Source organism: Chiloscyllium plagiosum, chromosome 9 (genome assembly GCF_004010195.1).
Source record: "Chiloscyllium plagiosum isolate BGI_BamShark_2017 chromosome 9, ASM401019v2, whole genome shotgun sequence".
In the NCBI taxonomy this organism is placed as follows: domain Eukaryota; kingdom Metazoa; phylum Chordata; class Chondrichthyes; order Orectolobiformes; family Hemiscylliidae; genus Chiloscyllium; species Chiloscyllium plagiosum.
Window position 1 is genome coordinate 57252402 of NC_057718.1, and position 63428 is coordinate 57315829.

General features: G+C 38.2%; 1 protein-coding gene across 2 annotated transcripts; it reads right to left on the reverse strand.

The window, feature by feature from the left end:
- Window positions 1-4699: 4699 nt before the first annotated feature.
- Window positions 4700-60596, reverse strand: LOC122552882 (serine/threonine-protein phosphatase 4 regulatory subunit 3B). Of its 2 annotated transcripts, XM_043696022.1 has the most exons (16): window positions 60118-60596; window positions 59733-59788; window positions 59292-59390; window positions 48840-49463; window positions 39674-39751; window positions 39478-39594; window positions 33123-33239; window positions 26310-26441; window positions 24834-24939; window positions 21214-21258; window positions 19240-19398; window positions 12707-12876; window positions 12424-12566; window positions 10003-10190; window positions 6714-6919; window positions 4700-6277 (listed from the first exon to the last, which is right to left on the reverse strand). In XM_043696022.1, the coding sequence occupies exons 1-16, from the start codon at window positions 60257-60259 to the stop codon at window positions 6182-6184; spliced, it is 2478 nt and encodes an 825-aa protein (XP_043551957.1). In that variant the 5' UTR covers window positions 60260-60596; the 3' UTR covers window positions 4700-6181. The 2 variants fall into 2 exon arrangements, with proteins under 2 accessions (XP_043551957.1, XP_043551958.1); XM_043696023.1 differs by lacking the exon at window positions 21214-21258.
- Between the last annotated feature and the right edge of the window lie 2832 nt (window positions 60597-63428).

The following is a 63428-nucleotide window of genomic DNA, read 5'->3' on the forward strand; positions in this document are numbered from 1 at the left end:
AAATAAGGCCTAATTTGTATAATGTCTCCTCATAACTCCTGAAGGTATGTGGTTCAGAATTTCTGGTCTTATTGTAAATATATACATTTCCCTCATTATACAACCTGCTCCAAATTCAATTATATTATACTCGAGAGAACGGCATAATTAAGTGAAGAATTATATTTTCCACCAGGGAAATTAACTTTTCAAAAGTATATAAATTGTGACAGGTAACAATACTTGAAGACTCTACTGGAATCTAGAAAAAGGTTCATGAACTAAGCATATTCTCAGACATACAGCACAGGAACAAACTTTTTTGTTCAACTCATCTGCACTGAGCAGACCTAATCTGACCTAGTCCCATTTGGCCCATATCCCTCTAAACCTTTCTTTTTCATATACCTATCTAGATGTCTTTTAGTTGTTAGAATGATACCTGCCTCCACCACATCCTCTGGCAGCTCATTCTATACACTCACTATCTACTGCCTGAAAATGTTGCCCCTCAGATCCTTTTAAAAATCTCCCCCCTCACTTTAAACCTCTGCCCTCTAGTTTTGGACTCCCCCATCTGAGGAAAAAGATCTTGGCTAATCACTCTAAACATGCCCCTCATGATTTTATTACTTGTTAGCCTTCGACGTTCCAGGAGAAATGTCTCCCAAACCCTACTGTCCCAGCAATATTCTTGCAAATGTTTTCTGCACCTTCTCAGGCTTAACAACATTTTTCATAGTAGTACATAATGGAAGGTATTCAAGTACCTTCCTCTGGGACAGCAGTTTGTTGAAGGAAATGTTAAACACAACCAAGCGAACGATGTATTGCTTCTGTGCCTCTAAATTACTGCTTGACAGGAACATATCACACAGCATCGAAGTGCACTGGGTCCGATAGCAAGTTTAGAAATATGATTTTTCCTGAGTCAAGCTTCATACTATTGCCCACTTTAGATTGCTGAATCTACAATATATTTGCAACTTGCTTGCAATGCAGGTCATATTCAGGATGCAGAGTAGCAGATGGAGTTTAATTTAGATAAATGTGAGGTGCTGCATTTTGGGAAAGCAAATCTTAGCAAGACTTATACACACTTAATGGTAAGGTGCTAGAGAGTGTTGCTGAACAAAGATACCTTGGAGTGCAGGTTCATAGTTACTTGATAGTAGAGATGCAGGAAGGATAGTGTAGGCGGTGTTTGGTAAGCTTTCCTTTAATGGCCAGAGTATTGAGTACAGGAGTTGGGAGATCATGTTGCAGCTGTACAGGACATTGGTTAGGCCACTTTTGGAATACTGCACGCAATTCTGGTCTCCTTCCTATCGGAAGGATATTGTGAAACTTGAAAGAGTTCAGAAAAGATTTACAAAGATATTGCCAGGGTTGGAAGATTTGAGCTATAGGGAGAGGCTGAATTGGCTGGGGCTGTTTTCCCTGAGTGTCCGAGGCTGAGGGGGTGACCTCACAAAAGTTTATAAAATCATGGTCGGACCACTGCAGCGGACAGCTGGAACTGACAACCGGAAGCGGCAGATTCAAACCACTACAAATGCCGGAGGAAAGATCACAGAAGCGCTTCACAGGAGGCTCCCAAGCACTGAGGATGTCACCTTGACAGGGGACGAAACGTCTGCAAAACAAATTCCCAGCTCGGTGAACAGAACCACAAAAAATAGATAAAGTCTTTTCCCTGGGTTGGGGGAGTCGAGGACTAGAGGGCATAGGTTTAGGGTGAGAGGAACAAGATATAAAAGAGACACAAGGGACAACTTTTTTACGTAGAGGGTGGTACATGTATGGACTGAACTGCCAGAGGTAGTGGATGAGGCTGTACAATTGCAACGCTTAAAAGGCATCTGGATGGGTATATGAATAGGAAGGGTTTGGAAGGATATGGGCCAGGTACTGACAAGTAGGAAAGGATTAGGTTGGAATATCTGGTCAGCATGGACGAGTTGGGCCAAAGAGTCTGTTTCCACATTGTACATCTCTATGACTCTATGACTGTGTATGTGCCTTAAAGATGAGGTGACTTCAATCAAATGAATAGTTTGCTGCTTCTGTGAATTAGAACCTTTACATTTTCTCATTAGCATTTACAAATGAACTGTTGCCATTAACTATGTAAACTTACTGACTAAATTTCCTGAGCAACATGAACTAGGATAAACATTCACAGGGGAAAATTTGAAATCCATGATTCCTAAAACAAATCATGCAAAAGCACCCAATATAGTAAATTATACTGATATTCTACACATTATACCAGGTATCTTTGGCCTCATAAGACTATCAGAAAGACCATAAAATAACTAATTGAGTATACTTATTTGTCAAAGAATGCAAGCATCCTATATATTTTTTAAAAATAGTGCATCTTTTCTGCAACATGCTAATAATGCATTTTCAAACATTTGAAATGCAACATGTAAATGCACATTTTCATAAATTTTAAAAGTAATGAGTCTTTCAGGTATGTTTATGAAACAATTTACTCAAATTTAATAAATTGTTTTAATTAAATTATTCTTAATTTAATAAAAATCCCTACAATTGTTAGATTGGCACTGTGACAGCAAAAAGTAATAAAATCATTTAATGAAGAATATTTAACAGGCAATTCTAAAAAGGTAGCACTATAGTACAACATCCCAAAACAATTACAGGTACTTAGGCTATAACACTTTGAGGTTAATTGGATTATGCACAACATTTTGTTAAATCTAAATCAAAAACAGAGCTAAAATTTCAAATCACTGCTTAGATTTCAACATTCTGACTTGCTTTAAACAAGACAAACTATAAAGTAAACAATGCTCACAAAATCCCTCCAATAAAGTGCAGTGATTCTGAAAGATCAATGTAAAAAGTAGTTTTACACTGGAATGCAATGGGAAGTGCAGTGCTCAACTCAACTTTTACAATTCCTCCAAATACTATTCATGAAACATTGCAATGAGTCTAGCCAAATAAGAACAGCAATGAGGATTCTTCTCTTTCAACTTTTTCCATTCCAGACCTGGCTACATGATGAGTTAGAATTGCATTTAAGCCTATTTAATTAGTCCTAGGACTAATTATAACAGTTACTGAGAAACTAACATTAATTTTCATAAAAATCTATCTTGTTCACTAATGTCCTTTAGGAAAGTAAACCTGTCATCCTCAGCTGGGCCGACCGATGTGACTCCAGACCCACAGGAATGTGGATGACTCAACTGACTGTCAGTGACACCAGCAGGAAAAACAACAAAATCAAGCAGCTTAGGTAGAGGAATTTCTAACATCAGGCTTATAATTCAACTGAATAGTTACTACTTAACTGCTGTTCACAGCAGCGTCCGCAACAACTGGTGTGCAGAATCTCTCAATGCAACAGGTGCTTGAGAATCATTCTACTTTGGAAATGATAAAGTGCATTACCTAAATGATAACTATTTTTTGTACGTCTGAAAACTATGATGTTACTGACCACTTGACAAATTCAACTGATGCCAAGAAACTCAAATTATTCAAGGTTAAATCACTTGAAAGACGTTAGCAAGTGAAGTAGTGTGACACTAGTCAAAAGGACCAAAAGGTCAACACAAAGAGAAGCAACTGAGGTAGGCAGGGCACATTTTTTCATCTGGAAACACCCTTCCAGAGTGGCACTGAATGGACAGCACCAGATGCAACATGGTATGGCAGAAAAGACTGACCTGGGGAACTAAATTTAACGAGAATTTTCAAGCGTGGGATACCACCTGGGCTCAGTGAAAGAGATTGTGATGGACCAGGGCCAGTGCACATAGGTCCTCCAGTCACGTATAGCAGGAAGATAGGAAAGAGAGACATGTTAAAAGTTTGAGAAGATTTGTAGCTTGGGTGCTCGTTGTTGTGGTTCTGTTCGCTGAGCTGGGAATTTGTGTTGTAGACGTGAGAAGATTTGTAGCTCGGGTGCTCGTTGTTGTGGAGGTGCTCGGGTGCTCGTTTGCAACACAAATTCCCAGCTTGGCGAACAGAACCACAACAGAGACATGTTAAAAATGCCATGTTCACCCAAACTAATTGAAAATCTTGGATTATCAAATTATTGCTTGAAAAAAAAGTTAAAATTATCAAACAGATAAATGCTGAATAGGTAGAGATTAAAAATTTCTACCTTGTATTTAAATCACAAGCAGCAACAGTTGATCACAAAAATCACTCATTTCAAAACTAACATAGTTACATAGTTACCTGTATGGTAGGATGCAGGTGATATGTAGGTTCTAGCTTTTGTTACACTGAATGTTTGGTACAGCACATGTAAATCTGTTTGAGGGAGGAAAGTTGATGTAGTTCTGCATAGTTTAAAAGTTTAATGCTCATTTGTGGAAGGGTTCATGGTTGCAGGTATATCTTCTAAAGCGAAATGCAATGAATGTCAACATGTCAATGAGAGAAAAAGACCAAAATACATGTTAATTACACACTTCTATACAAAGTAACTCCATATTAAGACAGTAATTTAATTAACCCAAATGACAACTGAAAATCAACTCTGATTAGCACGACACATTTAGTTGCTGCTTTGGTTTATTTTTAAAACATTGTGCGTAATCCTATAAATAAAACTAAGCCCTAAAACAAACAATTCAATTGATCAATTGGTTGATTCTCAGTTTACAATTCAGCACCTTTAAAATTAAAGTTCTGACCTTTACCAGAAAATAGACACAACAGCATTCTGTTTATGGAATTACAGGGTCACATTTTAATTCCTGAATCTTACATTGCTTCATTAATATCAACACGTATACAAACAGTGTAAAATAACAGTTACAGTGGTGGTTATTCATCCATACAAAATAAACTTCTGTTTTATGGAAAAACTATACTTCATATCTACATGACAGACGGCCCATTTTTTCCAAAGAATATTTAAGTTGAGCTACAAAACCTCCAAAATACCAAGGGATGCAGATGACTTCAAAAAAAAAGCTTTAAAAAGTTTTGATTTCATTTTGTAACACACAGATTGCCAGTTGGCTATTTGGCTACAGCTGGTTTAACAACCTGCGTTAACCACTGTATTAAAAATGAACCAGAACACCACACTGTGCAATAAAAGCATCTGGAACCTAACTTGAGCCTTCTACTGTGCTTAGATCTTAACTACTGCACAGAGATGACTGACTGACTGTCTGAGCAAAGGCAGACTAGTTAAGACTCATTTGTTGCAGCTGGTACAACTCCCCAGTGTTACTATCAGTCAGTTGTTAAAATTAGTGTTCCCTAAAAGAAACTTGCCTAACAGTTATAATGATATATTAACCTGCAACAAAATACCCCAAAAAAATATATAAATCAGATTGGGATGATGTTGTTTTTGTTAAGTGGTACTTTTGGCCTGGGGAACTGCCACAACATATAACAGTAGATGAGATAAAAGCAACAGTCTTGCTCATAAACCACTCTTGCTGCAGTCACCAGCATCAGCTTTTACACATAGACTATTTCACAAGCCTATCTGTAGTACAGCACATGACTGAGGTGCATATACTTCTGTGCTTTTCCAACCATTCACCATTTTGATTAGAAAATGCTTAACAGGCCCATTGGATGCTCAAAGATCCAGTGAACATGGTGGCAGTCTCATCATTATGGTCCCAGTAGTAGGTTGAATTCCTCTGCTTAGATTTTGACAGGTTTCCTTCTCTCCAATTTAAAACTTGGAATTGGAGGCAAACTAAACAAAAATGAGGATTAACACATGGGACAGCACCTAATTCATTTCAGACTGAAAGGATTTTCAACTGATACTTCGCACGCCTATTCCAGTTTTTGTTTCCTGGCAAAGAATTCCCAAACATCATTTTTGTGCAGTTCCTGCTCCCTTGCTCAAGCTTTCCCTAGCCCGCCCCAAATCTGAATCTCTTCCCCATTTGGGAAACTGTCAATCAGGTTCCCATTCACTAACTGCTAGCCCTGCCAGCCTGATTGGCTGGTTTTCCTTTCCAAGTTTGTTCCAGAGAGGTCCAGTTCCCCAGTGGCATAGTGCTGCCACACAGAACTCAAGCCCTCTAGTTGAAACATTGGCACACTGTTTGCTACTCCTTGCATTGCATCTTCTGTAATCACAGTGAAGCAGCCATTCCTGATTAAGACCCCAAGCTTAAGGAACAGATGCACCATTGTATCAGACCCCGAAGTCATCCATCACATGCGTCAATTATGAGCCTAGACGAGGTCGTTTTCTTGGTGATGCTTCTTCTTCCTCCTCCTCTTCCTCATCATCAGGATAATCTACAAGTCCCACTAGACCTCCCTAAAGAAATTCAGGAAAAACAAAACTTTAAAGAAGCATGTAGCTTTCCTACTGAAAACATATTAAAACATCATTGGCAAGGACACAATTTGAAGTAGATCATTTACACACAATTTAAGTTGCAGTACAACTCTACAGCAACATGTATAGCATTTTCACTACATTGCGCTAAACATTTGTTTGAAATAGTTCCACAAAATTAAAAGCAAAGTCAAAAAAAAAGTTAACAAAACAGTACTACCAAAATTAGCCTACTGGAGATTTTGTTCAAGTTTGATCAAGAGTTCAAATCCTTGCATCCAACTGTATGTAAAACAAGAATCTAAATTCATAGTCTAGAAATAATTATCAGATTCCAAATTTATACTTGAAAAAAATTAAACACACTACATTAGACTGACTTGAAATAGACATTTGAACACAAGGTAACCCAAACCTTTGCTGTCATTGCAGCAGATGAACTGGTATGCTTTGCAGAAGAACTAGTGGAACTGGCTGGAGCGGTCTGAGCTGCCGTTGATTTACTATTAGTGCCATTTGTTCCATTTGCTGCACCAGATGCACAGGTATGTGAAAACGTAAATTTGAAGCTTGGACTTGAAGAACGTTTCGGAAGGTTTTCCTTGTCCTCACTTTCTTTAGCTAAAAAGAAAACATTTAAGGGCTCAGATTACACCGAATTAAAGTGTTTATCTCAATTAAACAGTAATCTTAAGTTTTATACGTCAGCATCTATATAGATTGGCACTCCTCGGCTTTCTAGGTAAAATTTACATGGGTACATGCATAACATGCAGGCTGCATTCAGTGGCAGACTTTCCCAAAGAGAGTTTGGAATTAGATCTTTCAATAAGAACACAAACATAGGGCGTTTTAAAAAAAAATTAATACTCTGCACCAACTTTGTAATGTAGCTGGTACGATGTTCAAGTAGTGTGTTTGCAAAATCATAGCCCATGGAGTTCAATAGATTGTAGAAGGATACAAAATGAGATACAGAAATTGCTGGAAAGGCTTAACAGGTTTGGCAACTTCAGTGGAGAGAAATCAGAGTTAACATTTCAGGTCAAGTAACCCTTCCTCAGAACTCAACCTGAAATGTTAACTCTTGATTTCTCTCCCAAGATGCTGCCAAACCTGTTGAGCTTTTCCAGCAATTTCTGTTTTTGCTTCTGCAAACCCAGCTTCTTCGGTTTTTACTTAAGATACAAAGTATATTGGATGTACGGTTTGTTTCTCAGACTCAGGTTAAGTGGACAGTGGTTTCCCCTAAAGATCAGTGTTATGATTACCACACTTTTTGACGTATTAATGATTTGCGCTTCAGTATACAAAATATAAAATTTGATTATAACACTTGGAAATGTAATATATTTTTGAAAATAAAACTAAGAGGAGGTGGTCATTATACCCAGAGTCTTTTCCATCGTTTAATGTGATAATGGCTGATTGGACTGTGACCTCAACTTCCTTGTTAATCAAAAATCTAACTCCACTTTACAGCTCTGTGGGGAGAAGAATTTCCTCTTTGCCCTGGTCTTAAACATCTGTCCAGCATCTACCCTATCAAGGTCCATCAGAATCTTGTGTTTTAATAATCTCATCTTTCAAGAACATGAACACCCAGATTCTTCTGCACAGGGACATTTGGAAGTTTCTCTCCCATTTCAATAACATTCTGCTTTTCTGATGGTGAAACCCATCTTCCCACATTTGTAAATTTATGTGCCAACTCACTGAACTATCTATTGCCCTGAAGACTGCCCTCCCACCTCTCTTTATATCAGCAGCAAATTTGGTTACAATATAGGCAAATCCCTTCACCCAAGACTGATAGTAAATAATTGAGGACCCAATACAGATTCCTGCAGCAATCTGCTTGAGAGTTTGCTGACCTGAAATGACCCATTATAATGCAGTATCTGTAATTCAGATCCTGTCTCTGGGCCAGAAAGTCTGAGTTAAGTCCGGTTTACCCCAGAGGAGTGCCATTCCCTGTCTGAACAAGCTGATTAAAAATTATTCTAACTTTTCAGTTGGTTAACCAACTCTTTTTCCATACTAATCTGTTATCATAACCACTGAGCACTTATCTTGTGCAAAGAGCTTTTATGAAACTGTATCGAATGACTTTGGTCAATCCAAATTCAAAACTACTACTTGGTTTCCCTTTATCAAATCTTATTTCTTCAAAGTCACCTAATAAACATAATGATATGATTTTCTAAATGTCCTGATACTCTCTCCTTCAATAATGGATTCTAGCATTTTCCCCAATGTCAGATGTTAGATTAATTGTCCTATGTCAATTACTGCAGTGCATCTCCCTCTCTTCTTGAATTCTGCTGTTTTTTTTAAGTTTCCAATCCAGAGAAGTCTTTACAGAATTTAAAGGCCTCCACCCAAAACAACTCCACATTTTTATCCTCTGAACTATCAATTCTCACTAAATTGATTTGGCTTTTACTAAAGGAGCCACCTCACCACTTCGATTTCCACCACTTTTATGATCTAAAATTTCAAATACCTTTGAATAGTCATGTGGGCAATAGTTGCTTTGTAACTTGTCTCTGTAATGCCTAATATATCATGCTCATTTACTTATGTGTTATTAATTCACCCATCTTGTTATACATGCCGTATGCATTCAAAATAACTTGCACTTTTTTTACAATTTTTCTCTAGATCACTATGTGGCCTTGTTTGCTGCTGCATGCTGTGTTTATGGTACATCATTCTCTGATTATCTATTTTGGAATACTTCGCAAAATCTCCCTTGCTAACCCATTAGCAAGGGCACAAACTGAAGAATTCAGCAAATATTGACAATAAAATTTAATTGTAGATAAATTCTGTCAGTTACAAAAACAGCAGTAATCTAATGATTCACACAATCAATAATGCAAGAAATTCCATTTTTAATCTGCTTGCACAATTAAGTACCATAGATTTTTGACATTTAAACAGTCGGGAGGCAATATTTCAATAACTTCAACTTATTCAAAATAATGCATTAATACTTACTCAGATTAAAGATTTTAAGGCAAGAAATACCAAAGACATGCTGTAACACCTTGTAAACAAAAAATATGATAGGAATGCATTTCTATCAAAAGGTTAGAATGACAGATTTTTACTTCAAAATTTAAAATATATGATTTTGATTTTATTTTAAAACATGTTTTTTTAAAATTGCCACCAATGACTGAGCTTTCCCAATTATTTAACATTGCCAAAGGTTTGGGAGGGATATGGTTCAGGACCAGGCAGGTTGGACTGGTTTAGTTTGGAACTATGTTCGGCATGGACTGAAGGATCTGTTTCCGTGATGTATGACTCTATGATTCTGTAAATTTGCAGAAAGTTATATGATAGAAGATTCAGTTTGGAAGCCAAGGACACTTCAACTATTTAATATCTAAAATTTCATGGACAATAATTCTCCATGTTGCTTTCTTGGTTTTATATTTCTAAGCATTTATGGACAGTGACAGGCTGACAGATATTCACAACCAAATGGAAATGTTCAAACACTAGCACATTAACTGTATACTGCTAACAATGTGGAGGGTCCAAGACCAACGATTTGGAAACGGCAAGACAATCAAATGCACACAGAAGCAGCATGTGCAACAACCTTTTCTATTGGTATTTAGCATTCAGATTTTAAAACTCAAGTACGGTATAACAAAAATGTATTGCTAAATTGCTGAAAATTACAGTACCCTTTTTAGTTTCCAGAAATTTTCCATAACTGTCTGGATAATCATCCTCTGATTTGGATTTCTCTACGTGCGGTACCAGAGCCTCTCCTTCTTCGTCGTCCTCATCCTCATTAAACCACATCTCTTCATCTTCCTCCAATGCACGTGCATCTCTCCGGTACCGATTATTACGTAATATGGATGGTACACTGAATTGAAAAACATTATAAACCATTGGTCAGCAAGTTTTACAGGAAACAAAAAATTGTTATTTGGAATGCTGAATTTCTTTTCGACTTCCAAACTGAGGTAGATATATATTGTTTATAGACAGACATTTTACAGTCACATCAGCTAACCTGAGTTATGCAAATTGTCAAGCCCCAATTTTATTCTTCGTACAATCCTTTCATCATTTTCTCCTTCTCCTCTTCCCTCCTTGCTCCCTTCGCCAGAAGGTGCTGATCTCTACTGGTAGCTGGCTTGGCTTTGTGGATGGCTGCAGCCCTCTGACACATTGCCCAAGTCGTCATACTTCATGCATGAACCTAAACAGTATGCGTTGGCAAACATTCTATTACAGGAGGCATCAGAGCCAAGTCTGATCCTTGGTTCACCTGATGTTGACAAACAAGCACTTTGCAGCTTAAATTCGTAAGTAGATTGAGAAGCAGAAACGCTTGCTGGTTTGACCTGAAAGCCAACTGAACCATTCCAAAGTTGATTCTGCTGAAATCAATTGATAAATAGAACTGGAAATCGAATGTATAATTCATAATTTGCATGAAATACTACACAAGATTGCAATTTCATCCAGTAAAGAGAACACCAACACTGTCAAGTTTGTTTAAATATTTTATACAATTTTGCTGTCAATTATAACATCCGGTCAAAGACAAGTTTTCGTAAATACTGTATATATTAATACAGCATTATCTAAAGGAATGCAAACCAACACTTCCCATTTTCCTTAGAAAACTCCACAAACATAAGTGCATAGTGAAGTCCATTTCCCTACCGAGACTTTTATTATAAAATACCTACACTGTTAAATTTCAGTACAGCACTGTCATGGACCAGTATCTGGCATGTTCACCCAAAAACAAACTCCCCAAAACAGAATAGTAAACACTAGAAGCGGTTACTTAAACATTTCCTCCACAAACTAAATATAAATGTGAAAAGAAATATAAAAAATTAATCTCAGCAGAGGTCTGTATTCAATCCTGATGAAAATACTTTCCCTCACCAAATAAGAACATTTTCAGTTAGAGAGAAAATTCTTCACCAAAGTGTTATCAATTGCCCTATGCTGATATAATTTAAAAAGCCTTACTAATAAGTCACTGTAGCACATATTGCTAATTTATGGAACCAAATTGTAGGTAGTTCAAGGTGCTTAATTTTTAAAATATCGTCATTTGACAAGAACAAGGTATCAACTCCAACACCAATCCAAAATTGTGGAATACCAATCCAAAACATTAGCAAACACCGGAGCAAATCAACAGTGATAAGTTAAATAGTCCCAAGTTGTAAATCGTAAGTGTTCATTGCAAGTCTGGACAATCAGTATGTGACATTAAAATCTCCGTCTTTTGGTATCAAATTAAAATATATTCAATCTGTGACATTTAAGTACAACACATGAAACTCACAATATATGCAATAGCTGTGCATTCTCAGTATTTTCTCAATTAATTTCAACATATAACCTTCTCCCAGCTCCAACTGAGCTATATAGTTTTAAAAGTACAAACACTATATGCCTTGCCATTTAATCGTTGCCCTCTGCTGTCAAATTAAGGACTTCCTAGATCAGCAGGAACTGTGCTCTGACTGAAATGAACAAATTTAAATTAGGAAGCATTCTGTTTTTGCATATTGTTACACAACAATGTTTTTATTCACTGGTTAGTAGGCACTTACCAATCAAACATCAGGTTTATATAGATTTTATATAGATTTAGTTGGCAATTTGACAAAACACAAAATGCTTGCCATGCAGCCAGCAAGATCACTGACTGAGAATAGCATATTGAGAGTTGTGAGCTAGCAAATATTCTTTGACATAGATGCAGTAATCCAAACCATTCTTCTCCATACTACACCTGCAACTGGTCAGGTTTAAAACACCCTGAACAAATCTTTGCTCATGTTCTTATTCCTACCTTCAGCTCCTCTCCATTCCAAATGGGAACTCTGTTCTATTCTTCAAGTCAGATCACAGTCTGAGAATCTCAAAACTAATATTTGATTACATGCCTGGTGAGAATAAGTCTAATAATTTATAACATATACTGTTTGTATCATACAAGCCATATACTAGAGTATACACAAATATTGAACTTGAACTTTTTTTTTTAAGATTCAACACTTTTAAGCAATGATCTGTGAAATAGAGTTGAACATGTATTAAGGAGCTTCAATTGATTCTCCTACCTGTTCAGTTTCTGATTTTGAAGTCTATCCCTTTCCTGCTCATATCTCAGCTTGAGTCCTTTAAATGTTTGCACATATTCTATGTGTTCCAGTGCTTTGTAGAAGTTGTCAACTATGTGTGTTGTAAGTGACTTGATATCCTCCTGTAGTAACAAACATGATAACAAATAAGTATTGAGGACATACTTCAGAATGGTAGAAAATTGTAACTTTTGGAAGATTTAATGAGGAATTTCTATAAATATAAATTTTAAAACAAACTATTACACTAACAGAAACTTACCACTCTGATAAATTCAAAGAGTTCAATTATTGCTGAATTAAGTAGATTATATCTGGTTCCATTATCTAAAAAGGCATTTATAACTGGTTCGAAGAGATTTCCTTTTGTGATGTAACGATTATAGAATTCATCCTTTAGTCCAATTATCCTCCTCATAAAACGCAGTGCACCTATTTTCAGAAAAAAAGTAACTGCTTACTTAGATCTCAGTACTTCTCACTAGTTTCAACTACTTCCAATATAGCTTGTTTTGCTCTGTGGTCAAATCCTTCAATTACACCAAAATTCACTTCAACTCCTCCCAGCAGCCCTTCAAGGTTTAGTCTCCAGTGTGCCATACTTTTTATCTTTGCACACAATCTCCCTTTTCAATTGCATCTCTCTAAAACCTAACATTTACTTGTACAATCTGCTCCTGAGCAGTTTTTGCTTGGCCTCATGGTTACCAACATCATCTGTATCCTACAGCACTTGCCCCATCTTTACTTCCTTCAAAACCATCAGTCCCAGGTTCATTTCCAATTTCTCTCAGACTGCCTTTTCTCTCAAAGTTCCTTAAAAGCATTGTCATTCAATTACACATTCAGCATGTACTTCTCTGATCCAGCTTGCACATCATTCAGCCTAAAATTGTGACATTCTTGAGGCTGCTAGGTTACGGTCTCTCTTCACCTGTGTGATGCTATTTTCTGTTTCCCAGCATTTTCTTCTCAGCATCTTTAGTGCACCTCATCGTTGTGGTTAGTCTATTACTAATGCATAACTCAAATTTCTCTTCCTGAGTCACATGTTTATGCATTGAGCTTGAATGCATTCTTGATTCCTGATATTTATTGTTTAAACAACAACCTTTAGCAACATTATCTTTAACAGGATCAGCTTCCATATATATACTGATTACACAAAGCCCTCCCATTACTAACAACTCCAAAGCTTTTAAATTCTCTGACTACTTAACATCAAGGGTCAGATGACTCAGGATTCCTTTAAGCTCGATACCTCTAAAGCTGGAAACTGCTCTTGACTACATGTAGCATGAGCAACAATTTCAATATCACTGGCTGCCCACTTAGGACAATTTCAGTGGCGAAGAACTTTAAGACCTTGCTTAACATCTAATCACATTTCCTTCATCCCTCCCTTTTCCATTAATAGCACTTTTTTTTAAACTCAAACTCTGTTTACATATTATTAGCTTAGAAATGTTTCATGTCCAAGAATGTCCACAAAAGGCAAGACAATGTCAACCAATTTACACTATCAGCAGCAAAATGATGCTCAGTGATTAACGGTATTGCCTAATGGCAGTTAGTCAGCAATAAACTGCCCACAAACTCTCTCTGGATTTGGGACTTGATGTGAAGCAGGCAGTAACATTAATTATGAACTTTGCCATTGCTAGCAATGGCAGTCAGAATTGTGCGGTTGTTGATCTTACATATAATGTTATCAGTTTGGATTCTGTCAAGGTCACTCAGTCAATGCCTTGGAAAAAAACATGGACAAAAAAGCTAAACTCCAGAAGCAAGGCAAGAATGAATCCCTTGACATCAAGGCAGGATTTGATGGAGTATGACGTCAATGTCCTTGCAAAACTGGAATCAGTGGAGAACAGAGAGAAAACTCTCCAATGGCTTTGGTTATTGGAAGTCAAACATCTCAGTTCTAAGATACAAATGCATCAGTTCTTCAGCTATGTGGGGTAAGATCCTTGGCCAACCAATGATATTCTCTTCTTCATAAAAGGTTACAAGTGGGATGCGCAGTGATGCTTGAACAATATTCAGCACCATCCTCGTGGAGGGCATTATCACCACTGAATATCTCAATATCTCCTGTAAAGTACCACTGATTAGAAACTGAACTGGATTAGCCTCAAATACTGGGGCTAGAAGGGCAATTTACAGACCAGGAATTCTACAGTTTATGCACGACCTGACTCTTCAATTCCTGTCCACATCAATAAAGATTAACTTAGGAAATTGATGAAATTTGCCTCTTGCCTGGATAAGTGCAACTCCAACAACACTGAAGAAGCTTGACACCACAAAGCAATCGAGTGATTGGAAACCTACCCACCACCTACACCCAGTTGCAGCAGTGCATACCATCCACAAAATATACAGGAACAACTCACCAAAGCGCCTTTAACACCTTCCAACACAAACCATAAATGTTAATCAGAATATAGTGGTAACTCCCCCACTCTTCATCCAAATAATGCCACATGATCTGTACGCCCACCTAAACAATCTCATTTGAAAGACAGGTAAGTCATTTTTGATTTTTGTGGTCAAGTCCTGATTTTAATTTAATCCTTGGAGTCTAGGCATAATTCTGATGTACTCCACTACATTAAGACTCATCATTCACAACACAGGAGACAGCCCATTGTGGATGTAGGCTTGCACGCTGAGCTGGAAGGTTTGTTTCCAGACGTTTCATCATCCTAATAGGTAACATCTTCAGTGGGCCTCTGGGCGACAGTGCCAGCCAAAAATGAGTCCCGCAGCTTAATCCCACATTCCAACTCTTAAGTCTGTGTAGCCCTGTGGTTTGCAACACTTAAAATGCATCCAGGTGCTGTTTAAAAAGTGGTGAGGGCTTCTGCCACAACCACGTTTTCAGCAGTGAGTACCAACATCTGGAGGAAAGTAAAAATTTCAATCCCCTCTAGTCAATCTAATTATGTAAAACCGAAGCTCAATGGGGGACTGACTTGTATTCTCAGGTAAAAAGAAAAACTTGTTCATTCTATGTAGGCCCCTCAATTGTTTTATAGTTTTGCTGGTTTCAAAGAAAACAGACCCAACCCATCCAATCAGAGCGACAATTCTCTATTCCAGAGTACAGAGAACTGGCCTCTAATCTCTTTAGTACAACGCAATTTCTGAGAGATCTGTTACTTTAACTGCAACCTAATATACTTTTTAGCATAATTTCCTTTTTATACTACCTCAGCTAATACAAGTATCCTTTTTTAAAAAAATCAATTACAGGATGCAGGTTATCATTGAATGGGCCAGCATTTATTTTCCATTCCTAATTGTCAAAACAGTAGTTAAAGGTCAATCACATTGCGCAGAGTCTGGAGTCACATGTAGACCAGGCAATGACAAAAGTTTCCTTTCCTGAAGTATACATTGGAAGCTATTTTGGGGTAGAAGTGACCTGTACAAGAAGGACAGATTGCACCTAAATTGGAAGGGGACTAACATACTGGCAGGGAGATTTGCTAGAGCTGCACGGGAGGATTGGGGGGGGGGGGGGGGGGGGGGAGGAGGTGGATGGGTTTGGGACCCAGGAAGATAGTGAGGGAAGAGATCAATCTGAGACTGGTACAGTTGAGAACAGAAGCAAGTCAAATAGGGCAGGCAGGGACAAACAAAAGGTAGGACTGAAATTAAACTGCATTTATTTCAATGCAAGGGGCCTAACAGGGAAGGCAGATGAAGAAATGTGTCCAATGGTGTCAACATTTAAGAAAGATGGTAAGGACAAGCCAGGGAGCTATAGACCAGTGAACCTGACGTCGATGGTGGGCAAGTTGTTGGAAGGAATCCTGAGGGACAGGATGTACATGTATTTGGAAAGGCAAGGACTGCAACATGGCTTTGTGCATGGGAAATCAAGTCTCACAAACTTCATTGAGTTTTTTGAAGTAACAAAGAGGATTGATGAGGCCAGAGTGGTAGATGTGATCTATATGGACTTAAGTAAGGCATTCGACAAAGTTCCCCATGGGACACTGGTTAGCAAGGTTAGATCTCATGGAATACAGGGAGAACTAGCTATTTGGATACAGAACTGGCTCAAACATAATAGACAGAGGGTGGTGGTGGAGGGCTGCTTTTCAGACTGGAGGCCTGTGACCAGTGGAGTGCCACAAGGATTGGTGCTGGGTTCCCTACTTTTTGTCATTTATATAAATGATTTGGATGTGAGCATATGGTTAGTAAGTTTGCAGATAACACCAAAACTGGAGGTGCAGTGGACAGCAAAGAAGGTTACCCCGGATTACAGTGGGATCTTGATTTGATGGGCCAATGGGCTGAGGAGTGGCAGATGGCGTTTAATTTAGATAAATGTGAGGTGTTGCATTTTGGGAAAGGAAAGCCTTATACACCTAATGGTAAGGTCCTAGGGACAGTTGCTGAATAAAGAGACCTTGGACTGCAGATTCATAGCTCCTTGAAAGTAGAGTCGCAAGTAGATAGGATAGTGAAGGCAGCATTTGGTATGCTTTCCTTTATCGGTCAGAGTATTGAGTACAGGGGTTGGGAGGTCATGTTGTGTCTGTACAGGACATTGATTAGGCCATTTTTGGAATATGGTGTGCAATTCTGGTTTCCTTCCTATCGGAAAGATGTTGTGAAATTTTTCAGAAAAGATTTCCAAGGATGTTGCCAGGGTTGGTGGATTTGAGCTATAGGGAGAGGTTTAATAAGCTAGGGCTGGTTTTCCCTGGAGCGTCGGAGGCTGAGGGGTGACCTTATAGAGATTTATAAAATCATGAGGGGCATGGATAGCATAAATAGACAAAGTCTTTTCCCTGGGGTCAGGGAGTCCAGAACGAAAGGACATAGGTTTAAGGTGAGGGGGGGAAAAGATATAAAAGAGACCCCTATGGGGCAACATACTCACGCAGAGGATGGAATGAACTGCCAGAGGAAGTGGTGGAGGCTGGTACAATTGCAACATTTAAAAGGCATCTGGATGACAATATGAATAGAAGGGTTTGGAGGGATATGGGCCAGGTGCTGTCAGATGGAACAGATTGGTTTGGGATATCTAGTCGGCATGGACAAGTTGGACCAAAGGGTCTGTTTCCGTGCTGTACATCTCGATGTCTCTATATCAGTGAATTACATGGGTTTTTAATGACGAATCAACAAAACACTATGGTCATCATTAAAGTGAAATCTGGAATTAAGAATCTAATGAATTCAAATTCCACCATTCAAATCTGGGACCCCATAATATTACCTGGATATCTCATTGTTTCCAATTCTGTTCCCTTAACCACATTATTTACTTGTTTGGCTATCTTCTCCCCTGAACATTTCTGACATACACATTTGTACTGTTTGTCAAGAGCAGGTGTATTTACCACAATTCTCTGAATTGAATTTCATTTGTCACTTGCTGCCCACCTGACCAGGTTGCAGTACTCTTCTTCATGAGCAAGCACCTTTTTTTTTAAAAACCACATGCAAACTTCTCAAGCTTGCCCCCATATTTAATCCTACATCACTGATATGTGCCAAAAAAAAATGGAAGCAGTCTTTTAGTCACAAAAATATCTGGTAACTATTATTTTTTGGTCTCAGACAAACAGAAGCAGCCTCTCATCAATTGGGTTAGCACTAACCTACCTATGCAAATTCCACTTTTCAGCATTTGGCCCATAACACTGATTGTATGACATTTCAAGTGCTCAACCACAGCCTTTTTAATAGTAATGAGATGTTACTCTTCCAGACAGTGCACTCCAAATCCATAACACCCTCAATGATATTTTTCATATATCCCCTCTAAACCACCTGTCCTTCATCTCAGAATTATGTCCCCTCATTATTGACCCTTCAACTAAGGGGAATAGCTGCTTCTTATCCACCTTCTTTATTAGTCTCTATGTGGGACCTTGTTAAAGGTTTTGCTAAAAAACATATAAAATGCATCAACTGCGCTACTCTCATCTACACACCTCATTAAAAATTGCTCTTCCTTATTATTTTGACTAGGTTGCCGCAAAGGTCCCGCTAGGAATTTTGCACCTCTTACATTTATTTCATCCAACATTTTACATTCAGCTATAAATATCTATGTTGTTTTCCACTACATGCCTTGAATGCATATTTTATCCTGACATTTAAATGATCTTTTCCATCTATCAATCCACCAAGGCCATTGTGTCCTAAGCTTTGGTTCCAGAACTGCTCAAAATTCTTTAGGTACTGTCTAACCTGAGCACTGATGGTTAAAATATAATTTCTTATGCTTGATTAAGCATTCCATTCTTAATCTTTTTCATAACATTCTGCAGGAATGGAGTAATTATAAAGTTCTCTGTATCATGACCGCCAATTCTCTTTGAACCTTTTTTGTTTCTAAATTTAGACTATTTTGAAAGCATCCTAGTCTAGCTTTATTAGGTGTACAGAGAATACCCTATTCTGGGGGCAATAGGAACAAGTTGCCATCTCCACTGTATCAGAGTGAATTATGAAAACTGCTATATCACAGAAAAAAGGACGCTGGCCTAGAAGGGGACTTCCAATCATAGTTTTGACTGAGTAACCTAGTTATCTTGGACAGCCATAGAATTTGCTTTTCAAATTAATGTAAGAGATGAAAATCTGATAAGCTATTAAAGAACAAGACAAAATAAGTGGCAAACACTGGTTAACATCTAGATGGTCAGCATCGATGTGGTGAGCTGAAAGGCCTGTTTCTACACTATATGTCTCTATGAATCTACAAAAGACAAATAAATACCAAGACTGTAATTAGTTTTAGAAGTGTTCACTTACATAAGGCGAGAAAAGTATGCTTTGAATTCATCAATACCAAAACTCTTCGAAGTAAATCTTTGTTCATGATGTAGTTTTTGATGTGATATGTGTGATGTTCTACACAGAAAGTGAGTAGCTCTAGAATCAAGGCCAACAGCTGTGCTGTCTGGAAGTTATCTAAAACCAAAAGATAAAACTTTGTCATGCATTTGAAGCTAACATCTTTAGATTCATTTTGAGAACTAGTCAGAAACAGGGTGAAAGGATTAAAAGATTAAAACTGCATTTAACCTCTGTCCTTTTGGTTCAAAACCGAACCAGGCTTATGAAATGCAAATCTTTGTTCTTTAGAAGAAAATATGATCCTCAAAGAAATCATCTGCCTGTGTTCGATCTCAGTGGGAAACTAGGGCAGTCACAAAACAGAAACTAACCTTAAAGTTAAAGTCAGAACACATTTGGATTTTGGCAGTCTCAAACAGTTGAAAAGACACATCTTGCAAATACGTTTTAGACAGATACAATAGGAGATAGTTTGTTTGACTTCATAACATGTTGGGCAAGTGAAAATTACATTTTACTCTTACTTAAGCTTAAGATTGCATTTCATGCAGTAAGGATTAAAGCTATGCTCTCATTAAAGATGCCAACATGATTTTCCTTTCTTCCATTTTCCCAAAGATATTTTTGCAGTGTAGTTTCAGAAGTACTAGATGCTTTTCAACACATCTTCATTCTTTTCAAAGAGAGTCTGATTAGCAGTACATATTTTACGTATCATATGATAAGAGTAGATCATAGTACAATTTTGAAGGAAGAATAGATAGAGACTCAAGAAAGTATGTGAACAATCTTTGAAGATGCCAAGACAAATTCAAATGGCAGTTTAAGTATACAAGACATGACTTCATTAGCTTGTGGAAAAGCATAAACGTTACATAAAACCTTTATAAACCAGATGCCTCATTTAGAAAATGGTGTTCAATTCTAGGCCTCACACGAAAAAAAATATTTAAGTTCACAGGAAAGAATCAGAAAAGATTTCCTATAATGAAGTGAGGAATGGCAGACCTGACGCATATGAAGAGGTTACAGTTGCTGTGACTTTATCCTTTAGAGTGCAGAATGTGAAGGGGAAATTTGATAGAATAAATGAGAAGACTGTTGTTGGTGGTAGAAAGTTCAGTGATCAGAGAATGTAAAGTGTAAGTTTATTGACAGAAGAACCAAAGTTCCTCAAAAAAACCCAGCAAACTATGATCTGAAATTCACTATCCAAAACAGGTGGATGAAAATAGATTCAATAATAACATTTGGAAATACCCAATTTACAATAATGTACAAGGATAAAGAATCAGAATTAAAGACAGCCAACCAAAGTATTTGCACAGGCATGAAGTGCATCCTCCTATGGTGTATCATTCTATGATCTGCCTAGCACCACACAAACATGAGCACGTTTTCATGCAGGTGAAAGATAACAATCAAGAGGAAGAGCAATTAGATAATTCTTTGCTTACATTGTTCAAAGTCACTGAAGCTAAATATTAGGACTCCAAAAACATGCTAGTTACTGTCAGTAACTCTACACAGCTCATCAGGCCTCATCCCTACAAAATGCAGTTAATTACAGTCAATCCATGCTATCCAACAAAACATGAAATCAGAAGACTGCTTTAAAATCAAAATACAAATTTCTTGCTGTTTAAATTTAAGTGCCAACATGAGCTAGGTGGCATAATAGCTGAAAACTACTTTCTATAAAACTAACTACATTGAAAATTAATCTACAGATGTTTTACGAAGGCAATCACTAATTATGATTGTTTAACAGCTGCTTTCAAGTGGGCTCATCAATAGCTACCCAGGTACTTAACACATTTCTTCCAAAACAAAGCAAGAGTTTTCAGTAATTTTACTGTTTAAAATCCAGATGAGACACCTTTCACTTACATAAAATACACGAGTTCAATAAATAAACATGAAACTTACCAGAACAAAAAGCAGTATTCCTATTGGATTCATCTATTCCTGCATCTAATTAATAAATCAAGTACAGGATAAAGTTAAAAACATTTATTGTTAATACAGTTCAATACTAAATTAGGAAGCTATTCAATCCTAGTTCATTAATTTAGAAAACACTGAAGGTTCCCACACTGTAGTATTTATTGTTTAAATTATTTCAATTTTTCACTTTCATATCTCTAATCCTTGTGATGTAAAGGCCAAATTACTGCAAATTTAATATTGCTCTGAATTTATTTTGTTAATTTGAAATATCATCTCGAGAAATCAACATACTTCCCAAAAAAACAACTTAAAACCTTTCAGCAGTAATAAAGCATCACTAACTACTTAAGTTAAAAACGAGCTACCATCATTTAGATCATTTCAGTGGCCTCATGTGCCAAATGAGGGTAGAACTGCCAACAGACTCCTCGCTATGTTAAATCTGCAGATAAATTGTTCCATCCTTAAATTAACACTAGCATGTGCAAGTGCTGTTTATGCCAACTTTGTTAATAGTTGCCAACAAGGCTAAGACACCAGGCCATTGGATTTTTGCTGCTCCCTTCCAGATTGATATACAATCTGTCAATCTAGATTACTTTGAAAAGACAGCAATAAATTCAGTGATGTACTAAAGCTCAAGATTCAAGATACTTAATCTACCCTGAAGTTCTACAACAGGTATGTAAATTTACCAATCCACTACTAAACATTGAGCTCTAATCTTAACATTTCTCATTGCAAAGTCATCAAGAGCAAAGATTTTTCAAATATTACTTTTGGAATGGGCTCCACGGCCTAATCTCAGGACATTTTTTCTACAGACACTGGTCGAAGAAGAGCCTTTGACCAAGATAGACCAATCAGTCTAAAGAGCTCAGCTGTTTTGAAGGGCAAGCAGAGATACATAAGAAAAGCCTCAAACCATTTTCTATATACAATAATACGTATGGTAGCTACAGAACAATTTCAGTTATCCGAACATCAATTATCTGAATTTCGGATTATCCAAACAAGATCTCAAGGTACCATAAATGCTTCCTTTGTTTGGATACCTGATCTGATTGTTTACCATCAGTTATCTGAACAAACTACACCCTGCCCGTCTCGTTCAGATAATCGAGGTTGTTCTGTATGTATTTAGGAGCATTTGGCAAGTGGATAAACAGCTACAGGCTTAAAGACTAGTAAAATATGCCCTGGAAAGATATTGCTAGGTATCTAGGTTCAAGAAAAGTAACTGCCCAATTCCAGACTTAGGGGACTTTTGCAAAATGCTAATTAAGGTACTATAATAAGATATTAAATGGATAATTTTAATCTCATCTTTTCTAAATTTAATTTGCTTAGAACCATATGCGAGTCTAAAAATATTGATATTGCAATTAAATGTTTAGCTCCATGTTCAAATTTGCTCTCAAATGTAACAAATGCTGATCTCTTAAAAATACTTAAAATATCCATTGAACTTAAGGAAAAATGTGAATTTTTAAGAAAGGTATGTTGAATTCTTCAAACACCTGCATTCAGAGTAATGCCTGTGTGATCCCAGATGGCCATAGGAGAAAAACAGAAAGAAATCCAAAGATGTGCAGGTCAGGTGAATTGGCCATGCTAAATTGCCCGTAGTGTTAGGTAAGGGGTAAATGTAGGAGTATGGGTGGGTTGCACTTCGGCGGGGCGGTGTGGACTTGTTGGGCTGAAGGGCCTGTTTCCACACTAAGTAATCTAATCTAAATCCATCAAAGTGTTAAGTGGCAATCTTTAAACACCTTTCCGAGGGGCTCACAGAGAAGAAACACAAGCAGTAAAGAGCACAAAAGGTGCACAACGAAGCAGAGAAAACTGTGTGTGTTGCAAAGCTTTTAGGGCTCAGTTTATGTTTAAAAGAAAGTGGAAAAAACCCAATAGGGTTCTTGAAAATTCTGGGAACAGAGACTCCGAGGTGTGCTTCGCTGATTATATAGAAACGCTGCTGAAAGACAATCTGAGGTTTCAAGCTAGCATAGTGAAAAGAGGTGAACGCTTGCAAAAGAGCTAGGAAAGACACTGGGACCATTCATCTGATGCTACATATTTTTCAGAAGTATTACAGAGAACAAAAGCACTTTGTAGGCTATATTTGTCAGTCCATTAATGCAAAATCTTAACTCATCCTTTAGGCTTAATAAACTGGTAGCTCATTCACAAATGTTTAATCTACTAGTTATAGTACAAATCCTAGATTAACTAGCTACAGTACAAATCCTAGATGGTGAAATCTTGTCCATAAGTTAACTTAGTTGGTAATGCAGGGGTTCCTGTTTTCAAATAAGTTATCAGTTTCCATGGGGGTTGCAACGCACAGTCTTGTGTAATTGTATCCAACTGAAACCGAGGGGTCGAATTTCTAGTCAGTTGCACAGATCTGTTCACACGAATTCAGCAGAGCATTGAAAAGATTCCAAGAATTAAGTAAATCAACTTCTTCTGTAGCTGAGCCCACCTAAAAACTAAGCACACCCTCAGTAAGAAATCATCATCATTTGGAATTTGTTAACAGCTTGCCTGTAGGACTTTGAAGAAGGTCTATAAATTAAACTTGCCCCTTTGGCCACTAATGAACATAATTAGCCAAGTCTTAAAAACTTGATAACAAATTAAAGAAACCATCTAAAATTCCCTAATATAACTAGCAAATTGCTCAGTACTTTAAAATTTTGCAGATGGGATTGACATGGATTAAAAAGCTGGTTACAACAGATAAATCAATTTTCAACTCAATTAGTCGAAGTTACTACTCAAACAAATCAAGGATCTAATTTTTAAAATCAAAATGGTGAATTTCTCAGATGTCTAAGTTCAGAGTAATGCCCATATATTTGCAGATTATCAATTTAGTTTGAAAGTATTGCCTGTTTTCAGGTTTACAGTAGAGTTTGCATCTCACAGTATGGAAATGGGTTTGAGAAGAATTTTGGTGGAGGGCACACTTCTGAAAACGGGCACATTTGACCTCGATCACTAATTACACTGAATGTTGAAAATCTACTCCCAAGTGTTTTAAAATCACTGCATACCTGAGCACCACAATTCCCAGACAGAATAGAGAAGATTGAATTATTTCCTCCAACACATCTGGAGGCTGCAATGTCTTGTGACTGGGATGGACAATTCTCATGCAACTATCCTCCAGGTACCACAATTACCTGGAGAAATTGCCGCATTTTTATTGAGAGGAGGTAATGAGTTCCGTTGACTGCAGTCTGCGGAGTCTCTTTTTATTCAAACAGCTTCATTTGCTCAAGTGAAATTTTGGATTGTTTTGCTATTCATGTAAAGTATGCGGTAGCCATATGTCCCACCTTGCCTCCAATTCATTGGCTGACAGTGGTGTCAATCAACACTCCAGTTTTTAAGTAGGGAAATGGCAGAATTACTGGGCTGGAAAATGTGTCTAAAGGCTCAAGAGGTCCAAATGGAAAAACTAGTGCACCACCTACAAATCACACAGGAAATAACAAATGTCATGAAGTATAGGCACAAGCAACATTCTGAAGTTCATAAGTATTTACATAAGGAAACACAAATGGACTTTATTGAATGAGTTTGAAACTCACCTCTACCACTGCGTTTTTCATCGGTGGTATTAGCCAGCAAAGGAGCACTGAGAACATGCATGCAATGCTTGTAAAAAAAGCTAAGGAACTCAGTCTTCTCAGTTTTCTAAAAAAGATTAGATTAGATTACTGACAAGATTACATAGAGTCATAGAGATGTACAGCATGGAAACAGACCCTTCAGTCCAACCCGCCCTAACTATTAGATTATTGAAGTTCTGAAATTTTAAAAATTGAATATCGATACTTTGATATTATGCAATTGCACAATCCAACTTCTGAATTCAAATCGAGGTTCAGCACACAAATAAGATAAACCTTTGTAAATACTTCAATTCCCAAGTAAGGAAAATATTTGAAAAATAGATTTAAAACCTTCAAAAATCAAAAGCAGAAACAGTAGTGATAAAATATCAGTAATCTGTAAAAACTAGGGCTCAATGAACATACATGAATTATATCACGTAATAAGTTAATCTTTGCTAAGCCTTCTCCAGCAATAAACACCCAGTGCTGTACGTTTAACATGTTCTGTTATGTTAAAGGGACTATACTATTGCAAGTTGTTTTCTAAGATTCAAGGGTTTTGAGAAGTAAGATTTGATAAGTAGCCGAGGGCTAACATGAAGGTGCAGCAAGCAATTAGGAAGTCTAATGGTATGTTAGCCTTAATCACAAGAGGACAATGTCTTAATTTAATTGTAGAGAATCTTGGTTGGATTGTACCTGGAGCACTGTGTGCAGTTTTAGTCCCTATACCTGAGCGAGAATATTACTCACATGGAGGGAGTGCAAGGAGGTTTGCAATATCTGTTCCCAAAGTAACAGGATTGTCCAATGGAGAGACTTTGGGGAAACTGGGCCTGTCTAGAGTTTTGAAGAATGAGTGGTGAATCAATATAACCTAAAAAATATACTGAATTGTGGAGCATGCTTGATCAGACTGAAGGCCACTCCTGTTCCTGTGTTCCACTGAATGAACAGGGAGTAACAGAGCAGTCTTGATGAGCAACACTGACAAAAGGAATTTAAACTAAAGTGTGAATTGGAAATAACTGGTGAAGAGTTCAAAGGTAGTTGTTGGAAGAGGTGGTATTTTGTGGAGAGGTGTAATTGGAGGATCAGGCTTCAGCAAAGGGAGTACATCAATAATGCCAACAAGACACGGGCGAAGAGGTAAATGAGTAATCAAGAGTTTAAGACTCAAAGGCTCTTTCAAACACCAACCTCAACTGCTTTTAAAATAATTGATTTTCTAAAATAGAAATACATAGCAACATATCATACAAGTGCATTCTTAATATGAGTACTATTATCTTCAAAATCAAATTAGTAAATGTGTTTGAACTTTAATTTTAGAAAAACAGTTGGAGGCACAAGGTCACTAACAGCAAATCAAATTATCCCAAAATGCATACAGTGTTCATATTTACAATTCTATTATCCAAGATTGCTAAAATATTTTAAATGTCTTACATTTGCTGTAGCTAACATATTCTCAGGGTCAATTAAAGTTCTCAGTAGCCCCATTAGCTGAACTGCTCCACCAAGCTCAGGATCAGCATCACAGATCATCTGTTCAATGATTACATTAATTAAAAGAATATCCTGTATGGAAAGAAATGAAAAACGGTCAGTATTAAATTCAATAAAATAGCTGCCATAAAGTGATAGCTAGTATCAAAATAAAGCCCTAATTGAAATCACACGGGAAACATTTCTCATTTGATCACATCCTTCCAAAATACCAACCATTTTTAATCATATTCATCCAATTCTTAAAATGATCTTGGCCCACTAACCTGATGAAGGAGCAGCGCTTCAAAAGCTTGTGCTTTCGATTAAACCTGTTGGACTATCCTGGTGTTTTGTAATTTTTAAATTTATCACTTTATCCTAAGCCTCACTTTCACAATTTTTAAATCTATGCCCTTTTGAAATACTCCCTAAGCACAGAAAATTATTATTCAAGAGCTATTCTTTCTATTCCATTACAAATCGTATGTACTTTGGGTTCACTGCTCAATCTCAGGATATCTCTCAGTTGATTCCTCTGTCACGAACAGGCAGTCTCCTTAGAGCTTAATCATTGTGATCGTGAACACATATACACTACTTCAGGTATGATTTGGTTACAGCATTGCATTATATCCAAGCTTTCTGGGTATTGAAGTCAAAATGATTTGATAAAGTAATCCAGCATCCTGTTTTCTTTATTATTCTCAAATGTCTAGATTTGATAATCAAATCCTTTGAGACATTTAAAGGGACACTAGATAAGTACATAAGGAAGAAAGAGCTGACAGGGTTAGATGTAGTAGTTATGAGGTTTGTGGCTTAAGTACTGGCATAAATCCATTTGGCTGGTGGCCACCTTCTGCATTGTAAATTCAATGCATCATTGAAACTTACTTTGCCTGATTGAAGACAATAGTTTATGAAAATGTAAATTACTCTGGTCAGCTTCCAGGGTGGCTTGGAAACGTTTTTGCAAATGGGCTCGCAAAAAGTTAAATGAAATGTGGCTCTTTTGTTGAATCTCAGAAGTTCAAATATAAATTCCATTGCAAATGATACACATTCATTTGAATAAACAGAATTTCAGAGTAAAACATTAATGTCTATTTTGTCAGTTGTTATTGTCTCTAAATTATGAATTTTAGGGAATGGAATCAGAACTCTTTCTGATCAAGTTAACATTTCAACATGATATGACGAGGAAGTGGAATCCAATTTCAGATCTGTCAGCTATATCTCAATTGGTAGCACGCTGACAAAACATGAAAATCAAAGCTGATACTTCAGGTGGATTGGCAAGGCTAAATTGTGGGGATTTGGAGATATTTGGTTGGAGTGGGGAGGGGGGGGGGCAGTGCTCCTCAAAAGGTCAGTGACTTGATGGGCTGAATGGTCTCCGGCTGCACTGTAGCATTTTTTCATTCAATGACTGCAATACATTACTGAAGGAGTAATATACTATGAGATATGATGCCTTTTCAATGAGAAGTTAAATAGAGGTCTGAAAATGTCCTTTCAAGTAACTACAAGATCCTGACATTACTGTGATGAATAGGTTAGTTATTCTGTGGCTTGGTAATACCCCTTTCACAAAACAGTGGACTGGTAATTATGACATTTGTTTGAGAAAGTCTGCTTGGTTCAAGTTGCTTTACAATAGTGACTATGCTTCAAAAGGTATTTTATTGATCATAAAGGGCTTTGAGAAGTCCAGTAGTCATGAAACACACTTTATAAATCTAAGTATTACTTTTGAGACTGGTCTTAATGTGACCAAGCTACATCGAAAATACTTCTGAAGCATGTATACAACTACATTTAAAAAGCAACAGAGTTACATTTAAAATGCAGCACAATTCGACATTTGGTCAATGACATAATTTAAGAGAATCTGATATCATCAACAGATATGCTGGTTACTTCTGCATGTACCAAAATAACTGTATAAGAACATAAAAGTCAGCAAACCTTTAGTACAGAGACATTTTGTGATTTGAAGTTACAGTCATATCAATACAGAAGCATGAAAAACTGAAGAACCACTAGTCACAGATAATGTAGTTAGCTCAGCTGGCTGGACAGCATGATTTGTGGCACAAAACAACAACAGCATGGGTTCTATTCCCACATTGACAGAGGTTACCATCAATGATTCTCCTTCTCAACCTGTTCCCCTTGCACAAGGCATGGTGATCATCAGGTTAAACCACCACCAGTCATCAATCTCTAAACAGAAAGCAGTCCAATGGTTCAATGGGGCTATGGTTTTACTTTTTTTTAAAAAACAAAATGCAACAAAAGGCTGAAAAAATCAGATGCAATTATCACATCACAAAGTAAACCACCAACATTCAGCCTCATTTTATAAAAAGAGCTTGGGCTTCTGTCTTCTAAATTTTTGCAATGATATTGAAGTCTCAGACCAATTTTCCACACAAACAGTTTAACTTCTGGAAAGTTTTCAAAAGGCTAGGAACTCTTCAATGCAGTTTCTGCCCAGCATTTGACACATGACAAACACTAAGACATGAATGCACAAACTAGATAGCAAAATCTTATGAACAGAAGTGTGAACACATCCAAATATTACCACTTGTTTGTTAACAGAAGCACTTATAGTCATCGCGTCATAGAGACGTACAGCACGGAAGACGACCTTTTGGTCCAACTCGCCTATGCCGACTAGATATTCCAACCCAATCTAGTCCCACCTACCAGCACCCAGCCCATATTCCTCCAAACCCTTCCTATTCATATTCCCAGATGCCTTTTAAATGCTGAAATTGTACTAGCCTCCACCACATCCTCTGGCAGCCCACTCCACACACGCATCACTCTCTGCATGAGAAAGTTGCCTCTTACGTCACTTTTATATCTTTCCTCCTCACCCTAAACCTATACCCTCTAGTTCTGGACTCCCCCACCCCAGGGAAAAGACCTTGCCTATTTACTCTAGCCACGCACCTCATGATTTTATAAACCTCGATAAGGTCACCCCATAATCACGGACGCTCCAGGCAAAACAGCCCTAGCCTATTCAACTTCTCCCTGTAGTTCAATTCCTCCAACCCTGACAACATCTTTGGAAATCTTTTCTGAACCCTTTCAAATTTCACAACATTCTTCTGATAGGAAAGAGACCAGAATTGCATACAATATTCCAAAAGTGGTCTAACCAATGACCTGTACAGCCCCCACAACTCCTGTAGTCAATACTCTGACCAATAAAGGAATGCATACTAAACACCTTCTTCACTATCCTATCTACCTGTGACTCTACTTTCAAGGAGCTATGAACCTGCATTTCAAGGCCTCTTTGTTCAGCAACACTCCCTAGGACCTTATCATTAAGTGTACAAGTCCTGCTAAGATTTGCTTTGCAATATGCAGCACCTCACATTTACCTAAATTAAACGCCATCTGGCACTCCTCAGCCCATTGGGTCATCTGATCAAGATCCCGTTGTAATCCCAGGTAACCTTCTTTGCTGTCCACTACACTTCCAATTTTGGTGTCATCTGCAAACTTACTAACTGTACCTCTTGTGCTCACATCCAAGTCATTTATATAAAATGACGGAAAGTAGTGGACCCAGGACCGATCCTTGTGGAATTCCAATGGTCACAGGCTTCCAGCCTGAAAAACAGCCCTCCACCACCACCCTCTGTCTTCTACCTTTGAGCTAGTTCTGTATCCAAATGGCTAGTTTTTAGTTTAGCTTAGATTCCCTACAGTGTGGAAACAGTCGAACAAGTCCACACCGACCGTCCGAAGCGCATCCCACCCAAAGCCATTTACCCCTGACTAATGCACCTAACACAGAGCATGGCCAATTCACCCAACCTGCACGTCTTTGGACTGTGGTAGGAAACCGGAGCACCCGGAGAAACCCACGCAGACACGGGGAGAATGTACAAACTCCACACAGACAGTTTCTTGAGATGGGAATTGAACCATGGTCCCTGGCGCAGTCAGGCAGCAGTGCTAACCATTGAGCCACCGTGCCACCCTACAGTTCTCCCTGTATTCCATGTGATCTAACTTTGCTAATCAGTGTCCCATGGGGAACCTTGTTGAACGCCTTACGAAGTCTGTATAGATCACATCTACCGCTCTGGCTCTTTGTTACTTCTTCAAAAAACTCAATCAAGTTTGTGAGACATGACCTCCCATGCACAAGGCCATGTTGACTATCCCTAATCAGTCCTTGCCTTTCGAAATACATGTACTTTCTCTCCATCAGGATTCCCTCCAACAACTTGCCCACCACCGATGTCAGGCTCACTGTTCTGTAGTTCCCCGGCTTGTCCTTACCACCTTTCTTAAATAGTGGCACATTAGCCAACCTCCAGTCTTCTGGCAACTCATCGGTGACTATCGATGATACAAATATCTCAGCAAGGGGCCCAGCAATCCCTTCTCACAGAGTTCTAAGATTCACCTGATCAGATCCTGGGGATTTATTCATCTTTATGTGTTTCAAGATATCCAGCACTTCCTCCTCTGAAATATGGATATTTTTCTGTCACCATCTATTTCCCTACATTCTATATCTTCCATGTCCTTTTCCACAGTAAACTGATGCAAAATATTTGTTTGATATGTCTGCCATTGCCTGCGGCTCCACACAAAGGTCGCCTTGCTGATCTTTGAGAGGCCCTATTCTCTCCCTAGTTACCCTTTTGTCCTTAACGTATTTGTAAAAATCCTTTGGATTCTCCTTAACTCTATTTGCCAAAGCTAACTCATGTCCCCTTTTTGCCCTCCTGATTTCCCTCTTAAGTATACTCCTACTGCCTTTATACTCTGAGGATTCACTTGATCTATCCTGTCTATACCTGACATATGCTTCTTTCTTTTTCTTAACCCAACCCTCAATTTCTTTAGTCATCCATCATTGTCTATACCTAATGGCCTTTCCTTTCACCCTAACAGCAATATACTGTCTCTGCACTCTCGTTATCTCATTTCTGAAGGTTTCCCATTTTCCAGCTGTCCTTTTACCTGTGAACATCTGCCCCAATCAGCTTTTGAAAGTTCTTGCCTAATACCGTCAAAACTAGCATTTCTCCAATTTAGCTTGCACCTGACAATATAATTTAAGAGTAGATATTTTTCACAATGCCAATGAATCATGTACAAGTATTCAAAGTTTGTGAGAAGATTTGTAGCTCGGATGCTCGTTGTTGTAGTTCTGTTCACCGAGCTGGGAATTTGTGTTGCTGACGTTTTGTCCCCTGTCTAGATGACATCCTCAGTGCTTGGGAGCCTCCTATGAAGCGCTTCTGTGATGTTTCCTCCGGCATTTATAGTGTTTTGTCTCTGCCGCTTCCAGATGTCAGTTCCAGCTGTCCGCTGCAGTGGCCGGTATACTGGGTCTAGGTCGATGTGTTTGTTGATAGAATCTGTGGATGAGTGCCATGCCTCTAGGAATTCCCTGGCTGTTCTCTGTTTGGCTTGTCCTATAATAGTAGTGTTGTCCCAGTTGAACTCATGTTGCTTGTCATCTACGTGTGTGGCTACTAAGGATAGCTGGTCGTGTCGTTTCGTGGCTAGTTGGTGTTCCTGGATACGGATCATTAGCTGTCTTCCTGTTTGTCCTATGTAGTGTTTTGTGCAGTCCTTGTATGGGATTTTGTACACTATGTTGGTTTTGCTCATGCTGGGTATCGGGTCCTTTGTCCTGGTGAGATGTTGTCTGAGAGTGGCTGTTGGTTTGTGTGCTGTTATGAGTCCTAGTGGTTGTAGTAGTCTGGCTGTCAGTTTAGAAATGTTCTTGATGTATGGTAACGTGGCTAGTCCTTTGGGTTGTGGCATGTCCTCATTCCGTGGTCTTTCCCTCAGGCATCTGTTGATGAAATTGCAGGGGCATCTGTTTTTGGCAAATACATTGTAGAGGTGTTCTTCTTCCTCTTTTTGCAGTTCTGGTGTGCTGCAGTGTGTTGTGGCCCTTTTGAACAGTGTCTTGATGCAACTTCTTATGTGTGTGTTGGAGTGGTTGCTTTCGTAGTTCAGGACTTGGTCTGTGTGTGTGGCTTTCCTGTATACATTTGTGGCGAATTATCCGTTCGGTGTTCTCTGTACCATCACGTCCAGGAATGGGAGTTGGTTGTCCTTTTCTTCCTCTCTAGTGAATCTGATTCTTGTGAGTGTGACGTTGATGATCAGGTGTGTTTTCTATTTCTGTGTTTTTAATTATTACAAAGTGTCATCTACATAACTGACCCAGAGTTTGGGTTGAATTTGCAGTAAGACTGTTTGTATCTTTGCATTACAGCTTCTGCTATGAGTCCAGAGATGGGTGAGCCGATGGGTGTGCCGTTGATTTGTTCATATATTTGGTTGTTGAATGTGAAGTGTGTTGTGAGGCACAGGTCCAGTAGTTTGAGTATGCAGTCTTTGTTGATAGGTTCCCCGTCTTGTTGTCTGTTCTGTACGTCCAGTAGGTTGGCTATTGTTTCTCTGGCTAGGGTTTTGTCGATAGAAGTGAACCGTGCCGTTACATCGAATGAGACCAACGTAGTGTACAAAATCCCATGCAAGGACTGCACAAAACACTACATAGGACAACAGGAAGACATTCTGACCAGATATTCCTAACCCCATAAAATACCATGGGTGACTTTCACTTACATAAAAAGTGCAGTGAAGGTAACATACACAGACAAATGATAAATCATTTAACACCCCAAAAGAAAGTCAACAGTTTAGTGTAGTTACAGCTGTACTGTGAAACAGAATTAGTTTATTTCCAAATGGACAAATACTTACATCATCACTCTGCTGAGCTTCCTGCATTACAAACTCACGTACCATTGATGGACTATATTCTACTAGATAAGAGAATATGTCTGTAGCTGCAGTTCGCACCTGTGCATCATCCATGCCCTGTAAAGTAGCAAGATAAATGCACTATTTAATTGAAAATTACAATTACATACCAAGCAGTTAAAAATAGGGCATTCTTACAACGAAGTAAACTAATTGCAGAAATGAACTGAAAATACGAAGTGACCTATTCAACAGAAATTACTATTCTTATAACACAATTTACCAAAGAAGCATTTCAAAGTTAGCAACATACCCACCCCAATAAAAAAAGTGCACCATCCCAACTATACATTGCCATACATGATTCAAGAGCTAAGATACAGCTGCTGTAGCATTTGCAACACATTAATGTATAATTTCCACCCCCATGACAACAGTGGAAGGTCAAACATTTCCACTATTAGAAGTGAAAAGATGTGACAAATAAAAAAGAACAATTCAACTACAGCTTCTCACTACCACTATACAAAAGAATAAAGTCATACAGATGTACAGCACGGAAACAGACGCTTCAGTCCAACTTGTCCATGCCGACCAGATATCCTAACCTAATCTAGTCTCATTTGTCAGCATTTGGTCCATATCCCTCTTAAACCCTTCCTATTCATATACCCATCCAGATGCCTTTTAAATGCTGTAATTATATCAGCCTCCACCACTCCCTCTGGCAGCTCATTCCATACACGCATCACCCTCTGTGTGAAAAATTTGCCCCTTAGATCCCTCTCACCCTAAACCTATACCCTCTAGTTCTGGACTCCCCCACCCCATGGAAAAGGACCTCACCCTCTTTACCCTATCCATGCTGCTCATGATTTTATAAAACCTCTAGGTCACCCCTCAGCCCATGACACTCCAGGGAAATAGGCCCAGCCTATTCAACCTCTTTGCATAGCTCAAATCCTCCAACCCTAGTAACAACCTTAAATCTTTTCTGAACCCTTTCAGGTTTCACAACATCCTTCCAGTAGAAGGGTGACCAGAATTCCACACAATATTCCAAAAGTGGCCTAACCATTGTCCTACACAGCCGCAACATGACCTCCCAACTCCTTTACTCAATGCTCTGACCAATAAAGGAAGGCATACTGAATGCCTTCTTGACTATCGTATCTCCCTGAGACTCCACTTTCAACCAACTATGAACATGCACTCCAAGGTTTCTTTGTGCAGCAACACTCCCCAAGACCTTCCCAGTGTATAAATCCTGCTCTGATTTGCCTTTCCAAAATACAGCACCTCACATTGTTCTAAGTTAAATGCCACCTGCCACTCCTCTGCCCAGTGGCACATCTGATCAAGATCCCACTGCACTCAGGTAACCTTCTTTGCTGTCCACTGCACCTCTAATTTTGGTGTCATCTGCAAAGTTACTAACTATACCTATGTTCACATCCAAATTATTTATACAAATGATGAAAATCAGTGGGCCCAGCACCGATCCTTGTGGCACACCACTGATCACAAGCCTCCAGTCTGAAAGACAACCCTCCACAACCACCTTCTGTTTTCTATCTTCGAGGCAGTTCAGTATCCAGATTGCTTAATCTCCCCGTTTTTCATGAGATCTGACCTTACTAACCAGTCTACCATGAGGAACTTGGTTGAATACCTTACTGAAATCCATACATATAGATAGAGCTCCAGATATAGATTCTCTAAATGGTTCCAAACCCTGGATGAAGTGACAGGAGAGAATATATAACTCAAAGGACCTGCATAACCTAATGATCCTGAAGTAAAAATATTTTTAATTGCTTACAATTTTAAAAGGAAAGGCAGATTTTCAATTCCATATTGACAGATGTTAACAGTTACTCAATTCTGCTCATTTGCCAAAAGGCTTTTCAGGACTTCTTAATCAACTGATCTCCTCGAACAGATGAGTAGCACTTCCACTTTCACCATTTGTTCTTCTGAATGTTACTGCAGAAAATGTAATGCATTTTGCAGCAAAACACATCAACTCACTGACATAAATCAAGCAGTGCAACATCAATGTTAGACTATCCTAATTTGCTACTTTAACTTTAATACACTGTTCTTAACAAACATGCTATCCAGCTTTTCAAGAAATTTGTTAAGCACTGAGCTTTTCTGGATTTAATATATACACATTATAGAAAGAGGGATCCAAAAATAGAATCAATATCCCATTAGTTTTAAATTTGTCAAGGTGCTTCACAGTTCTTGATGCAGTTATTGATCAATCCATTAATGAACACCAGTAGGAATACTTTTTAAACTTCTGAACTCAAATTTCAAGTGTAAAACCACGATGTACAGAAAAACAGATAATCTTCACAGTGATGAGCATCCTTGAACATATGCCCCAGAGCTTATTGGCTACATGATCCAGGACTGGCACGGCACATCCAGGCTGCCATTACCTCTGCTAAAATGTTAAGGAAATCACACAAAAGAATCGAGTGCCATCCAGTACCTCTGCCAAAAATGCATAAATATTGAACAAATTTGTACCACAAAGCACAAAACTATTACTGAGTACAATAATGTTGAAAATAATTGATTATTTTTGAAGAAATGTTAACAAGGTTTGACATAACAAAAGTTTGTAATAGCATACATCCAAATGTTCAAAAGTCTGTAGACCAACCACATCAAATGCGACAGTTCGAACATAAGTATACAATGTACAAAATATACTTGAGAAATAAAGTTGACTCAGTAAGAACACAAACATTTAATGCTTCAAAACAATTGTTAAGGGAAATGGGTGACAAAGTTTGCACAATCTCACACAGAAGTGCTCATAATTTAGCAAACTGGTGATCTTGCTTAAAAGCCCCAACAATGACTGGAATAGAAACAAGTAATGCAAAAGTGCAACGTGGCATTTCTTGCTAAAACACACTGTTAGGATGAGGCAAAAAAACTGATCTGACCAGTATTGATGCAATAAAGCTTTAAGAGTAGCGTTCCAGCAGCTAGATGTATAGCAGTTAGATAGAGCCCCCATTAATTGTGTGCGAACTAAGAGCAGAGATCCATGCTAAATGCAAAAAGATGTACAATGCATAAACTAATTTGTCCTCTGCCATATCTATTGATCTCACCAAAACTCACGATACTAAGTTTCCCAAACTTCCATCGCAATGATACAACTCCATCCTGAAGATCACTTACTGATGACAAAATTGTATTTCCTTCCTCTCAAAATAAACAAACTTTTGGAATCACCTAACCACTTCTATAACAAAATAATGAGCTGTGGTTGCTGGAGATCTGAAACAAAACCTGCTGGTGAAACTCACCAGGTACAGCAGTATCTGTGATAAGAAAGCAGTGTTCACACCGAGTCCAGTGATGCTACCAGGCAAAGATCTCAGAGAGTCTCTCTCCCACTGCAATCTCCTGGTCATTGCATCCATCTTGTCACCCTTCCCACTGACAAATCACAATCTGCATCCACCCATCATCCCACTTATCTTTCCCCCCATCTCTCCACCCTACCTGTATTTATTTCTCAGCCCCCTTCACAACCCTGGTGAAAGGTCCCAACCTGAAATGCCAACTCTACTGCTCCTCTAATGCTGCTTGACCTGCTGTCCAACTCTACCCTTTATCTAATCTGACTTTCCACAATCTGCAGTCCTCGCTACTTCCAAGTTGCTGAAAACCTTACTGGGAAGCCTCTGCAAAGGATGCCCACTTTGAAGAAGTTTTTGCCCTCCCACTGCAAAGATCTCAGTGGGTCTCTCTCTCCCACTGCAACCTCAATGGTCATTTCCTCGGTCCTGCTACCCTTCCCACTGACCAATCACAATCATCTCCTACCAGCATCCATCTATTGCCATCCCACCTATCTTTCCTGCAGCCCTAGTAACCCCCCCACCGCCATTTCTCAGCCCCCTTCCCCCTCTCCAATCCAGGACCAGACACTCCTGCACCTCTGATGTTGCTTGACCTGCTGTGCTTTTATCAGCTCCACAATTTATCAACGGTGATGCAACCAGACCTGTTGAGCTTTTCCAGCAATTTCTGTTTTTGTATCTGACCATTTCTTCCTGCTCTACTTTATGTATTTTTAATTAGCATTATCTCATAGGCCATTGCTGAATCTAATCTACTTCACGTGGGATAACTACTTTTAATATTTTTAAGAAGTTGTGCAGATTCAATGTCTAAGTCTGCTTCCATGTACTGAAAATGTGCACAAAGCTTAATTAACCTTTCCTTTGAGTATTGTCTAGCAATTTGGTCTTTTAATACGACTTGTTAAACTTATGTACAAATTATAACTTTGATTGAAAACAACTGATGCAACTTACTGGCAAAGCCCAACCAAATGCAGATACTGCAACCTGATTCATGTATGGACCCAAGCATCATGTCAAACAAATTACCCTGTCAGTTGCTGAAAAATCTCTAAACTCTGAGGCGAACACAATGCAAAAAAACTGAAGAGAAATAATTAATTGATATCAACTAATTGTTCCTGGCTGAAAGACAAAAAGAATACAACACAGGAATACTTCATGTGAGTGCTGAAATGGCTTAGTAGATGGCTTACATGCAAACTACCAGAAGATCAAGGCAGCTATGATCTATTCTTTGATCTTTGTAGTTAACCAAAAACTGCAATACTTCAGGGCTTCAGCTCCTCATTTACAAGTAATTTTGGAATTAAGTAAATTGCTGGTCTAAAGAATGAAAAGTACAATGGAAAATAATGAATAATACCACTCCCTATGAAGCTCTAAAATTATTTGTGCACCATAATGCTGGTGATCATTTTGGAGGCCCAAAATCTCACTCCAGTTTAAAAAAAAGCATTAAATCACCTAGTTTCTTTCTAGAAAACTGAAGGCAAACACCTGCAGAAATGAGGAGCAAACTTGAGGGGCTCACCAATCAAAGATCAAACCTCAGCAAGTAACTAGCAAAATAGTAAGTGTCCCTTTGAAACTGCTCTGCCATTCAAAAAGATCATTTTATTTGGTTATGATTAGGGATCCACCTTTTTGACTGCACACCATAACTCTCAACTCACTCGTGTATTAAAAATTTAACTCAGCCTTGAATAATTTAATGGCCCAGTTTCCACAACCTTCTGAGGAAGAGAATTTCACATGCTAAACTCCCTCAGAAAAAAACCTCATGTGTCCCTATGGGAGATCTCACACTTCAAATATGCACCCTCATTTGAGTCTCTTCCATGAAAAAAGGAGATACCCTAACAAGTTCCCTCTGGATCTATTAGTTCAAAATCACTTTTCATTCTTCTACTCTTCAATGGGTATAGACCTAAACTTACTCAATCTTTTCTCATAAGATAAACGCATCACCCCAGAAATGAGGGCAGTGAACCTTTTCTGAATTTGTACAGCAATTATCTTTTTCTCAAATGAGACCAAAATTGCTACAGAGCTCCAAATATGGTTTCACCATTTCTCTGCACAGCTGCAGTAAAGCTTCCCTGTTTGTATATCCCAGTCTCTTTGCAATAAACTTCTTAGTGTACTTGCATAGTAACTTTGTGATTCCTGTACAAGAACATCAATATCCCTTTGCACAAAGATATGTAATCTCTCCCATTTTAAAATACTACACTGTTTTTCAATTCCATGTGCCAAAATGGACAAGTTCACACATACCTACATTGTACTCCATGTTCCAAACATTTGCCCACTCATTTAACCCATCTGTATCATTTTGCAGACACTATCTCCGCTTAACAACTTGAGTTTAGAATTGTGTTTCTTTACCAAATTTACATACCCTATATGTGGTTCCCTCATCCAAATCATTAATAGATTGTTGTGAGCACCCTGAATAATCCCTGTGCAACTCCTCTCAATACAGGTTGCCAATCTGAAATAGACATATATCTTTATTCTTTGCTTCCTGTGATCTAACCAATCATTCATCTGAAAAGAACCATGTGAAGTTGTATGAACACAAATTGCCTTTTCCACATTCAAATCAAGGACCACAATTACGTTTTGTGATAGTCAAGGATCAGATAGCAAGATATTCAATCCTAATTTCTAAGAAGAAAGAGGCAAGCATCTTCGCCTCTTTCTTCTTAGGGAACACCAATGTTCTTATCAATATGGGCACCACCAAAAGTCACATATTGAGGGGAATCAAGGCTTATATACTGCTGAGCAGTCAAAATTGCCCAGTGATTTTTTTTTGATAAAATAACACCTGAACAATGAGGGGAGTAGAGGTTCAATTCTGAGAAAGACAACAAATAACTGCATGGATACTTCCTTTTCTCCATGTTTTAATGAAGTGATCACTACCAAAAAAAAAAGTCCATTCTTACCAGAACTATTTCAAGGGCTGGAAGTATTCCTAAATTCGCCAACGTTTTGAAAAATGCATCACGGTTCTGAGGTTGCAGTGTTTGAGAAAATGCACAAAATTCCTTAAAGAAGTTCACCTGTGTTTTAGAGAAAATAAGTGTGAAGTAAACCATTATACACAAATACACTACTTTTGAAATTCAACAGTTAACTTACTAATTCACGCCTTTTGTCATCATCCGTTGCTTCATCTGTTAACTGTGCAAAGAGTTCAGTCAAAAATTTCTCATCTTCCTGTAAAAAAATAAGTTTCAGTATTTCAATTTTACCAGTTGTAGCTAGCATAAAAGTCTATATATTTGAATAACTTGTGAATTTACAGTTTAAACACAACAGGTCAATTATTTGAGCTCCCCAACAAATGTGAAGTAACTTTTAAGAACGTTGTATCTTTTAGTTTTTTTTAATATCAACATTTTTCAACACACCCGAAAAAGAAATTAGATTATTCTCAGGTATGTCAAGGGAAGACCTCAGGAAATGTGGAAGAGTAATTTGGTTATCCATGACCATAAATCTCAGGTACAGAAAGTAATCAAACGGCAAATGGAACACAAGGGTTGAAACACCAAAGGGAGCAATGTTTCAGTTGTACAGAACTTTCATTACAGCCCACTTAGAGTAATGAACTCAGTTTTGGATGCTGCAACTCAAGAAAAATATATTAGCGTTAAAATGACAAAGCATATTTAAGGAACAAACACTACACATATTTTAGGGATTCATTTTTCTATTCATTCCATCCTGGTTACAGTCAATAACTAAAATTTTCATGACATCATTTTCTTATTCCAAAAATCCTGGATTTGTCAGTAGCTTTCTGTCCAATTAAGGTTCTAGCACCACACTAATGTAACAATTTTTTGTTTATCTTTCATTTCTAGCCATATCACCACTGTCACATATTCTCAACAGCAAGCATACCATCTTTACTAATCCAGTCATTTTCGGGTGCTTAATGATCCTTTTACTTGTCTAACTTGTTTCCCTTCCATCCTGATCACTGCAGTACACACACTCCACCTTTTTTCCCTGTATTTAACACTTTCTTGAGCATTTTTGCTCGACTTGTGTTGCCTTCTCCACTGTCCTTATTCCTAATGCACCCTGTCTTTACTTATTAAGCTCAACTATTTCAACCTTCCTACTTTGTTTTAATTTTTCCAATTTTCCTTCCAAACTGGAATTAGTTTGTTTTCCTACTCCTCACTTGGGCATTGCATTTTGTAGAATACCTCCCACCTTTCCAGATTTGATGCTAATTCCCCATGAAATTGTAATTTTCTTTCTAATATTATTTACTATTGTTGATCTGACAATATGCAGCTGGAGGAGTATCCAGAATTTATCTTCTTTCGATTCATATTCAAACCTAAAATCATTTTTATGGACTTGGGCCATTTCTTTACTATTTTTGGCATTCATATGGATAGGATGGCTGACTTGCTTTCCTCCACGTTTTTCAGTCTTTCCAACATATCACATACTTTAACAGATATGTGTGCGCGTTTGGAAAAGAATAACTTACTGTATCAATGGATAGCAGAGGTATCCGTAAAAAAGTAATTGTACATGCAACATGAAGTACAACCACCAATAACTGGGAAGTAGGGAGTGGTACATTTTCCTTCGGTTGATACAAATTTGGAGCGAAATGACTTACTTCTCCGATATAAACGTCATGACTAACTTATTTATCCACCTGCAGGCAGCCCATCCACTTCTCAGTAAACCACAAATACAATGGTCACTGATCTAAAAATTGATATTTGCAGGCCATCATTTAGATCTTAATAGTCTGAAGATACGTTAGTTACCACTCTTCTGACTTCAAATCATCTTTTCAGTTAGACTGTTGCACTCTTTTATAGTTTGCATTAATTTAATCCAAAAGCAACCTTAGACGCATTTAAAAATTATATTCCGATAAACATGGTATTTCCATCAAAACAAAATCAGGAGTTTTGCTCAATTTCTCAGATGTAATTTAGCTGTCACAAATTCATGAAGATTGTCCTTAATTAACCAGTATTTCTAGCCTGGATTCTATGTGGCAGAAGCTTACCCAAAGTTAAAATCAGACAATACAAACCCCTTGACATTCTGACAAAATTTACATATGAAAGAAGATCTGAAGATTGTTAGAACCTCTTGATATTTGATCTCCCAGTTTTGCCAGCATTGATGGAACAGGGTGCCATCAATTATATTAATTTTTCTTCAACACTACTGCCATATCGAGATATCAAATTGGCCATTTCCTTCTCTTATGTCCATTTATTTGTACATTCTGGAAACTTAGGTAAAATGATAATTTAATATTACTTCTATTTAATGTTCATCTTTATTTGACCTTGTTCATAGATTATGCATAAAATTATTTTTGCCTAGGTTTCTCAGAAGTATTTTTAAAATTGTGTGTATACCTCATCATGTCTTGCTTACATATCTCATTATTTGTACTCTTATTTACCGATTTTTCTCGACTGGTGCACTTTTTAATCTGTTGAGGCCTTTTTCCTTATTGAGAACATTTAGGCCGAACAGAACACTCCTAAATAACTGCCGTGATCATTCTCCAAATGTTCACCAGCTATATTAGTTAATCTTTCCACTCCCTCAATCAAGATTAGATTCAATATGGTTTTTGCCTATACATTTCAACATTTTCTAAATACAAATATCTGAAAGGGGAATGTACTGGGAATGTGGGAGAGGGCAAGTGAGTGACAATTACGTGAATTGCTCCTCAGGAGAGCAAGGAATCAATGGACTAAACAGCCTTTCTTTATGCTGTATTGACTACTGAACTAAAGATAAGAACAATTTAGAAAAATACACCAAGTGGGATTTTATGCTGAACTGGATAAGTCCAAGAATTTAAGGAGATTGAAAATAATAAGAGGCAGACTATATGGCTTCTTAGGAGTGCTTTGTCATTCATGATGATCATGGTTGGTATTCTATTTCAATTCTCCACTCTTGCTCTACATGAACATAATGTAGCATCCACAATCCTCTGGCACAGAGAATTTCAAAGTTTCACAACCACAGCATGGAAACAGACCCTTTGTTCCAACCAGTCCATGCCTAACATAATCCCAAACTGAACTAGTCCCATTTGCTTGTTCCTAGCCCATATTCCTCTAAACCTTTCGTATTCATGTAGTTATCCAAATGCCTGCACCCTCCACGTCCTCAGGAAATTCATTCCACATTACCCACAGTGTGTAAAAAAATTGCCCCCATGTCTTTTTAAAACCTCTCTCCTCTTAGCTTAAAAATATGCACCCCTACTCTTGAAATCCCCCAACCTTTGGAAAAGATACCCATCATGATTTTATAAACCTCTAAAAGGTCACCTCTCAGTCTCCTATGCTCCAGTGAAAAACGTCCCAACTTATTAGGCTTGCTTTATAACTCAAACGCAGCAACATCTTCGTAAAACAACATACAATGAAATTCCATAAAACTGAAACAAAATTAAGTTGTATAAAAGGCAACATATTGATACCACGATAGGAACTACCAATCTTAGAGGATATGACAGACATTGCATCTTTCCAATGTAGAAATGAATACAAATCAAAATGTTTGATAGATATTTGCCAGTTAATTAAATGCTAACTTAAGAAAGGTGCAAAGCTAATTAAGTTTAGAATTAAATAAATCTTGTGAACTGTTTCAAAGTTTCTTAACTGCAGAAGCTGGAGATTAGAGTCGTGCTGGAAAAGCACAGCAGGTCAGGTAGCATCTGAGGAGCAGGAAAATTGATGCTTTGGGCAAAAGACCTTTACCAGGAATCCCCGATGAAGGGCTTTTGCCTGAAATGTCGATTTTCCTGCTCCTTGGATACTGCCTGACCTGCTGTGCTTTTCCAGCACTACTCTAATCTTGAATGCAAGACAGATCAGTCTGGAAGTAATAGCAGCATTACTAATCATACTGACCTTAGTGCTTTTCTAGTTCACCTGATGTTACCATTTCTGAAAATAAAGGAGCTGAACTCAGCTTACATTGAAAATGTGTTAAATTTAGAAGGTTGAATGCATAGAGAAACGTGTCCACTTTCTAGCGTCTGCTCTATATCATTGTAAAAGCAACCAAGAGTCCAACTCACTGACGTGACATGTTAATATTCAATTACTCAGAAAAGGTACAAACATATTAATTATTTGCCATATAGGTAAAGTTTTATAAATCGTCACCTTCAACTATTATTGCTGTCTACCTCACAGATACAAGATGATGCCAGGGTTGCATGGTTTGGGCTTTTGGAAGGGGCTGAATAGCCTGGGACCTTTCTTCACTGGAGCACAGGAGGCTGAGAGTTGATGTTCTAGAGGTTTATAAAATCATGAGGGGCATGCACAGGATAAATAGACAAGGTCTCTTCCCCAGGGAGAGGGAGTCCAGGACCAGAGGGCATTAGTTTAAGGTGAGAGGGGAAAGATATAAAAGGAACCTACGGGGCAACTTTTTCATGGAGGGGATGATGCATGTATGGAATAAGCTGCCAGAGGAAGTGGTGGAGTCTAATACAATTATAACATTTAAAAGAAGGAAATTTGAAAAGTACAAACAGAAATACAGGCAAGCGGCAAGACAGCAGGATAAAGTTCACAGCTTTTTCAAAGAGCATTCAGAGACAGGATAGTCCAAATACTGCTCCCCAATTTGTGGTTCTTTGACTGATACCAATAGTCATATAGCATGGAAGCTAGCCCTTCAGTCCAATATGTCCACGTTGATCAGGTTTCCTCAACTAAACTAGTCCCATTTGCCTGTGTTTGGCCCATAATACTTTAAACCTTACCTATTTGTGCACTTGCCCAAATGACTTTTCAATGCTGCAATATGTACCACTTCCTCTGGCAGTGCATTCCACATAGGAACCATCCTGTGTGAAAAGGTTGCCCCTCAAGTCCATTTTACATTTAGTTTTGAACTCCCCTACCCTAGGCAAAAGATTTTGCTATTCACCATGTCCTGCTAACATCCTTGCAAATCTTTTCTGCACCTTTTCCAATTTAGTAATACCCTTCCTATAGAAAGGTGATCAGAACTGTTCACAGTACTCTAAAAGTGGCCTCACCAACACCCTATACATCTGCAAAGTGACATCCCAACTAATATACTAAATGGTCAGACCAATGAAAGCAAATGTGCCAAATGCCTTCTTTACCAACCTGTCTACCTGAACCCCGAGGTGTCTCTGCTCGACAGCACTTCGCACAGCCCTACCACCAACTGTACAAGTCCTGCTGTTGCTCCTCTTAACAAAATGTAACACCTCACATTTATCCAAATTAAACTCTATCTTCCACTCTCTGCCCACTGGCTCAGTTAATCAAAATCTCTGTACTCTTAGATAACCTTCTTCACTATCGACGATACCACCAATTTTGGCGCCATTTGCAAACTTACCAACTACACTTCCTATATTCACATCCATCTAAAATACTGGCCGACTGATGCAGCGTATATAAAATGTGAACTGCCGTTCTTGGTGTATGTAGCCCTCTTGTTTTAAAAATGTGGGTGCTATTTTTAAAAGTAAATAATAAAACAAGAGATTTTGCTAAAATTATACCAGAGGTAGGAGAACGGGGGTTGAGAAACACAGCCATGATCAAATAGAGGCATAGACTTGATGGAGCAAACAACCTAATCCTGTTCCTGTCTTATGTAAGGCACTAGTCAGACCACAGGTGGAATACTGTGAATCTAAGGGAATATACAGGACGCTTGCATTGGAGGCAGTCCAGAGAAGATTGACTAAGCTCATATCTGCTATGGAGAGGCTGTCTTGCAAGGAGAGGTTGAGTAGATTGTATTGTAATTATTGGAATATAGAAGTCTGAGTTGCAACCTTATTGAAACATACAAATGTGCTTTAGTCCATTTTTGGTTGTTAGTCAATGTTCCATATGCCTGCTGACAACACAAATGTGGATAAAGAAAATCACAGTCAAACAAATGGAATAAAATGTAACAATCCTGGTCAGATATTTATAGATAATCACCCCAAATTGATCCCATTGTTTCACTGCTATTATGCCCATCTTCTGATGTAAAACTAAGAAAAATCATTAAAACTGAAAGAAGTTTGAAAAATTATGAGGGGCAAGGATAGAATGGATAGTCTGAGTCTTTTCCCAGAGTAGAAATGTCAATTACTTGGGGACATAGGTTTAAAGTAAAGGTGGAAAGTTCAGAGGAGATATGAGAGACAAGTGCTTTTTTTTTAATTTACAGAGGGTGTAAAGTGCCTGGAATTTGCTGGTAAGGTGGTGGTTGAAGCACATTAAAAAAAGTGACGTTTAAGAGGGATCTTGACAGATATATGAATAGGCGGAGAATAGAGAGATACTGACCATGCAGAAACAAGAGGTTTTTAGTTTAGAAGGGCATGTGTCATTGCAGGCTTGGTGAGGTGGGTCTGATCCTGTGCTGCACTGTTCTTTGAAGACACTACCTAAGACAACGAATGTTCAACATAGCCTCACCATGAGCAGCAAGATTATGACCTCTGACCATCTCTATGTTTGCTTGGGCTGCAAGTTCTGGAAATTTAAGGGGAGGCAGTGTTGAAATGATTGAACTCAACCAGTAATGGAGAGGCTCAGGCAAATGATCTGGCGACAAGGGTCCAAATCCCATTGTTAAATTTATTCTATTAAAAATTTGGAATTAACCCTAGTCCAAGGATGACCGTGAAACCATTATCAATCAGTACAGACATCTGGTTAAAATATTTCCATGGAAATCTATTGTCTTTACTTAATCAGGCCTATGCGACTCCCGACCAACACTCATGCACCTTACTCTCTCATGCCTTCTGAATTAGCCCAGAAAGGTATTTAATTGTACTAAACCACTGAAATATTTCCTAAAAGGATTAAAATGGACCGACCAGCCAGCATCAGCTTAAGTACCAGAAACAAAAACAACCCTTCCCAATCAACCCTGCAAAGCTGGCTTTAAGATCTGAGGGCTTGTGCCAAAATTAGGTGTCACACCAACAACCTGACAGTAGCAGCAGTGTACAATAAACACAATACACTGCAGCAAATTCATCAAATGTACCTTGCAAACAAGCAAACTCTACAACTTGGTGAAGGACACGAGATACATGGGAAAACCATCACTTGCAAGTTGCCCTCCAGCCATACACCATCCAGAAACTTTCTTCCTAAACCCTCAAGTACCACAGTGGTTCATCTCTAATTGCCTTTCTCAAGAGCAATTATGGATTGACTTAACCAACGAAATCCACATTCTATAACAAATATGCTTTTAAATTTTAAAGACTGGCATCACAGCCAGTTATACTTTTTTTCTTGATCAAGTCACCTGCATAACAGCAAGAAAGGGCAAGGTAAATATAATTGCATTTTGGATAGATTACAGTTCACAGAAAATGGGAACGCATTAGAGTATTCATAGAGTGTACTTAATACCACGTGGTCTCTGATGGATAAGAAATGAGATGCGATATTAAAGTATGAATTGAAAAGGACACCAGTGTTTCACATGGTCTGGTTCAACCTGTTTGTTGCTGAGTGTTCGATACATGTCATAGATGATAGAATCCTTACAGTATGGAAACAGGCCATTCAGCCCAACAGATCCACACCAACTCTTTGAAGAGCACCCCACCCAGACTCATCCCCCTTCTCTATCCCTGCATTTCCTATGGCTAATCCACATAGCCTACACACTATGGGTAATTTAACACAGCCATCTTTGAACTGTGGAGCAAACACATGCAGACATGGGGATATTGTGCAAACTCCACGCAGTCGCCCAAAGGAAAACTGAACCCAGGTCCCTGGTGCTGTGAGGCAGTAGTGCTGACCACTGAGTCACCATGCTGTTCTGTGAATGCTGACAACACCTAAAATTTCTTATCACCTGATGCAGCTCCATAGTCAGGCAACCTTTCTGATACAAAGTCATTGAAAACTGCAGATCATCTGACTCATCAAGAAGAACAAAAATATTATTTAAGCCCCCAACATAAACTGTGGTCTCATCAATGGTTGCATTTTACTTTGTAACTATGCACTTAGGTTAATATATATGTCTTTCACCAGTATGCTCATCACTATAGATATGATTACTCTAATGTACTTCTTGCTGTTCACATCCTCTACAAATTAAGATGTTCCCAAGCATAGCTACCAGTAGCTAGATTTCAACAGGGTCGTACAACTCATCCTAATTAGGCTACATTATCAGTTTTTTTTTAAAACTTTCCATCACACTAAATGTGCATCCTGTATATAGAATCAGACTCCCATCATCTGCGTCAACATGAAGGTTAGGAAATTCATTCAACTACTGCACACTTTTAAACTGACATGGAAATCAAATTAAGAGCATTTAGATAGGGTAGGCATTAACAACACCATTAAACAAACAAACTTAGCATTAAAACAATCAATAAAACCAAAATACTGTAGATGCTGGAAATCTGAAACAATCAGAAAATTGTGGAGAAACTTAGTGTATTTGGGCAGCATCGTAGAGAAAGAAACAGGTGTTAGCTTTGAGTCCATTGCGAGTTTTCCTCTGAAGAAGTCACATCGCACTCTAAATGCCAATTCTACTTCTCACTCCATCGATGCTGCTAGACTGTGTGGTGAAGTTGCGCACTAAAAAGTAAATTTGTTCCTGGAAAGGAAATTCAAGTTTCAGCCAGGTAATGTTAGAAAGGAAAAACAAAAATGGACAAAAAAACCCAACAAATTCTGGAAACCTAAAATAAAAAAAAACTACCCAGATAATTCAGGATCTGTTAAAAAAAAAGTTTTAAATGTTTCAGCTATCTACTTTTCATTCATATATAAAGCCTGCTTGTAACCTACACTAGTTTCTGGTCTCACCCAAATAAGGTACAATTCAAGACAGGCTGCTGGAACTGCATTTTCCATTGTAAAACCTTTTAATGTCAAATACATTTGGATTGAATCAATTTTTGATACACATCCATAGCTCAAAATTTCCCAAATCTAACTTGACTAGCAACCAGGAAACATTGCTCTGAAACACTCCAACTATGTTAGTAGAGGAAAGTTAATGTAAACAAATCTCAACAGGAGGTAAGGCATAAATCACTCAGAGCATAAAGGTAGCAAAAATAAAGTTCCGTTTTTATTGCACGATCATCTTTCATTTCCAAAGCGTACTTTATTCCTTTACATAAGGGGGAACATGCTGGCTTCTCTGTCTGAATCCAGAGCAAGGTCCAATCTTGCTATAGATGAGACATTAAATCTGCAAATCAAATTGTTAATATCGCTGAAAATTAACTCACCTGCAACATGCTAACAATCTCCACTTTATTGAAGAATATAAATGACGTTAGCGTGGATAGGAAGTTTTCCTCAAATACAGATGGGGTAGGCAAAATTATATCCTGGATATATTGCACCCGGTATGTTTGATGAATTTTTTGCTTCAGTTCAGTGTCAGTGATAGGTATAACCTCTTTAAATTTGGCTGTTTTGGTCAAAAATTCTCTGTGTTTTCTGGGATGAGGTAAGGAAGGATCATATTCCAAACACCCCACCACGTCCATAATGCACTCATCTGAAAACATTACTTCAAACAGTGCTGCTTTATTGAGGAACAAAATTCCTCTGATAATTTCATACAAGTGATGTAGACCTTCTGTGTTCTCCAGGTCCTCACAAACTTGAAATAGCTGCAACAGTTTTTTAATATAGCCCTCATTTTCCAAAGCCAGTGCCAACTTCTCTCTGCGAATAGGAGAGGAGAGAACTGAGGTTACCAAGTCAGCAATCTCTTCCAGTTTGTTTAGTTCACATGGTGGAAGATCAACTGTATGAGTAGTTTCAGGCATTTCTTCAAATCGCTCCTCTTCAGACTCATCAATGATGTCCTGAGTGATATCTAGCGATGGGTCTCGTCCCTGCACCTGTGAATGCCAATAAATGGTTCAGTTGAGATTTATCCTATTACTGCAACCTGCAAATTAAATGTATTTAACATTTATCTATTGTTCATTCCAAACCTGTCAGAAAGAATGCTTAGGGGCAATTAAGATCAAAGTATGCAGGATTTTTATAATATTTAACAATGTTTCTTTTCAAAGAAATTATAAGCAATTTCTCAAAATGTAAATACAATAGACCATGTACAGCAATCTCAGATGCTTTATACTTAGACGACAGGTTTTTGTCATTAGATGATTTAATTTAAAATAACCAGTACATTGCTATGTTGTCGTCCACGGTCATTTGTACAGTCCACAAAAGTTGACTGGCTAGAGCACAGCACACCTTAACAGTTAACATATGTTTACAATACCATACTATAGCAAAATGCCAACAAAAATGCAAGGTATAAACCACCTAGCAAGGCTTTTCTTTTAAATAGCTTTGCATGCCGCTCAAATGACAAACTCAATCACATCTGATATCAGAAAAAGAGAGCAGCAGTAATAATAAGCCAAATGATATCCCAACCTATTTTGCTATTAGATGCATGGTTATCTTCTGACCCAAAAATCACTTTGGCCTTGAGCATTTAGTATCAAAAAATCTGATCTCTGTCAAGCAATCAGTCTAGTGAACTTAGGAAAAGCTCCCTTTTGTTTGGTGAACCAACCTGTACACAGCATTTTCGGTGTGGTCTTACCAAAGCCCAATGTAATAGCAATTATTGATTCCTTTACTTTTAGATTTCAAGAGAAAAGGATTGAATTATAATACTATTTAGTTCCCTAACTGCTTGCTGTTTATGCATATTTACTTTGATTTATACACAGGAAACCAGATCCTTCTGCATAATGTTTATCTTCCTTGCATTGGTAACTTCATGTTTTCAACATCATAATCATCTGCTACATTCTTAAATATTCACTTGTATAAATTATTTTGCAGCCTCTGCATCCTCCTAAATCTTATTTTTGCACTTAACTGAACCACCAAATGTAAATATATATTACACTTGACCCCCAAAAAAGTCAGCGAAAACTATAAACAGCTGAAACACTAATTACAGTCTATGAACCAAAACGTCAGTTGTTTATTCCAGTTTTTGTCCATTAACCAATCCTCAATGCAAGCTCACAGCCCAATTGGGTGTAACAGCATTTACTGCACATCTCAAAAAGAAAGACTTGAAACATTTATAGACCTACTTCACTCCTGCACTTTGGGGAGGTTCAAAGGCAGCTAAAAGAAAATTATGACTTCAATGGTATAAGTTCTGGCAATATTTTTTCATTGTGACTGCAAAACTATAAAATTGTTCTCTACCAGATTGCATTAATATAACAGGTAAGCAGTCTAGCAGGTCTAGAGCCATGTAACTGTGCAATAGTCTGGAAATTTCCACGCAGGCTGTACATAAGTTGGCCCCTTCAAGTTATCATGCACTTGTTACCATGCAAAAACTTAATGGGGAGAACATGATGACTGGAGATCAGAGTCAAGAGTGTGGTTATTTATCTGTCAGTCCACAAGCCTCATTCCTGATGAAGGGCTTATGTCCGAAATGTTGATTCTCCTGCTCCTTGGATGTTGTCTGATCTGTTGTGCTTTTCCAGCACCACACTCTCGATTCTGATCTACAGCATCTGCAGTCCTCACCTTCTCCTAGTTGATTTCAACCTGGCTGCGAAGTCTCTTCCAAGGATGCCTATCTTGAAGAAGTTCTCCTACTCTCTCTCTACAAGGATGCGAGTGAGTCTCTCTGTCACTGCACCTCCCTCACCTCCTTCCCCCCAAACCCTCGGTCATCTCCTCTGCCCTGAACCTCTTCAGCCACGTCCTAAATCAGACTCACTATCATAACCACACCTCCTTCCTCAATGCCTGCCTACGGAACCGACTGATCCCATATGGACTCCATTCCTGATGAAGGGCTTATACCCAAAAAGTTGATTCTCCTGCTCCTTGGATGCTGCCTGATGTACTGTGCTTTTCCAGCACCTCACACAACAAAAATTTAATAGTGCACGCATTCCATAAAAACAAGAGCAAACACTAATTCAAATCCCAAAAATGAAAATTTCAAAATTGTAGGTGCCAAAATTGCAACATACTACATACTTTTCTAGGAATTTTGAAGCTTTGAGCCTCAGATTTTCATTCTATATATACCATTAATAACTGGCAGTGTACACAAAGTTTGCCAGCTATAATAACTTGAGTTTCCCTTGAGTAAGTGACAGTATTTTGAAAATTAGGATTGGGGCAAGAGGAAGATGACAGGCAAAAGTGCTAGTATTAGCAAGGGATTTCACACTGGTGAGTTAGATAATCACAGCTTTGAAGCATGCAAAATGATGCATGTCTGGATCAAATTTTAAGATACTCGGAGGAGCCGTCATTTGTGTCACTAATAACTGTCGTCAAACAGCAAGGTCTTTTAAAATTAAAAGAACGTTTAATGGGGATAATATTGATAAGTTAATGAGGCCCTTAGTCTTTTGAGTGGCATTAGGTTAAATTTAATGTTGTTTTCTATAAGATTTGATTGCTGCATTTTTGTAGTGGCCTCTCCCCATGCCTCTCATTCCCTGTCTCACCACTTGGGAGAAAGCGAGGACTGCAGATGCTGGAGATCATAATTGAAAAGTGTGGCGCTAGAAAAGCACATCAGGTCAGACAGCATCCAAGGAGCAGGTGAGTTGATGCTTTGGGCATAAGCTCTTCAGCAGGGATGTGACAAGCGCTAATGCCCAAAACATCGACTCTCCTGCTCCTTGGATGCTGCCTGACCTGCCATGCGTTTCCAGTGCCACACTTTTCGATCCTTCTCACTACTTGCCCCTCTTAGATTTGTGCTCCCTTTCAAGATCCAGGTAAGATTCAAAGCTGTAGAATTCCCAGCTGGGCATGTATAGTCCATGTTTTTAAAACAAAAAATTCAAAGTTGATCCTGTCTCAATGCTCTTCTTCTGAATCCTTACTAACAGCAAGTAGGAGCATTTGAAAAAAATGGATTGTAAACCCTCCCGCTCAGCACTTCTAAAGTTTTAGGATTCAAACCTCCGCAACACTGGAGCTTTGCCTCCAGAACAGATAACCAGGAAGGAATTGGCAAGTGTGAAAACCACCGAGTGGAAGATTTAGAAAGAAGATGGGTTGGGGTAAGAGGGAATGGTATGTAGCAACCAGGTGGATAAGGCAAGTTCAGGAAACAGGATTTTCTACAAACAGAAGATATTGTAGCAAGAACTTTCATTTTTCCTCAATGCTTTCAAAATTTTTAAAAAGGTATTCCATTTGCCAGTACAGCTGTGTGAAATATTTCAATACAAGATGGTATAATGTTTTAATATTTATTTTTTCTACAAGTAAGAATCTACAGAATATAGAGTTTTAACAGTGAATCTCAATTTTAACTGAGGACTTTTATTGCATTGATAATTATGTGGAACCATCCTTCAATGCAAAGCATAGGAAATTCTGCCATGGAGGCTATATAAATCCTGTGTATACTAATTCACTTTCTGCTGTCAAACTAATAATTTGGTGGTTTGATTATATTGCTAGTCATTTACAGTTATCTTTATGTTGGAAGTAACGCATTTGTATGTGGTTTTATGGTGATGAAAAGTGTCCTTGAAATTACACCCATGAGGGTGGGAATGATGAAATAGAAAATGATGCAAGTTCACCATCTATCAAATCACTGGATGTTTTTAACATGAGCATTTCTCACCCAGGATTTTTATTAAGAGGACAGTAAATTTTCAAGGTATACCACAATAGACTATTGTGACAGCATAATCCAAGTCTGATAGCTAAATGCAATAACAACAGTCTGAATAGGGATGCAGATTGTCACAAGCTGCATCCCAATTCTGGTTTCCTTCCTATCGGAAAGATGTTATGAAACTTGAAAGGGTTCAGAAAAGATTTACAAGGATGTTGCCAGGGTTGGAGGATCTGAGCTACAGGAAGAGGCTGAACAGGCTGGGGCTGTTTTCCCTGGAACATCTGTGGCTGAGGGGTGACCTTATAGAAGTTTACAAAATTATGAGGGGCATGGATAGGATAAATAGACAAAGTCTTTTCCCTGGCATTGGGGATTTCCAGAACTAGAGGGCATAGTTTTAGGGTGAGAGGGGAAAGATATAAAAGAGACCTAAGGGGCAACTTTTTCACGCAGAGGGCGGCACGTGTATGGAATGAGCTGCATGAGGAAATGGTGGAGGTTGGTACAATTGCAACATTTAAGAGGCATTTGGATGGGTATATGAATAGGAAGGGTTTGGAGGGATATGGGCCAGGTGCTGGCAGGTGGGACTAGATTGGGTTGGGATATCTGGTTGGCATGGATCTGTTTCCATGCTGTACATCTCTATGACTCTATAAGTGGTCTTAAAATTTGAATGGATTATAACTTGAATATTAGTGAAATAAACTCTGAATCTGTTTTGGAATCTATTGTTCTTCATGCAGAGAAGTTTGAGTATGGCAGGGGTCCTCTTGTGATGGAGTCATAGTGTATCTACCCCTTGACTGAGGTGTCTGGGTAAAACCCCATCTGTTTTAGAGGTGTGCAGTAATTTCTCTGAACAGGTTGATTAGAAAAATAAAAAGGGAGTAGAAATAAAATCAAAAGCAGAGGGAATGAAGCTTCTTCTTGGACAAGTCTCAGTTACCAAACAGGACTTTTTAATGCAACACAGGTAACGGTCTTGACTAACTGCTCAATGTGCACCCACAAATGTAAGATCTTCTGTGCAAACATTTAACACCTAGTAAGGAATATCTTTTTCCCCTCAACTTGGAACAAAATATACCTTTTGCCAAACGTGTGAATATCCAAGTCCAGAAAAGAGGTCAAACTCAATGAATTACAAATTCCGTGTAAAGGTCCACAGAGTGATAGGTAAAGATACAGAATCACATTTGAGGGGACAGTTAAAAAAGAAATTTCCCTGAAACTTTCCAACCTGTCTTGGCTAAAGTAGCACCTCAGGTAGGACTATATTGATGGATAATATTAAAAGTACATGTGAATTCATGCACTTGTCAACTATTTGCAAAAGAAAGAGTCTTTTGAATGTTTGTAAACAGAAAGCTTAAGTTAAATTTTCAATTTCCACACTGGACTTCTATTCATAAAATCCAGCACCCCATATATTTATTAAACTTTCTGAACCTGCCTTGCTACTAATAAATTGGTGCATTTTCATCCTCGGGTTTTGCTACTTATGCAATCCCTTCGGAACTGTGTCTTTTATTTTATGTTGCCGCTCCCCATTCTTATTACCAAAATATACCACATCACATTCCTCTGCATTAACTTACATGTGAAATGGGTCCACTCTATCCATCATCCTGACTATATCCAAATTTTGAAACTGCATCTAGGGTATTAATATATATATACTTATATTATGTATATTACATATAGTGGTCTTAGTATCAATACCTTGGTACTCTTTCCTCCAGTCCAAAATACAATCGTTGACCACTACTGTAACTCAGGTAAACCGAAATCCTCGCTGCCATTTTTCCCTTTTATTCCATGGTTTCAACATTTTAAGTATTATTGTTCAGTTTAGACAAGCAAATGCATCATTCCTCATTATTTGCAGCACTGTTTCAGATATTTTTTTCAAGATCAAACAATACCACAGAAGACTTGTTTACTTCTTCGAGAAGACATGTTTATAACAAAACTTCAGACAGACTTTATTCAATCAACATACATCTACCATGAGACTACTGTTATTGCATTTAGCCAAACTTGCTATCGCAGTCAGCTTTTGTAGCATACCTTACAATTAAAATATACTGTCCTCTTAAAAAGAAATAAAAAATCCTGGGTAAAAAATGCTCACTTTATAACATCCTATGATTTAATATATGAGCAATTTGCTTCCTTTTCTATTTCACCACTCCCACCCATGGACGTAATTTCAAGGACACTTTGAAATAAAGTCACCACCCATAAATGCAACACTTTCTTCATAAACATAACTAAATGACTTAACAATATAACCAAACTGCCAAATTACTAGCTTGACTACAGAAAGTGAATTAGCATGCACAAAACTGACTACATGGCAGAGTTCTCAAAGGAGCATAGGAACAGTCTGCCATACAAGTAGTTACGAAGATTGTGAAATCAAGATTGCATATCATAAAACTTATAACAGGAATACAATTTACAATCCATCTAGCTAGAACGGCACAGCAAGGTTAAGAACTGCATAACTTAAGTCTATTTTATACAAGGCTCTGAAGATGATAGCATTGGTAATGATGAGTTATGTACAATAGGAGACAAACTACAATTGGATTGTTGTAAAGTGTCCTACACATCTTATCAAAAGGTCACTAAAGGAGGAGATTCGAATGCTGTTTTATTACGATTACATTAAGGTGACAGCATACCTTCTAAATGAGAAACTTTAAAAAACAGATCTACATTCACTAAATGGGAGATTAAAAGGAAAAGAAGTGTTCAAAATGAGCTGTGTTATTTCCACTGTCAATGAATGGCCAACAAGAGGATTGAAAATTCAGTAGCTATTACAGTTAATCACAACAAGTCAACAAGGAATTAATACCTCCCAAACTTCACAAATAAGAAGCATGCTTTGATAAGAATTGGAAAATGTGATTAGAGTAGGTGACATGGGGACAGCAATAACATTGGGGACAAACCAACTAAACATTCTTTTAAAAGAAAGTTCGGAATGTAACCAAGTTTTTGAAAGCATTTTGTTGACAACTCTTGTGTACACTGAGGTTTCTATGCCAACACATAAACAAAAGTGGTCTGAGGCGAAAACATACTCCATCGGTTGTGTGAATTAAATATGCAGTGGACAGAGAGAAAAGAGGTCCTTGCAAGAGTAGTGTAGTCTCATTACAATGAGTAGTATATATATATAAAAAAAAGTACTGGAATAACCAGCTTTAGCAAACAACCAACTATTAACAGTTGAATTTGACTGAAAACAGTGAATTCAGATCAATTCTTTTTAGTTTGTGTTTTTTTTGAAAAAGATATGAGAACTCCACTGAAACACATTTTTAAAAACCAAAAGATAAAAGATGGAACAAAAATCGACTGCACAGTTGAACTTGCTACCATTATGTTGAGACTAATTTTGAAATTTAATATTAAATAATGGTTAACTTTTTTGGTTAAAGGATTTACATAAATTAAGCAGTTGCATCCTAATTGCAAACAGCTCAGCAATCCGATTACTAGTGGTCTACTCAAGAGGGTAGGCTCAATCTTCATGTTATCTTCTCCAATTGTAATACAATCTGGCAATCTTGAACAAACAAGAACCACGTTGCTAAGAACTGCACTGTTTGATTGCATTTATGGTGCAAGTAATTTATATTTCAAATAACTTAGACCTGCACATTGTTATCTACAGAATTGTGCTGCATTATGATCCTCATTAGTTTTATAGGGCCACTGAATATAACAGTATTAATGATGATGAAAAATAGTTAGGCCATAACTGAAGTACAGCAACAAGTTTTGGACACTATTATAGATAAACTGAAGTCCTTTAAGGTGGTACAATGAAGATTTACTAAGATGAAATCAGAGATATAAAGTTATTGCCTAGATAAGTTATTTGATAAACTAGAGATGCATTGGCTTGAACAGAAATTAAAAATCTGAACAAAAACTGGTCATTTAAATCCATCAGCAAGAGTGAAAAGGACAAAACTGAGTGTATAAAGCCCAAATTTTGTTAGCTCCTCCCCCATTATAAATCAAATGCACCTATTTAACTGAAAAAATGCATGGAAGTGCAAACAAACAACCTAATCATCAGATTTTGCATAAATCTCAAAAGATTCTTCACGTTTTCCCACATTCTGAAAAAAAGCATTGCAGAGCTATGAGTGCGATTGTTTTATGAAATAAGCAGACAGCAAATGACTGTGCTTGTGTGGTGGTGGTGAGGAAGCTATACCGCAGTGACATGCTGATAGAAAGAAGTTATAAATAATGTGAAACATCAGTGGATCAGTGTGACAAGAAGAGACAGGAAGAGTAGATGGCATGGAAGCTGAGCGCAATACTTTTGTTGAAAACCCACATTATGAGCAACCTTGTGGCCATAACTGGTTCCTCATCCACCACACCAACCACCAATTCCTACCTGAAAAATGTTGAAGAAGATGGCTGAGAGAAACATCAGAAGTGTGCAACAGAAATAGTGATACCATATTCTCTACCTTATTGTATCCAATAGCATGGAAGATAAATGAGTATGTACAATTAAATATTTTCCAGTGGAGAACTCCAAACAAATTTGCATAAGTTTTTAAGACAATGGAACACCAATGAAAATCAAAATTCAACTTTTCATTTAGCACACTTAGAATCAATGCTGATTATTAATCATTGTAAAAACTATGGCAGTTAATAGTTTGGCAGAATAAACTTTTAATTACCTGCAAAGTATCATAGTTAACATGGAAGACTTACATTTATTAGTGCTTTTTGCAATCAACCATGGTCTCAAAGTGCTTCATATCCAAAGAATTTAAGTGCACTTAACATTGCAAAGCAGGAACTGATGGCATTCTCAAATTTAAAAAAATGCCAATGTTTGACAAAAAAATTAAACTGTTTAAGAATGTGGATACCACTGGCAAGGAAGACCTTACAGGAGGTTTATAAAATCATGAAGGAGTATGGATAGAGTGAAGAGCCAAGATAGTCTTCTTCAAGGTTGGGAAGTCCAAAACTGGAGGGCATAGGTTTAAGGTGAAAGGGGAAAGATTTAAAAGGGGACTAAGAGGCAACTTTTTTCACCAGAGTGGTGCATGTATGAAATGAGCTGCCAGAAGAAGTGATGGCGGCTGGTACAATTACAACATTTAAAAGGCAACTGAATGGGTACATGAATAGGAAGAGTTTACAGGCCAAATGGGACTAGATTAATCTGGGATTTCTAGTCACTTTGGACAAATTGGACCAAAAAGTCTGCTTCCATGCTGTACAACCCTATGACTCTATTTAAAATTGCTTTCCATACCAATTTGAACGTTAAAATATATTTAGCATTCAAAACTGTGGGTATTGTTTAGAAATATATTTGGCCATGCAACAGATCTTCCATTAAATAGCAATCTTCCAATAATGCAGTTTTTACAAATAACGAGAAAAATGACAGGTAAATACCCTTCTCTTAATGTTACTGATTTTATGCACTGGGTTAAACAAAAACACCCAACATACACCATGTCAATCTGTTTAAAGGTTGTTTGCAAGCTTCCAATTTCTGAAACAAAGCACAAATTGAAATGGCTTAACTCATGTCTCTTCACAAGAATGCTGCCGGGGTTGGAGGTTTGAGCTATAGGGTGAGGCTGAATAAGCTGCAGCTGTTTGCCCTGGAGCACGGAGGCTGAGGGATGACTTTATGGAGGTTTATAAAATCATGAGAGAGGTGGATAGGGTAAGCAGACATGGTGTTTTCCCTGGGTGGGAGAGTCCAAAACTAAAGGGCATCAGTTTAGGGTGACAGGGGAAAGATTTGAAAGGGACCCAAGGGCAACTTTGTCATTCAGAAGCTATGGAATGATGTGCCAGAGGAAGTGGGGAGGCTGGTACAATTACAACATTTAAAAGGCATCTGGATGGATTTAGAGGGATATGGGCCAAGTGGCAGCAAATGGGACTAGACTAATTTAGGATATCTGGTTGGCATAGATGAGTTGGACCAAAGAGCTTGATTCCATGCTGTACATCTCTAGGATTCTATAACCAGTTAATTTAGTGTAAACAGTACCTGACAAATTTTCTCCCAGATTTCATCACATCCAGCTTTTTCTTGGAAACTGAGTGCCAAATCGTAATTGTCTGCTTCTGACCAAACAATCAGCGTATCCTGTTTTACAATAAGATCAAAATCATAACTGATTGTTCATCTGCAAATACTTTAGATAATATTTCATAAATCAATCAATTCAAAATGCAGTGAGCAACCTGGATGCTATTGATTTTCCTTTGCTACATCCTTAGAAAATGAAATAAACTAAACACACTTAGAACCCATTACTGTATGAATAAAAATAAGCAAAAACTCTAAACAACTCAACTGAGTCTGCATATCTGCACATGATTTTAATTATAAAATATTCCTTAATGTAGCTCCCAATTATCATATTCCCCTCTACGCATAAAAAGTGAAAAAAAAATCTGAATTTGTGCAATAGTTCACAGAGCTTACTTGCTGCTTCTGGTAAGCGGTATTCGGATTGATTTTCGATTCCAGTAGAAGCGAACCTAGTAGAACGAAACACAAAGAATGAGCATATTTTCCACCTGTCCTACACACATTAGCCTCTATAATAAATATTATTTAAATCTACACCTCCTCGTTCCAGCACGTCACATTGGCACAATTTCCTGGACTCTCCACAATTACAACGTTTGCCTCATATTTCATTCAGGGTCATTTGGAAACTCGTAATTAGTGTCTCAAAACAACGCCTCGGAACATAACAAAAAGGGGAGGCTTTTTTTTCTTTCAAACCAGCTGGTAGTTTATTCTACAAAAGAGAATGCAATTACAGATACAGACACGATCCGGCCCGAAGCTGTTCCCCTCTTACCGTCGGACTCGGCCCGGACCAACAAGGACATTCCATTCAGGCGATCGACATAGGTCGAAGACACATGCCCCGTGCCCCGGTCGTCCCATTGTCGGTCCTCGTTCAGTGTGTACACTTTCACCCTCCTCCGCGTATCCGACATCTTTACCTCCCTCTGCTTCTTTATCTCTCCTTGGCTTTTTTTTTATCTGAGGGCCACAGCCGTCGTTCTCAGTCTTTCGCTTTTCTTTTTCTACACCGTCACCGCCGTGATTTTACAACGTTAAAAAACGCTAGTAAAGACTCGTGCGGCATGTTATTAAAAATAAATAAAGGACCGTGACGGAGAAGGAAGGAAGAAAAACACATTAAATGCGAAATGGTTAATGTTGGATAGGTAGGCCAGGCCCGCCTGCCTTCCTTTTCCCCCTCAACGATTGCCCTCACCACAGAACAACATCCGCCATCTTGTAACCCGATCCGGGCATTCAATCGACGTACAGGGTTCCCCAGTCTCAAGCGCAGGGCCACAGCGTCCACACGCAAAACACTGACGTCACTAACACTTAAAGAGATAGCAGTCTGTTTGTCATACTGTCTTAAAGGGGCCAAACCAGTTACGCTCCCGGTGAACAAGGGAACTTCTTTGGCACTTTCCATTCGGCTTGGGGATTTTTGGATTTGGATTGCTCATACACGAACTGGAAATATTCCAAGTCTCTCAATTCATCTCCACAAGCTTCAAGTGATGCTTGGGGCGGCACAATGGCTATTCTGCCTCACAGCACAAGGGACCTGGGTTTAATTCCGCCCTGGGTGACGTATAAAGTTTGCATGCGTTTTCTCCAGGGTCTGCAGTTTTCTTTCCCTCCTCCAAAGTCTTTTTAAAAATTCATTAACAGGATGAGGGTGTCACTGGCTAGGCCAGCATTTATTGCCCATCCATAATTGCCCAGAGGGCAGTTAAGAGTCAACCACAAGATGTGTAGTTTCCTTCCCTCAAGGGCATTAGAAAACTAGATTTTTTTTCAACAATTGACAATAGTTTCACAGTCATCATTGCTGCACTGGCAACTATAATTGTAATGCTGCTGCAAGGAAATCTTACCCTCAGGTGCATATATCAAAGCCATAAACTGAACCAGACTATATCTCTGGGCTCTTACTGAGGTAAAAACAATGACTGCAGATGCTGGAAACCAGATTCTGGATCAGTGGTGCTGGAAGAGCACAGCAATTCAGGCAGCATCCGAGGACAGGCAAAATCGACGTTTCGGGCTAAAGCCCTTCATCAGGAATAAAACCTGATGAAGGGCTTTTGCCCGAAACATCGATTTTGCTTGTCCTCGGATGCTGCCTGAATTGCTGTGCTCTTCCAGCACCACTGATCCAGAACTGCTCTTCACTTACTGTCATATCACTTTGAGCCCACCTACATGGTTGCAAAATCCCTGCCCTCCCTTGCCTTTTGCATATTGCCCTCTCAGACAAGGTCACATTACTGCTGCCTTGCAGACACAAAACCAGGAAACTAGTCATGGTTGTTAGCAGGCCTCAATCCAGTCAACGGGGATAGCTTAGCACAACAAGTCCAATACTAGTCCAGGCCCTGTCTGGACAGGCAGTGTCAGGATCTTCTGCTCAAAATGAGTGAGGAGCTGATTAACAGGCAGAACACCTTTCATGTTGGCTGTTTATTTAGGGCAGTTTTCCACATGGAATGCAAGAGAAACAGCATTATGGAAAATGAAAGTGGGTGGCACAGCTGATGCAGGTGGGAACGTTTTCTGAATGAATGAATTGGCAGTGCATAGAGCATGCAGGGTTAGTGATGTCACAAGTTGGGATAGATGAGGATGACTGGTAAAGATCACCCATGATTATTGCTGTCTCTTTACCACATGCAACCAATATTTTTTCTTGTGACAAGATTAATTAATAACATCAGAATAAAGACATTTCTCAGAGCAGCAACCACAAGATGATTGAATTTTATTTCCAATTTGAAAGGGAGAAGTTGAATCTGAAGGCTAGTATTTTAAACCTAAATAAGGGCACTACATGGATATAAAACTGGACCAGCTGATGTGAACTGGCATTCTAGGCTAAAAGGTAGATCAACAGTGACGCGGTGGCAAACATTTAAGGGAATACCTCAAATACCCAGATTAGGTATATCCTTAATTTAAAGAAAAAATCTAAGAGATGGATCCACTATTTGTGGCAAACATAAATTAAGCAAAGCATCTAACTTGAGGGAAAAAGGTAAGTGTGGAAAGCTGAGCGTCAGATCAGATGATTGGTCAAAATATAAAGAATAGCACAGAATAACTAAAGGTTAATTAAGAGAAAGAAATTAGAGTAAGGAGGAGGTTAGCTCAGAATAAAGGTAAGGGATTTCTGGACGTATTCAAAAAAGAAAAGAATAAATAAGTTGAGTGTCACCAGAGAGTGAGAATTAGGAGTTAATAGTACATAATAGAAAATAATAGATGATATGAACAATATTTTACTCATGTCTTCTCTGCAGAGGAAATAAATATTATCCCAGCAACAGCTGTAAATTGTGAGGTTGAAGGAAGAGAGGAATGTTGTAAAATTCCAATCATAGGCAAGCAGTACTAAGCAAATTAAAAGAGCAATGAGTTGACAAGCCTCCAGGTCCAGATGGACTTTATCCTAAACTCTTAAAAGAACTAACATACTAATACATGCATTGATGCTAACTTTCCAAAATTTGCTTGATTCAGGATAGGTTTCATTAGACTAGAAAATTTGGAGAGCTGGGTAATATGTGTTTTGGCTGAATGACAATCTCTAAACCTATTGCTGTACTCTTGCCATTTTTGCAACAAAATACCTCTGTGAGCGAGCATTTTCAACATTCATTTACATGAAAAATAACAGGAGGGAGAAATTGTCAGTGGAACAAAATCTGTGGATATGGCTCTCTCATCAAATCCTCCCCAGATCAAAAATTCTGCACATTGACAGGCCCAGGTTTCCCACTAACTCAGTGAAGAAGGCATACAAGATATTTGTGCTGAAAATGTGTTGCTGGAAAAGCGCAGCAGGTCAGGCAGCATCCAAGGAACAGAAGAATCGACGTTTCGGGCATAAGCCCTTCTTCAGGAATGAGGAAAGTGTGTCCAGCAGGCTAAGATAAAAGGTAGGGAAGAGGGACTTGGGGGAGGGGCGTTGGAAATGCGATAGGTGGAAGGAGGTCGAGGTGAGGAAGAAGATTGCAGGTTAGGAAGGTGGTGCTGAGTATGAAGGATTTGATTGAGAGAAGGTGGGGGGAGGGGAAATGAGGAAACTGGAGAAATCTGAGT

Excerpts from the sequence above, each read along its gene's own strand:
- LOC122552882 (XM_043696022.1), bottom strand. The coding sequence starts at position 60,259 with ATGTCGGATACGCGGAGGAGGGTGAAAGTGTACACACTGAACGAGGAC. Across the intron at positions 39,595-39,673 it reads ATGACAAAAGGCGTGAATTA|GTGAACTTCTTTAAGGAATT; the intron begins GTAAGTTAACTG and ends TCTAAAACACAG. Across the intron at positions 10,191-12,423 it reads CAAAATCAGAAACTGAACAG|TGTACCATCCATATTACGTA; the intron begins GTAGGAGAATCA and ends TTTTCAATTCAG.